The sequence below is a fragment of the Cryptomeria japonica genome, chromosome 1, assembly GCF_030272615.1.
Source record: "Cryptomeria japonica chromosome 1, Sugi_1.0, whole genome shotgun sequence".
Taxonomy (NCBI): Eukaryota; Viridiplantae; Streptophyta; class Pinopsida; order Cupressales; family Cupressaceae; genus Cryptomeria; species Cryptomeria japonica.
The window spans coordinates 563,255,217-563,327,305 of record NC_081405.1 but is presented as its reverse complement, the minus strand read 5'-3'; positions in this window follow the sequence as shown (position 1 = coordinate 563,327,305).

The following is a 72,089-nucleotide window of genomic DNA, read 5'->3' as shown; positions in this document are numbered from 1 at the left end:
TAATGCCACTCATCTACCCTCTATTCACTCCATATCTCTCTCTTCCCCTAGGTTTATTTTGTTGTCTTCTTTTCACTTTATCTTCTACTTTCAGAGCATAATGGTAAGCCTCCTCAATTGTAGAAATCTTTAGCATACTCATCTCATCCTGAATGCTAAATCAAAGTCCATTTATGTATCTAGCCACATTCTCCATATCCATCTCTCAATGTCTAGATCTAATCATCATCTTTTAGAATTCCTTAGTATACTCTTTCACACTCATGTCCTTCTACTTCAAGTTTTGTAACTTCTTGAACAATTCCAACTCATAGTCTCCTAGAATGAATTTAACCTTTAATCTTGCAACCATCTACCTGCACTGGGTGATTTTCATCTCACCATTCTCCATTCTATCCCTCTGTAACTTTTTTCACCATAAAGCAACATGCCCTTTCAACTTAGGTCGTGCTAACCTAACCCTCTGTGGATCTTTAATATCTTCAATCTTAAAGTAGTCCTCCAATTCTTCCATCCAATCTATCAAGTCTTCCAAATTTAATGTACCTAAAAAGTTAGAAACCTCAACTTTATGAATTTTACTCATTTGTGCCACTGCTCAAAGCAATCCATCTTCTCCCTCATCTACTAGTCCTTCAACCTCTTTGACCTCTAGCTCTTCCCCTACCTCTTCATACTCTTCCTTTGATTCTGGATACCTTCACAATCCAAGCAGTGCATTTCAGATCTCATTGCTCATCTCATTTCTGAAATCCTCCATCATCTTCTCTACCCTTCTAGGGTTCATCCTTCTTGGTGACATCTCCTCCTTTGAGCTGATGCAACTGCCTCAACTTGGCGGTTTGACTACAAAGTTCCAGTTTTCTCACAGTCGACGATCTATTGAACATGCTTGTAGCTTGCCTCAAATCAATGACCCATTCACCCAAAGGAGTACCTCAAGGTTCACAACTTGCTCTGATACCATCTAATGCATCCATGATATAGAGGGTCCTCTATGAGAACAATCCAGATCATGCAGCAAGAGTAATGCCACAGAAACACCAACATAGAGAAGAGAAAATGCAAAATCAATCATCCACAATATAATGTATTCATCACAAATTAGCTGACAACATGTAGGCAACATATAAGATTACATACCTAGTTACAGATACATTCTAGATTACAAGCTATCCAGACCTTCAAGTGGTGTTCTAATTATAGATCATGAATTGATATCATCATATTTGTTCGCTATCCCCTCAAAGAATCAATTAAAATAATATATATATCCGAAACACATCCAAGTCAGCCATAAAAGTTTACATTCTCCAAGACAGGAAAATGAAACATGTAAAATAGGTCGGACCCAAAGTGTGAAGATCTCCTCCGCCAAGGAGAAAAAATGAAGTGCAGAACACAAAGGAAGGTTTACCAAGGGCTTGGGAACATCGTGTGTGGTGCCAATTAGATCCACAAGCCAAGAAAATGCTTTGCAAGAGAAGAAATCTCCAACTAGCCGCTAAGCTCAAACTATTCCTGGTACCAAGAAATAGACAATTTGCAAGTGACAACTTGCTAGAAAATAATCCAAATGAACTAAAAAATCTAGAACAAGGAATGAGAACAAGTTTGGAAGCCAAAAATATGATCTGCAATGAAAAGTGAACTACCAAAGAATGCTTAAAGAAACACAAAAGCTGCAACACAAAATTGAACAAGAACAAAGCTGGAAAACAAATATTTTTGGTTGATGAAAGATTGGTCATCGACTAGGGATGCTCTTGCATTAGTTTCCATGTGTTCAAGTGCAAGATCTTTATTAGAAGTTACATTCAGTGCTATTAAGGGATTGACCTCCTTTAGGTGATAAACATTTCTTCCTATCCTAGATCCTTTCGCTATGAATCTTCTATAGCCTACTTTCCTAATTTTACAACTCTTGTAATGGATTGTAAGATGGTATCCATTGATGCACATGTGACTAACACTGAGAAGATTGTGGTTCAGTCCTTAAACATAAAGTACATCATCTGTCTTATGTTTTTTTATCAATAGTAATTGTACCTTTTCCACAAATTTTTGTGGATCTTTCATCTCCAAACTTGATCGATCCTCCTGATAGTTCTGATACTTAATATAAGTACAGATCCAATAGCCAACAATATGAGAAGGGGGGGGGGGTGAATCATACAAACTTAATATTCCATAAAAACATATACTTTAGTAATATAACCAAAACTGTTAAACATGCAAACTCAAAAGCATATGAACATCATAAACCTCATAACACCAGATTTAACGTGGAAACCCAAATAGGGAAAAACCACTGTGGGATTTCAGACCCACTAAGAAATATACTCTTCTAGAGTATGCTCAGTTAAAAGAAAATCCTGTTAAAGATTACAAACACATTGCTAGATGTGACCCGGTTAAGGGATTTCCCTCAGATCTATTAGGATCTTCACCTTGTTAGAAGTGACCTTGCTAAAGGATTTCAAACACTCAATCAAAATGTCACCTTGCTAGAGGGTTTTACAAATAAGACTCTTAAGTCTACTCGGTTAAGAGATTTTCTGTCACTTTCACAAAATAATAGTAATAAAATCTATCTGCAACTTCACATCTAAAATGCTAAAGCAGATTCTTATTTGTTCAATACAATCTAGACATATAACTAATCTTGTCCATCTATTGGGCTTCTATACTCTATTATTCAAACAGGTCTTCAAGCTTCAGTGCTTGGTAATCACTATGTAGGATCCCTGTGCATACACTTGCCCGCATACATTGTTTATCAACAATTCCCTATTTATAAATAATTAGATAACTGCTTAATCTCCTTGATCACATTTCCCATGATCAATCATAGCCATCAGATCTTCAATCTTGTTCAAGTTCAATGCATCTTTCGATCTAAAAACATTTTACCTTGCCTTGGAACTTGCATACCTTTCTTGGAACTTGTGCTAGGGTATTGCGGTTCAATATGAACTGTAGATCTTCATGCCGATCTTCCATTACCATATATTCTTAGCAAACTATATTTATGGCATACCAATCATTTAATCAGTTCCAACTCATCAACTTTCTTCATTAAATAATGCATGTAAACATTTAATGCATTATGTTACAGCTCAGTTACAACTCGGTAAATACTAAACTTTACTCGATAGACATTCCACCTTCATTAACCGATAGCGATAACCTTAGGGTTTACCGACTAGGTTCCTTAGGGTTTACCAACTAGGTTCTTTGCTTGATAACATAGTATAGTATTAACCTTACAATTTACAACATATGTATGATGTTAAAACAATCTAAACATCATGATCTCATCATTGTCTGACTCGGTAATAGTTGCCCATTGAATACCTTATTCATCCCCTTATTCATCATATTCTTTCCTGTGTCTTTTACCGACATCTTTATACTCTTTAAATCATACTTCTCAAGATATGGCAACATCATATTGAATTAGAAAATCAATTTCTTGACATCAATGACAATATAATAATATCAAGACAGTAAACATCTTTAATCAGTTATATCCATAATCATCAACAACCTTCTCAATATCCTTTATTGAAATGTCAACAATCCTTCATTGTCTGTTATAATGCTAAATTGCCAACAATCTCCCCCTTTGGCATTGATGGCAAAACCAACTGATTTGACTTTAAAAGATTTAGATTGCTGTGATTCTGAAATGCTGAAATGCTCTCTTACTATCAATAGACTTCTCCCCCATACTTTAGACTTCTCCTATTTTCAATCTTCTCCCCTTTCTCAGTTTTGTCCCCCTTGACAATAATGCCAAAAAGTAAAGAACTAAAACATAATTTCTTCTTGTATGAAGGGAATTCCTGCTGTAATGTGTCAGTTCAATCTCGGTCAGAGTATTGTGTCTTCAATTCCTGTTCCTTGTATGGTTTCCTGTATTGTTTCTTGTAATATTTCCTGTACACCTTTAGAAAACATCCTAAAGTGTGTAAATCAGCATCAAATCCTAAAAGATATTCGATAGAGTCATCGGATTGATGCTTTCACCGAACTCGGTTAGTGAGTAGAAGATAGGGGTAGGACCCCTAACTTACTTCTGAGATATTCAAAAGTGTCCCTTGGTAGTGGTTTGGTGAAGATATTTGCTATTTGTTCCTTTGTGCTAACATACTCCAACACCACTTTCTTCTCTTGAGCTTCTTCTCTAAGATAATGATATTTGATAGAGGGGTGGCTGCAAGAAGTTGAGTCCCACTTTTGGGAAAAACGTGGAAGTGTTTTCTCTATTTTTCAAATTTTATGTCGATTGATGTCAAAATTTGATGCACTTAGAGATTGAATCTCAAAAAACTTCAGTAATAGAAAATGTAGTGCTCGGAGTCTACTTTTCAAATATGTAATTTATTTTAATACCCACATGGTAGAAATCCCTTTTTAGTAGGCATGTTTAAAAACTAGTTTTTCAAAGTGCCTGTTTCAGGACCATACCACACATGTGTGCGACCACCCTTTTTTTGATGCAAATAAATGAATTTTTGCAAATCCTTCTAGGAAATGATACCTAAGACACCAAATATTGATGAGAATATTTTTTCTTATTTTTTTATTGAATATATTTTTTTTAATTAATTTTTAAATGACAATAAAGTATATTTTCAAAACATCGGGTGTACGACCACCATAATTTGATGAAAATTTCATATTTTTCCATTTTTTTTTAATATTGAAAAGAATTGTATGTAGATTGATGCCATATAATTTATTTTTCTAAAATCCTAAAAACCAAAAAGTTATTAAAGTTTTAGTGAACCTTGGTATTTTAGGTTTAGGTTCCACTTTTGATTAATAAATAATACAAAAAATAGTAAAAGTAATCTTATCACTATAAAATTTATAATTTCTGAAATCAGGACGCTGAAAACTCTAATGGGTTTTCGTTTCGTCAAAAAATTCAATCAGAAAGGCCCTTAAAAAATTAGGCCAAGGTAGAAATCTGATGTCGATTTACCTTAGTCATTTTTTTGGAGGTCCAAGCATAGGCTTGGTGAGACCAAGCCTATCTCGAAGCAAAAAACAAAGCTAAGGAATGTTTCCCACCCCTAATTTTAAAAAACGGGCACCCGTTTTTTAAATTCAAAAAACGGGCGCCCGTTTCACTTTGTACCGTTGAAAGCGAAATGGGTGCCCGTTTCTGAAAAGATCCATTGGGCCAGAATCTGACCCACAAGCACAAATCCCAATGATTGAATGACTTTTCAATCATTGGCTGACAGGTACGATCTGCAAAGAGAATGTTTTGATTAATCATTCTCTTTGTTTGTCTTATTGTCAATTTGGTAAGGAGATTGATTCGAATTCAAATTTTGGTGTAGCCATGGGATCAAATCAACGCAGGAAGAGGCAAAGGAAGGTTCTGAAAACTGAGGAGATTGCAGCAAATAGGGAGAAGGAGGCAATGTGTCAACAAGAGAGAAGATCAAGAATGAGACAAGGAGCTTCAAGTTCCACAATCATTTTAGAAGAGGAGAATATCAATGAGACCATAAATGCTGACGAAGGAAACGCAATAGAACCATTTAATTCAGGTGCATCTTCTAATCCATTATTGGATACAGGTATGTCTTCACAGCCCTATGTTTTTTCTCATGAAGAAATTGGTGATTTAGTAGAAGCAGGTTACTTATTAAATGAAATTCTAATTGAAAATCAAATCCTAAATGAAATTAGAAGTCAAGTTGAAATTGAAATTGAAATCCAAATTGAAACCCCAACTGAAACTAGATCTCAACTTGAAACTGAAATTGAAACCAAATTTGAAACTCCAAATGAAATTGAAAATCCACCTACAACTAAAACCAATAATGTGTATGTAGACATGGAAACACCAATTGAAAATGAAACATGTTTGAATGATAATCAAATGAATGAAAATTTTGAAATTAAAAGTGATGTACTAGACAACCTTCCTGGCTTGGTTTCATGGAGATAGATTAGGACACATGCAATTAGATTGTTTAGACCTTTTTTTTATAATAAGAAATTTGGGTTTCAATGTCAATTAATGGTACAACTAATTAAAATGACTAAAATGCGAAAAGTGATGAAGAAGTTAGGCTTTTATGTCAAACCCAAGAAGAAGGAGTCTTTAAAACAAGTTGTATCGATTGTTGCTAGCGCCTTTGATACAATTGGAAAGAAAATTCATTCTAAAGATAAAAATGCAGCACAACGGGCAATAACAACAGCTTTAGTAAGCCAAACAACTTCTAATAAAAAAATGATGAGTAACATAAGTGGATATCTTAATATTCATCGCAAAACTTTGTCAAGAGCTATAAAAAGAAGAGTTAATTTTGAAAGTGATCCAACAAACAAATTGTGGACTTTTAGTGGTAGACTACCAAGGTCTTATATGAAACTTACTGGTGAAGTCAAAAATTTGATCAAAAAATTCTGGCACAATAATACGAGAGTATCACCTAATGTTAGAGATGTTCTTAAATTAAGAATTGGGTCAAAAATTCGTGATCCACATCCAAAACACCTATTGGACATGACTCAAACTGAATTGTATAAATTTTTTTTGGATGATAAAGTGTTGACTATTAGCATTTGTCAAAGGTCTTTTGAAAAGTGTAAACCTTGGTATGTTCGAATTAACAAGGAAAGAGTCACATGTTGTTGCAAAACTCATGTTCAATTTCGCTACCATTATGATGTATTTCGATATATACGTGTTACCATGCATAGTAATGGAATGTTCCAAGAATGTGGTATAAATATACCACCTAAAACTATAAAGGAGTTTATTTCAATTTTGTTTTGCAACCCACTAAATGAACAAATTTCCTTTTCAATGCATGTGTTTCTGGTGTATGTGATATATGTGGCAATCTTGCATTGTTGGATGAATGTTTGCATGAAAATCTTTCAAATGATTTTGGACAACAATTAATTGATGTTAAAAGATTTAAAACTATTGAGTATCCACTGAAGGATGGAAAGGTTGGAAAATGATGCGATCTAATCACTGAAAAAGTTAGTGTTCATGCATTTATGAATGAATTCAAGAGTAACATCATACCTAAATATGTTAAACACACTCAAAATGCTAGATGGCTCGATGGTCAGTTTCAAATATGTAAGGATACATTTCCTATTGGTAGTATACTTTCAGTTGTTGACTTTGCAGAGAACTACATGCTTGCACCACAAGATGAGGTACAATCACAATACTACAATTCAGTGCAGGTATCAATTTTTGTCCATATTGTCTATAGGCATGCACCAGATAGTACACAAGAGGATCGCAAAATTTTGAGAGAGTACCATTTCTACATGAGTGATAATAAATTAAACTCATCTGAGTTTGTCCAGTTTTGCTTCAAGACCTTTTTTAAGAATTTGAGGGAGAGAGAAATTCAGATGACACAACATATAGTATGGTCTGATAATTGCATAGGGAAATTCAAGAAAGCTAGAATGTTTTATTGGTTGAGTAGGATTCATAAGAAAACTAATATCGAACACATTTGGAGTTTTTTTGAGGCTGGACATGGGAAAGGAGAACATGATGGTGCTGGTGCATGTGTTAAGAGAGCTCTTTGTAGAGAGCAACTCAAATTCGAGGAAAAGGCTAAATTTAAAAATGCAAGTGCAATTGTGGATTGGTGTAGTGCAAATTTATTCACAGGATTAAGTCAGAACTCTATAATTAGACGTTTCTTCTGGCTAGTTAAAGAGGAGAATATCCTTCCAAGATATGATTGTGATACAATAAATGGGTCAGCTAGATGGCATTCATTTAAGAGTTCTAATTCTAACACTTGGACTATATGGACTAGAGAGCTTGCATGGTTTTGTCAATTTTGTGTTGCAAGTGAATGGGAAGAATGCGAGAATATGAAATGGCTTGAAGAATGGCAACACAAATCCTTAACACCTACTAAGACACAATATGAAGATGTTAGAAGAAATGAAGACCCCTATCATGCATTTTCATTAGAAGATTATGATCGTGTTTCAGACCTCATACAACTTGGTAATTTAATTCAATTTATTGTTTATAACTTTAAATTATATATTTTTATGTATTGTCATATAATTTATGATTACATATTTGAATTATAAATTCTAACAAGTTTTATTTCTACACATTGTACTTAAATTTGTTTTATAGGACATGTGTATGCTGTTGTTGCACCTGAGGATAATGATGAGCAAGTTGAGTATTGGCTAGCTAGATGTGTAGAACCTAAGAAAAAATTGATATGTGATCAAGTAGATGATGATGGTTTTCAGTGTCCAATTGGGTCTGTTGTCGTGGTTGGTACATGGCTACGCAAATACTTAACAAGAAGGATTGGCTTACCAGCTTATGAAGACTACCAATCAGAAAAGAAGATTATACACTATTCTCATTTGGTGGTGGCAACAAACATCAAATTAGAAAGATACAAAGGTAGACCTGCTAATAAGGTATTGTGGACACTTTCAGTAGAAGAGCATGAGGCAATCATAGACGCATTGCAGAAGAGAGAGGATGTAGATGGTACATTGGGTTGAATCAGATTTATATGCATGTAAGTTTGTGTTACTTGTGTGAACTCTTTTATATTTAATCATGATAATTGTTTTTCTTTGTCCCTTTAACATTGTATTTGTCTACATTTGATACAATTTTGGTTTCATAAACAACATTGTATTAGTTATCTTCTTCTTAATGTTATTTTGTGCACATTGTAATTGTGTTACAATTGAATTCTAATTTTTTATGATATATTTATTTTATTGTAATCTCTTCATAGATTAATTGTGAGTTCAAAGATAGAATTATGTCTTAAATATGACCTGACTCTATATTTATCATTGTATGACAAATATATATTTATAGTGTACTTTTTTATTTTAGTACCATGAAGTCCATGCTTTTCATACCACTACTATCTGCACTAATAAACCATCAATACACTAGTAAAGTAGTGTGGTCAACTTAAGAGGAAAGTCAATACTATGTTTGTAGCTTCCTATTAATTTGGTTAGCCTTAGTTCCATCAATCTATTGGATTCATTTATGAGATTCATTTATAATTAATAAGTCGATACTTGTGTGAACTCTTTTAAATATTTAATCATGGTAATTATTTTTGTTTGTCCCTTTAACATTGTATTTGTCTACATTTGATACAATTTTGGTTTCATAAACAATATTGTATTAGTTATCTTATTCTTAATGTTATTTTGTGCACATTGAATTATAAACTGTTGCACTATAAGATGATCAATCACAATGTTAATATATAAAGTCATAAATAGATCACATAACAAGTCATAAATAAAAAGTCCTACATACAATCACATAACAATTCCTGATGACATAATAACAAGTCTTGAAATAATAATTTAATAAGGAAATGACATTAAAACAAGTCCAAATAACATAATAACAAAACAATGTATCACATATATAATCACTAGAGTGCGCCAAATCACATAACACGACCTGATATCATAATAGCAAGGAAATGACATAATAAAAAGTCCTATATATAATCACATAACAAATAACAACAAGTCCTATATATAATCACATAATAACAAGGCCCAGGATAACATAACAAGTGTCATCATAAAAAGTCCATAATACAATAACATGACATGATCTAAAATATACAATCTAAGAACTTGCATGCATCTCATCTGCAATCCTCTTCACTCCATGTGAAGGTGGCTGAGATGAATCATCCTACTGCACGTGGTCCTGAGATGCACCATCCTATGTCTGTGCAATATCAGTGTCTACACCCTCCTGTGCATTATTAAAAGATTTTACATGAGAAGAAGTTACTTGCATAATTCACTTATAAAGTAATTAAATACTAAATTTTTTAAAATAAATTACCATACGACCATGCTCTACAATGCCTTCACTGATACGTGGAGGTCCACTACCATGAACAAGAAAAGTGGTCGTAACCAAGTCCTACAAAAAAAAACACTCTATATCAATTTTGATAATCCATATAAAAGCCAGGTACACAATATAAACAAATTAGAAATTATTTTTGTAATTATCATGCCTCAAATGATAATGTCGATGGTTGCATCTGGCTCAACCCCATAGCCATACCAATATTGGTAGTGGTGTGGACCTAAACAACATATATAAAGCATGAATCAAACTTGTATATATACATAAACTATAAAGTATATATATATATATATATATATACTACAAGATTATCATAGAAAAGCATACATGTGATGTAGGCAAAGTAACTAATGGTCGAAGGTGTACATGTGATGCGCCATCAAACAATCCAGAAGCCTACAATTGCAAAAAATAACGAACATGAATCAAAGTTGTACTTAAATTAGTAAGCATGTAAACATTTCAAATTAATGGATGAAAAACATACTAGTGGTATATGAGACTGAGCCTCAGTGGTCCATGGGTCATGTGAAGAACTACCCACCTCAGTGCTACATGGAGCACCCTACAAAATTGAGAAAACATATCATATGTAAATCATTACATTAAAAAAATTATTGTTTATTTTAAATGTACATATCAATACAATGTATCTAGATGAAAGTGCATACCGTAAATGGGGCACCAACATCTCTAGGTATTGAGGTAACATGCTGTCGGTTCCTCAATGATGTGGTGTGATCCATCCTCTGTTCAGAAAAAATTGACTCATGTTATGGTTCATATGTGTATATATAAGGAATTTAATATTGCACTGTAAATTATACAAATAAATTTGTACCTCTCTAGGCTGATCATCGTCTGCCCACAGGAGATCAACATATGAAGAGACGACATCAGCATGTGCAGCTTCCTCAACATCATCCTAACCACCATGGGCAGTATCAGCATCATCAAAATCACCATCTCCTCCAGGGGCAGCCTCACTCTGTGGACCCCTACATACATCCCCACAACTCGTGCAAACATGTGCTAAGCAGGGGGTAGCCCTCACCTCCCGCAACTGCTATACCAAATTACCTGATAGGGCACTCAATGAACCTAGAGTAGAATCCATTGCTCGATGATGGGAAGGTGTTGGAACAACTGGTGATGGAAGAGGAACCAATGGATCATCACGCACATGTTTTCTAACCCTATCGCTCAATTTTGCTCCTGGTCTATCCTGGGGCATGCCTCTCCCAACCCCTTGAAAAGATCTAATATCAAAGTAATTGGGCTTTTTGCCCAATTCAAATTCCACCCATAATTTCTTCAAAAAATACATTGGGACCTCATGATTGGAGTGTGGTGGATGGTCAAAGACCATCCACCACCTCTCCCAAAAGTGGCTAGCAATGCCCGAGTGCCTACACCATCGAATAGAGATCCGTGGCTTCTTCGGATCTATCTCTTCACCCGTCTCAGGGTTCACAAAATATTTTTTCAAATCTATTTTTTTAATTTTTAAATCATTAACTTGTTTGTATGTGAGGCCATCTATGTAAAATGCACGCAATCCCTCACACTAGCTACGATAGCTATCTAGCTCGCTATCTAATGCCTGCATAGACTGTACAATGCCTTGCATACTATTTGCAAGGCATAACAACTGAGGGGGTGGATGAGGCTCATGCCTAATAGTGTGAATATCTCTAATTAGAGCATCAATATTTGTCCTAATTGTCTATCGCAACTGCTTTGGTGGAGGTGGAGGTGGAGGTGGAGGTGGAGGTGGAGGGGGTGGAGGTGGAGGTGGTACTATACCTAATAGCTCATCTATCTCAAACTCATCCATCATGTGGAAATAATTTGCATATATATACAAACATGAAAATTTACAATTACAATTACAAACATGAAAATTTACAATCACAATTACAAACATGAAAATTTACAATTACAATTACAAACATGAAAATTTACAATTACAAACTATTTAATTTACATTTCACCTTCCAAAAAAACTTATAATTAAATACAATTTAGCAACTTAAATATAAAAAAAGGAAACTCACATAGATCTATAATATTATTAATAGGTGGGTAATAATAAGCATCATTTAAGAAATATTATCCACTTAAATCAAAGTATAAGAAAAATTCTACAAAATAAAACATCATAATGCCCATGCAACTCAAACAATACTTTTTAACATCTAAAGATGAATTAGTATAAGTTCTATCAAAATCATAAAAATAATCATAAGTTAAAGTCATAAGTTATATCTATGAACTTGTCAATACATGTACTACTAGTAGTACTACACTAAGTTGAAGCTTGAATAAATGACCATTTTTTGTGATTTCACATTCTAGTCATTTACTTGGACATCTTGGCACTTGAAAATGACCGTCTTATATGAGATGAATTTGTTTGATATGTTTTATATGTATTGATTTTATTGATTTTTTAAGGTTTTATTTGAGGAGGCATCATAGGTTTCTCTACTCATCCTTTTGTGGTAAAATTAGAAAGGGATAACTATGATTCTTTTGTAAAATGGTATCTTCATAAGTTTTAGGTGGTTTAATCATTTTCCTTTTATGTATGGAGTCATACCTAAACTAGAAACACTAGAAAATATATAATCTTGGTGTAACATCATTGACCATGTAGGAGTGATTTGATCTAGTATCAAGATCATGATTCTATGTGTATTGCATTGGATATTGATTTCCCCCACACACTTTGAAATAGACTTTAGGAGATCCATGGAGACCCTCATATCTCTCCATTCCTAGAGGATCCTACTGAAGATTGTTTCATTCCCTTTGTAGATGAAGATCACATACCCTTCGATGGTGATACTTAAGAGGAAATTCATTATATCATATTAAATAATTTATTTACTTAAGATCAACTTTTATTTACATATTAAATAATTTTCAAAATATATTTTAATTATGTACATCAATTATATCAATTAGAATAAACATTTGGTAATGAAATACAAGCAATTATCATAAAAAATTTAGAATCAATTCATTCTAAATGTAAAATGATACATACACATATAAATATATAATCAGTTTTTTAATTTAATATATACTTGGCAAAATAAATTTATATAGACGTGTATATTTTTAAGTAATTTAGTGGGGTTTATAATGAAACCTATCCAAGAAAATTTGTCATATATTAGAATATATAACTCATCTACCCTATATAGACACCACCCTCAACTCTCCCTTCTTGTTGGTTCTTATTTTACTATTTCAATTAATGCTTTCACATAATATAATACATTCACTTCCAACACACACTCTACTATTTTCATGTGCATTTTGAAAACCAAGCAACACTTTACTAATATTGCTACAATAAGATTTCAATACCTCAAACTCTTGACGTACACCTTCTATTTATACTTTCTTTCTTTCCATTTGAGGCAAGTAGGTCACTAAGTCCAATCCTTTCGAGAAATCAACAAACATTTCTTAGACAACCCTACCTTGATTCTCCCTTAACAATTTTCATGTCCATAATTAAAAGGAGTCTTAAGATCCATTTTCATAAGCCTACATTAATAATGAACATAATTAGGTTGAAGAAAAACCCCTCTTAGATAAAAAAATTTGTGATGTTACCTACCTCCATACTTGTCTCAAGCATCATAGGTAGTTGGGAGCTTATTCATAATTCTTAGTAACATGTGATGGATTATAAACATGATACTTCGCAATTGATAATAATTCTATTTCATCTAAAATAATTACATATTCCCACCATTGTGCAAATTATGCACTAAAGAATTACAAGGTGATTATTGCCTAGTGATAGATATTGGTATAACAAATTACATTTTATTACAAATTGGTATAAGATAAACCAAATAATTATAACATACACTTTCATGGCCTACCCTTATATTGACATGTATGAAAACATAATGATGTAGTGATTGTATTAGTTGATATCCACTTGCAGCCTAGACAATTCCTACACTATCTACAATGACCCATTTCTAATCATAGCCAATCCTCTTGATCATGCAAAAAAATGGGCCACCATGCCCTATACATGAGGTCTTAATTATTAGTTGTTATCATTAAGACCAACACTAACACTACCCTCAACGGTCTTCCACCATACTTGTATAGGCCTTAGTTCAATACTCTAACCAATATATTTTTGACACATTATGACACAATGATGGTGCATAATCTTGAGAGGTCACCTAAACACAATGACATGGATAAAATTCAGGGGCTCCTCAACATTTCCCTCACTATATTCTATGCCCCTCTAATGCCAATCCCTTTTACTCATTTGCATTCTTCATTCTTGATGTGGATTTGGCCATGTGCGTATGATTGTACCATTTACATTTTGAATGTAAATCTTTCAGTTTTACTTTGATCTTATTCTAGATGCTTCATTTGTTGCATTGTATGCCCCTGAGTGTTTATTGTTTGCTTAGTTTGATATATGTTTTGTGATTGCTTTGGACCCATGATGTGTTGGATCGCCTTATGGTGATTTGTAATTTTGTAGTTACATTGAGATGCATGATAATCTATTATACCTTTGCTGATTATGATAGACTGATAACCAAAAAAAACTAAATTTAACTCTAAAAGCTCCAATCAAAAACTAAATATATGTTCCATTTGATACAACACTGCTAGGAAAAACACTGATCACTAAGCACCATTTAATTTAGGGTTTAGGGTTAATCAACCAAGATAGTCAAATTTAGGGTTAATCAACCAAGATAGTCAAATTTAGGGTTAATCAACCAAGATAGTCAAATTTCTCAGTCAAATTTCTCCTGGGACTTGTTCGTTTTTTTCTATTTAGGGTTTAGTGTTCATTTTTCTGTTCAGGGTTTATTGTCTGTTTTTTGCGTCTAATGTTTATTGTTCATTTTTCTGTTCAGGGTTTATTGTCTATTTTTTGCGTCTAATGTTTATTCATTTTTCTATTCAGGGTTTATTGTCTGTTTTTTGCATCTAATGTTTACTGTTCGTTTACGTTTTTTTTTTGCTATGGTTTAAATACTATTCATGTTTTTGTTTTTTTCCTATGGTTTTTACTATTCATGTTTTTTGCAATATTTGAAAACTGAAAACTATTTTAAACATGAAATAAAAGACGATTTTCAAACTTTAAAACATAAAAATTAAAAAATAACAATACATTAACATTTTTTTATGAAAAATAAAATAAAATAGAATATAAAAAATAAAGCTAAATACCTGGAAGGAGGTAAAAATGGTCTAGGGGGTCAGCTGAGGTGAAAAAAATGGGTACCCGTGCTCCTCAGAAACGCCTGCTCGTTTTCCAAACAGTAAAAATGATGGGAAAATGGTTTAAAAAAAAAAAAAAATACATTTCAAAAATAGACACCCGTTTTTTTCAAATCGGGTGCCCGATTTGAAATAAATGGGCATCCATTTAGCTTTGGGCACCTGTTGCTAAATGGATGCCCATTTTTTGATGGCTCTAGCACCCAAAGCTAAACAGGTGCAAATCAGGCACCCGTTCCTAGTGGGCTCATTTCCCAACCCGCGGACTTCCGCGGGATTGGGACCCAACACTGTACGTTTACCCAGAGATGTGCTTTGTCTTAGAGTGCATAATAGGATTCCTTGAAATGTTAATGGCACTAGTATTGTCACATAAAATAGTTACTGGCTCGGTAACTTTCTCATTTATACCTTCTAACAGTTGTTTGGTCCATGCAATGTTGGTACAATTCAATGTTGCAGCAACGTATTTAACTTCTGCTATTGACTGTGAAACACATCCTTGTTTCTTGCTAAGCCAACTCACTAGTCTTTCTCCTAAAAAGAAAGCTCCTCCACTTGTGCTTTTTTTGTCATCAATGTTGCCTGCCCAATCAGCATCAGTATAAACTTTTAAATCAAAATCATTTCCTTTTTGATATACTAAGCCATAATCTTCAGTGCCTTTCAAGTATCTAAAAATCCTTTTGATTGCTGTCATGTGTGTTTTCTTAGGATCTGCAGAAAATCTTGCAACTATACCTACTACATGTGTTATGTTTGGTTTGCTGTGAACAACATATTGTAGTTTTCCAATCCTGGATTGGTAAAGTGTCTCATCAACAGATGCAGATTCATCATTCTTTGATAATTTACAGTTGGTAGTCATAGGAGTACTTACTGGTTTTGAATCCCCCATTCCAAATTTCTTCAAGATTTCCTTTATGTACTTGGATTGAGTAATGAAAATCTCATTTTTCATTTGCAGTATCTGTAAACCTATAAAATACTTTATCTCACTGATTAATGACATCTCAAATTCTTTGCTCATTTCATTTCCAAAGTTCTTGCATAAAGAGTCATTTCCACAAAATATAATATCATCAACAAATATGGCTGAGATCAGTATTCCATTTTCATCATTCTTCATGTACATATTGTTGTTCTCACTTGTCCTTATAAAACCAATCTCAATCAAATAAGAGTGCAATCTTTCATACCATGCTCTAGGTGCTTGTTTCAAACCATATAAAGCTTTGTTCAATTTACATACCTGATCTTTATTCTTGTCTTCAACAAATCCTTCAGGTTGTTCAATAAAAACTTCTTCTAATATTCCATTTAGAAATGCAGATTTGACATCCATTTGATATACCTTGAAGTTTTTGAAAGCAACATATGCCAACAATGTTCTTACTCCTTCAAGTCTAGCAACAGGTGCAAAAGTTTCACCATAATCAATTCCTTCTTCTTGAGCATAACCTTTGCAAACTAGTCTTGCTTTGTTTCAAATGACCTCTCCCTTTTCATTTAGCTTGTTTCTAAAAATCCACTTGGTACCGATTACATTTTTGTCCTTCGGTCTTGGGATTAGTGTCCATGTGTCATTCTTATTGATTTGATCAATCTCTTCTATCATAGCATTTATCCAATCTTCACTGTTAAATGCCTCTTTCACTATTCTCGGTTCAAATTCAGATATCAAACATGTGTTCTATCTTAGTTTGTTCCTTGTCATCACTGGATCATCCTTATCTCCTATAATCTGACTTGGTGCATGGTGTCTTTTGACATACTTGGCTAATATAGGCTCGGTAGGCTCTATATGATCTTCTTCATCACTCGGTAACTCGATATTCTCTTTATTTTCTTCAACAGTCTTCTCGGTAAGACTTGTTGGTTGAACATAGACAAATTCATCATAGTCTTCTAGTTCCTTGGAATTTCCTTCATCATTTCTTTCTGCAAATTCATCAATTTTCACATTTGCACTTTCTACTATTTTGTTAGATGATTTGATCAGACATTTAAATGCTTTTCTTCTAGAAGAATAACCTATAAATGTTCCTTCTTCACTCTTCTGATCAAACTTGCCATTTCTATGATCTTTGTGAACATAGCATCTACTTCCAAAGATTTTAAAATAACTTACATTAGGTTTCTTATCATACCAAATTTCATATGGTGTCTTCAAAGTACCTTTCTTCAATTGTACTCGGTTCAGGGTGTAAACTGCTATGCTTATTGCTTCTCTCCAAAATGTTTGTGGCACCTTCTTTTCAATCATCAATGTTCTAGCACAGTCTACAATAGATCTATTTCTTCTCTCAGCTATTTCATTCTGCTGTGGAGTTCTCGGTGTAGAGACTTGTCTTTTAATACCATGATCATTGCAAAATAAGTTGAATTCATCAGATGTGAACTCTCCTCCTCTATCTGATCTAAGACGTTTCAGTTTTCTTCCCGTTTCATTTTTAACTCTTGCCTTGTACCATTTAAACATTTGAAAAGCTTCTGATTTATCTTTTAAAAACATTACTGACATCATCCTTGAATAGTCATCCACAAATAATATGAAATATTTATCACCATAATAACTTTGAACTTTCATAGGACCACAAAGATCAGTGTGCACAAGGTCTAAAATTTCCTTAGAAGTGTAAGACTTACTTGTAAAGCTTTATCTTGTCATCTTACCCATCTGGCATCATCAACACATAGCATTCTCAGGTTTTTCAAGACTTGGTAGACCTCTTACTCGGTGCTTCTTACTTATTTTGATTAGATTATCAAAATTTACATGACAAAACCTTTTATGCCATAACCAGGTATCATATATCTTTGCATACAAACACTTTTTATGAGTTGAGTCAAGGTGAAATGTGTTGCCTTTTGTTTGTGTCCCGGTAGTAGCTAACTTTCCATTCTTGTCATGAACTTTGACAATTCCTTTATGAAATTCTATTCAGTAACCTATGTTGTTTAGCTATGCTACACTCAACAAATTGTATTTCAAACCTTCAACCCAATAAACATCATTACATTTAGCATTGTCAAGAAGTGTTATGGATTGTTTACCTCTTACCGGACATGGTGCATCATTACCAAATCTAACATAGCCTCCATCATAATCTTCTAACATAACAAACTTGTGTTTATCTCCTGTCATATGATGTGAGCATCCACTATCTATGATCCAAGAATCATTAGTGTTTATGTGTGATATTAGGGATTTTTCTTCACACCTTTCTTCATCTGATCCATCTTTGATAGCTACATAAACTACTTCCTCTGTATCAGTGTCATCTGATTTATCATCATTGGATTCCTCATCAGCTATTAAGCATGTCTTTCTATCTCTTCTTCTGAAGTCTCAGTGTCCTCTGTAATGATTCTCTTTCTATCTGTCATCTCGGTAATCTCTCTTTTCATTAGAATCTTTGTTAGGATAGTTAGAAGCCATATGTCCTATTTTATCACAATAGAAACAATTCAAAGGTAGTTTCCCTTTATACTTACCTTTGCCTCTTGGTAACCTTTTGGCTAATAGTGCTTCAAACTCTTCTTGCTTTTTGATTTCCTCATACACTTTGTGTACTTATTCCATGTTCTTACGAAATCTTTCACTTGCTCCACTGTGATCTCCTTCAGAGTACTTATACTTTCTTTCATTGTAATCATTAGATTCATCAAGATGAAAAGAACTAAATGCAGATTCAACTTTATTTACCGAAGATCCACTGTTATCAAAGTTACTTAACTTAAATGCATGTAGCTTACAAATAGTAGCATCTAAAGAAACTGGCATATTAGGTGCAAACCTCAATTCATTGATTGCAGAGACTCGGATTGCATAGGCTGGTAGAAGGGTTCTTAACAACTTACTTGTTATATCCTTTTCTTCAATAGTCCCACTTGCTCCTTTGATTTGATTAACAATCTCCTTTGGTTTTGTACTGTACTGAGTTATGTTTTCACCTTCATTCATCCTCATGGATTCAAGTTGTCCTCTTAGACTATCTACTTTTTCTCTTTGAACATGTTCATCTCCTCCATACACAGATATGAGCTTATCCCATATTGCCTTTGCATCATTGTAGCCTTCTAGGTCATTAAACTCTGAGTTAGTCAATGCAGATGTTGTTTCAATCATTGCTTGGATATTTTCTTGCTTTGCCTTTATCTCTTCCATTGTCAATGGATAGGTGCTCGGTGTAACAAAATCATTCTCCAGATAGTATACAATATATTCTCCAGCTCCTGATAGGTGCAGCTTCATTCTTTTCTGCCACGTAGAGAAACTTGACTTGTTCAACTTCAGTGCATCCCTCTTATACATCTTTGGATCTTTAACTCAAGTGCCTTTAAAATTTTCTTCCGGAGTCCAATGCTCTGATACCAATTGATAGTTCTAATACTTAATATAAGTACAGATCCAATAGCCAACAAGATGAGAGGGGGGGGGGCGTGAATCATACAAACTTAATCTTCCATAAAAACATATACTTTAGTAATATAACCAAAACTGTTAAACATGCAAACTCAAAAGCATATGAACATCATAAACCTCATAACACCAGATTTAACGTGGAAACCCAAATAGGGAAAAACCACTATGGGATTTCAGACCCACTAAGAAATATACTCTTCTAGAGTATGCTTGGTTAAAAGAAAATCCTGTTAAAGATTACAAACACATTGCTAGATGTGACCCGGTTAAGGGATTTCCCTCAGATCTGTTAGGATCTTCACCTTGTTAGAAGTGACCTTGTTAAAGGATTTCAAACACTCAATCAGAATGTCACCTTGATAGAGGGTTTTACAAATAAGACTGTTAAGTCCACTCGGTTAAGAGATTTTCTGTCACTTTCACAAAATAACAGTAATAAAATTTGACTACAACTTCACATCTAAAATGCTAAAGTAGATTCTTATTTGTTCAATACAATCTAGACATAGAACTAATCTTGTCCATCTACTGGGCTTCTATACTCTGTTATTCAAATAGGTCTTCAAGCTTCAGTGCTCGGTAATCACTATGTAGCATCCCTGTGCATACACGTGCCTGCATACATTGTTTATCAACAATTCCCTATTTATAAACAATTAGATAACCGGTTAATCTCCTTGATCACATTTCCCATGATCAATCATAGCCATCAAATCTTCAATCTTGTTCAGGTTCAATGCATCTTTCAATCTGAAAACTTTTTACCCTGCTTTGGAACTTGCATACCTTTCTTGGAACTTGTGCTAGGGTATTGTGGTTCAATTTGAATTGTAGATCTTCATGCCGATCTTCCATTACCATAGATTCTTAACAAACTATATTTACAACATACCAATCATTTAATCAGTTCCAGCTCATCAGCTTCCTTCATTAAATAACGCATGTAAACATTTAATGCATTCTGTTACAACTTGGTTACAACTTGGTAAATACTAAACTTTACTCGGTAGACATTCCACCTTTATTAACCGATAGCGATAACCTTAGGGTTTACTGACTAGGTTCCTTAGGGTTTACCGACTAGGTTGTTTGCTTGATAACATAGTATAGTATTAACCTTACAATTTACAACATATGCATGATGTTAAAACAATCTAAACATCATGATCTCATCATTGTCTAACTCGGTAATAGTTGCCCATTGAATACCTTATTCATCCCCTTATTCATCATATTCTTTCCTATGTCTTTTACCGACATCTTTATACTCTTTAAATCATACTTCTCAAGATATGGCAACATCATACTGAATTAGAAAATCAATTTCTTGACATCAATGACAAAATAATAATATCAAGACAGTAAACATCCTTAATCAGTTATATCCATAATCATCAACAACCTTCTCAATATCCTTTATTGAAATGTCAACAATCCTTCATTGTCTGTTATAATGCTAAATTTCCAACACCTCCATTTCACTTGTTAAGATTGATGAAATTTCTCCTATCACTTGTCATTTATTTGCAACACTCACTATCAATCACCTAAGGATTTGGTTCCTCTTTTGCATGGAAGGGAGTCCACACAATCATTGATTTTATATTATCTTTTCCATCTTACAAGGTACTAGACTTACATTTTTTAATATAAATCTTTTTGCCACCAATTTTCAAGGCCATGAATAGTGTTTCATCACTTGAATCATCATGTTCCTCATCTTTTGATGAATTAATTATTTCCTTGGATCTCTTGAGATTCTCTCTTTTATTGGTATCTATTGATTGTCTAAAGGTACATTTAGATGCAAAATGAGAAATTCTTCCACACTTAAAACATTTGAAAGGTAGATTACATTTGTACTTTCCAATGCCATTATTCAATCTTCTCACAAATTTTGCATCAACTTCATCAAATCCATCAAGCTAATCAATGGATTCATCTTCATCCTTTTTATTGACTTTGTATTCAACTTCTCTTTTAAGAGTATGTTTATCTAACTCTCTCAAATCAAAAGTAGCCTGAGCACCATTGAGTTTATCCATTGAATATTTATCCAAGTCCTTACTTTCCTCAATAGCAGATATCTTATGGATATAAGATTTAGGAAGAAATATAAGTACTCTTTTCACAACTTTCTCTTCTTTTAATTGAACAACAATACCTTTTATGCTAGTTACTACATCAACCGATAGTATATAGCTAGAAATGTATTCATCCTTTGACATATTTAAATTATCAAACTTGCACTTGAAATTGTAAAACTATTTTATTTATCTTATCATATCTGTAGCATCGTAAATTGTACACCATTGCTAGAGTTTTACAATTCCACGCTTGGTTTAGCATTCGCTTTAGTGTGTTTTGCATCTTACATTTCTCATCTCCTTTAAGTATTTAATTAATTAATTTAATTAAATATAAATTCATATTTCACCTCTTCACATGTTATAAAGTTGGGCCATTTATCCTAAGCGTGCCCCTTTCCATTTTATTCCTCCAATTAATCATTAAATCATAAACCCTAATTATATCCTATTTTGATCATTAAGGCTCGATTTTGCATATCAAAACACCTTGAAATCAGTTGTAACTTTGGGATTCTCTCTAATAGCATCATATCTAATGGCCCCAACAATTTGGTGAAAAATTCAAATCCTAGGTCAACCTAAAGATGAAATTAAGATCTAGGGTTTCACACATTACAACTCTCTTTCTTCATTTGAAGGTCTAAGGACTCGAATCTGGAAAAGCTTTTTGGAGAGATTACAAGGAGCCTTCTATGTAGTGAAAGATAAGATCTTTGGAGTCTTCAAAAAAATTCAACAACACCTATCCAGCATTTATCAAGCATTCTTTCATCAATTGGGGGTTTTTGAAGATATGGGAAAATAATAAGAGATCACCGATTGAAGATTGGCTTGTACCTCTCCCTTGGGGTTGGGTATGATTCCATGTTGCTTCTTTGTCTTTGTATAAGCTTTGTTACATCAATTTGATTTACATTCATTCTTTAGATCACTTTTCATCATTGATTTAGACCATTTACTTTGTCAATTACAAGCAATTAGGGTTTACTCGTGCACTTTGCACATGGTCCTCGACATTTTTCAGGAAATTTTTGGAGCATAATTCTATGATAATATAATGCTTAACCCCAAAATATTGGTGGGAAATTTAAATCCTAGGTCAACCTAAAGATGAAATTAAGATCTAGGGTTTCACACATAACAACTCTCTTTCTTCATTTGAAGGTCTAAGGACTCGAATCTGGAAAAGCTTTTTGGAGAGATTACAAGGAGCCTTCTATGTAGTGAAAGAGAAGATCTTTGGAGTCTTCAAAAAAATTCAACAACACCTATCGAGCATTTATCAAGCATTCTTTCATCAATTGGGGTTTTTTGAAGATATGGGAAAATAATAAGAGATCACTGATTGAAGATTGGCTTGTACCTCTCCCTTGGGTTTGGGTATGATTCCATGTTGCTTCTTTGTCTTTGTATAAGCTTTTTTACATCAATTTGATTTACATTCATTCTTTAGATCACTTTTCATCATTGATTTAGACCATTTACTTTGTCAATTACAAGCAATTAGGGTTTACTCGTAGGGTTTCTCTAGATTGTTTACTCTCATCCTAGGATCTTGCACACACACAAGGTTCTTGCCCACACTATTTTACTTTACAAATTGACTACTCGTTGAGGTGGAAATAACCAAAATGAGGGTTTGACTAAGGCAAAACCCTATATATCCACCCAAAATCGTATTTTTCAGCTATAGTTGCAGGTTCGGGTCCGAGCATCGCTGGAAGTTTCAGGATCGATAGAGTGCACAAGAATTGTTTCGAGGGCCAGAATTCACCAAAAACCTCTAGGACAGGGGCGTGGCACCCTGGTCCTGCCCAGGATAGGGGAATAGTTCCATGGTCCTCCCTATTCTTAGCAAGGTTTGTCAGAGCAACAGGTTTCAGATCCTAGTTTCTAGTTCAACAAGTACAACTTCAGGTCTGCAAAATCAGGACAGTGGTGCAACACTCTGGTCCTGAACATTTTGGCTCAGATTTATGACATAGGTGCACCTCTGAATTTGTCTCTAAATCTGTACTTTTCAGCAACATATCAGTTATTCTCAGTTTTGCATTTCCAGATTAGGGTTGTTTATGCATCTTGTATTCTAAGTTAATCATTCAAATCGGTACTTTTGCATCACTTCTTCCTCTCATTTGCAACAAAGTACTAGAAACCCTAAGAGGTAGTCCTTGGCTCTCTCTCCCTTATAATAATTAGCCAAAGTGTGTTACCTCCCTAGGTTCTTTCGTATTCCACAGTGTGTACATGAGAGTGGGATTATGACTAGTTTGCTTAGTCTCACTTTTTGCCTTACACATTTTGGTGAACCCGATGTGAATCCAATCTCATTTTAATTGAATTGAATTTTTCAGATCTAGATTTAGTATCGTCTCATTTTTATTTATAAATATAAAATTCCCAAAAAATAAAAATTCAAGAAAAAGAAAAGGATTTCCTTTGTTTTCTTCCATTTTGTCTTTAAATTTCATTCAATTTCCATTTCAAAATGTCAGATTTTTATTTGCAAGATGTTCATGCTTTTGATTATGTATGCAATTATGTTTATTATGATTTTATTAAGGATGAAATAGATGAAGCCCTAGAAGATTTTTTGAACCCTAAGCCTTCTAAACCCTCATTTTGCCAAAAACTAGTCAACCTTGTTATTATGCCATTTCATGGTCATGAGAAAGATAAGTTAAATGAATCCTCTCATGGGTACATTCCTATCAAATCCTCCACTAGATCTAGTGACATGGTTGCTTACAATAATTTCATTTATGAGGATATGTCTCCTTTTGAATGAAAAGATAAACCTTTCAACCGATATGACCATGCTTTGTTGGATGATGCTCTTGATGACTTTATGTCTTTGCCTAAATATTCAAACAAAAACAATACATCTAAAAGGCTAATCGACATGATAAATGTGAATGAGAATACAAAGCCTCTTTTTGTGGTCCAAGGTGCTTATCCTTCTTCAACATCATCTCTCCCTAATCAACTTCTTTTCATGGTTCAAGGTGAATATAGTCATGACTCCTTTAGCACTCCTAATAAACCTATCATTACTATGCAAGGAAGAAATCCCACTAAGAGTCCTTATAGTTATTCTAAAAAAATAACTAAGGAGAGTCATCATGTAGTTGCCCATACCTATAACACAAGAAATAATAGGCAACCTAATCCTCCTCTGGTTATCCCAACTTCTCTTCCTGAACCTCAACCTATTCTTCCTCAAGCACCCCGTATCTCACAAACTCTTGGCAAGGAATATGATCTCATTGAACAACTTAAAGCTACTCCTACCAAGATATCCCTTTGGGATTTTATTCAAATGTCCTCAACCCATCATGGAATGTTACAAAATGCCTTGAAAAATTTGGATGTCCCATCCCCAGTGACATTTAATAGCATGGCTTCCTTCATTGATTCTATCACATATCCTAAAGCTCAAATTGTGTTTACACAGGATGAGTTACCTACTAATGAGATTCAACATCAATATGATCCTTTAATGACTGTGGTCATCATAAATGATAGTGCGATAAGACAGACATTAGTGGACAATGGTTTGGGCCTTAATGTTTGTAGCATTAACCTATTTCATATGATCAATGTTAATACATCTCTTATTAAGACTGATTCTCTTACTATCCGAGGCTTCGATAATGTTGCTAAATCTTCACTAGGTATCATCACCTTTCCCATTAGGGTAGGTCCTATTACTTTTCCCACTCCTATCCATGTCATGTCTGGAGATTTGACATATAATTTTTTATTAGGGAGACCTTGGATTGATAGTATGCAAGTTGTCCCCTCCACATTGCATAGGCAAGTTAAATTTATTTACAACAATAAAACATATACCTTGCTAGGTGACACAAATCTCCAGGCTTATTTGCAAACATCAACATCTAAATACTCTTAAACTGGGGTTTCCCCAACAATCTTAGATGATTCTTCTAAAGCCTCTACTCCCACTAGTGTGTCTGTTTCTTCAAATTTATCTCCTACCAATAAGTCCTCAAGTGAACCTAAAGTTCTTGAGGAAGAACCCCCCAACTTGATTCTACCACTGAGGATGCCTTCTCTCCTAAAAATATTCTTGTAGAAGATGATTGGGGATCCCTTGACTTTACTCCTAGTTTTATAGGAGAATATTGTTGGCATTATGTGAACCGGTATGTGGACATAATGACATTGTATGTTGTCATTGATGTCAATATGTTGAAGAGGTATGGACCAACATATGTGAGAACCGATATAACACTGTGAACCAACATTTATGCCAAAGTGAAGTAGTGTGCTTGTTCAAGGTGAACCGACATATGGTTATGGGAACCGGCACATGGAAGTGTTGTATGACTACTGGTTGGTAGTCTCAACTTCAGGGTTTTTGGTTGAAGTGCTTCAAGCCTGTCTGGCTCAACTAGTGACATTGTGTGATGAGTTAGCATTGTAATGAAGAACAGATCATGTTGCCATGTCAGCCTTGTGCGCGTGAAGGATCTTGCATAAAAGAGATTGTTCCTATCTACCTCGGGAATGTACAAAGTTTTTAAATGGTGATAACGTGTGATGGGTTATCAGCCACCATGAAATTGATGGAAATCAAACGATGGAGAATGTCTTTAGATTGGATCAAGGCTATTGCATTCAATACAGTATGATCAATGGTCAGGATTGAACCGTTTGAATTCCTTAAACCTAACAGGTCTAGGGTTTAGGGTTTATGTTATCGACCTGTCTATTGTCCTATAAGGTTGATGTTGTGATTCTTTTAGAGTTTGTTGGCAAAAGTTGTGTTTGAGTATCCAAGAGAAGGGATACATGATTCTTGCCAGACCAGAGGAGAGAAGTGATACCTACAAAGTGTAAGTGCAGAAGGTAAAGAGGAGCTTAAGCAGATCTGCATTGGCATTGATTGCTGTTACCAGATCATTGTAATACCTGTTGATCTCTAACCACCTCAACAGTTGGAAAATTCCCTAACAGGGTAGCCTTAACCAGCTTGCTGTAAATCCCTTAACAGGGTAACTCAAAGTTATTGAGATTTGGAAAGCTAGAGAGCTCTGGAAATCCTTTAGCTATTGAGTTCTTGAAATCCTCTAACAAGGTAACCTGTAATAAGGTTTAACCCTTAATTGGGTATTGTAGCCATCCCTTAACCAGGTGATCCCTAACAAGATCAGTTCCTAACAGAACCTATTGTATCTTTCTTTAATAGGACAAGGCTCCTAACAGAGTGGACTTCCAAAGAGTTCAACAACAAGCTTGTGGGCATTCATCCCCACCGTGGTTTTTCCTAGTTGGGTTTCCACGTGAAAAATATGTGTGTCATGTGTGATTCTCTTATCTTGTGATACTTTGTTATTTCTTGTTAAGCATATGATGGTTCTGTGTTTTATGCCTGTCAATAAAACATGTTGAACTAGCTATTGTGAAGATATGATGATAGATTACCTGTTCATGCATAAGGGTGAAACGGTAGTGTAGTTTTGAGTTGAGTGGAAAGCTAAGTGAGTAACCGGTTTATGATTGTTTTATTTGTTTTGGGGTTTTACCGGTTGCACTCTGTTTCAAACTGGTGTCACTGTTTACCAGTCATTTGGAGTAATTGCTGTTGAACCGGTTTAAGACTATATTTTGCCTGTACTGATTCACCCCCCCTCTTAGTACCAGTTTGGTACTATTTGCTCATCATTGAGTTATCAATTTGTATCAGAGCGTCCTCCAGGTCCTCTATGCTATAAGCTTAACCACTTGAGGTAAAGATCCCAATCAAACGATGAAGAGGGAAGGTCCAAAGTTTAACAGGGGAAATTTTGGTATATGGAAAGATAGGATGAAGATATTCATCAGAAGCATGGGTGCTCAACACTGGAGTTATGTTGAGAATGTCTATGTTGTCCCTACCGTTACTCTCACCGATGACCAAAAGAGAGAGATACAAGAAAATAGGCAAGTCATGGAAGCCCTTATTAGTAGTCTACCTGACATTGAGTTTATTGATGTTCAGGATAAGGTAAATCCCAAAGAGGTATGGGATGCTCTTGAAACTATCTATGGTGGTGATGAACATGTAAAATAGGCTAAGGAAGAAATCCTGAGAGGGAAGTTTGAAGATATGTAGATGGTTGAAGGTGAGACCATTCAACAGTATGGAATAAGAATCAAAATAGTTGTTGGAGAAATCAAGAGTGCAGGTGGTGAAATAGAAGATTCCATTGTGGTAAGAAAAGTCTTGAGATCCCTATTTCTGGTCTATGCAATAAGGGTTGCTGCTATTCAAGAGCTTAGATCAATAGACAAGACTAAGGTATCCTTGGACTCCATCATAGCTAAGTTGACAGCCTATGAGCTAAATAGTTTTGATGGTAGTGTTCAAAAGACTGAATCAACTTTTAAAGTCTCTGTTATACCATCCAAAAAAGGAAAAGAAGCTAGCACTAGTGGTGAACCTAGACAGAGCAGAGAAATGGATGATGAGGAGATTCTGATGGAATTTGAAGCTCTCCTTGCTAGGAAGCTTCCTAAAGGAACCGGTAAATAAAAAGGTAAGCTACCTTTGAAATGATTTTCTTGTAACCAGATAGGACATATTGCTATAAACTATCCTAATGGCGATAACAAGGACAAACTAGAAAGGTTCAGGAAATTCAAAGGAGGAAACTGGAGAAACTGTTTTGTGGCAGTTGATGAAGGTGTCACAGATGAAGAATCAAAGGATGTAGAAAATGAAGATATTGTGTTTGTTGCTGTCAAAGAAGATGTGTCAGACAAGAAGGCTCTTGTCTCCTGGTTTGATAACTCCAATGAGTGGATCATTGACAGTGGCTATTCTCACCATATGACTGGTGACCGGAGCAAGTTTCTATCCTTAAAGGAGTATGATGGTGGTGTGGTTTGCTTTGGCAATGATGCACCATGCATGGTCAAAGGGAGAGGGTCCATCTCTCTGAATGGAAAGAGTAGTGCTAACAATGTGTACTGGGTTGATGGTCATAGACACAACCTTCTAAGTGTTGCCTAGCTGAATGACAGTGGCCTCACTTTGGAATTCAAGAATGGAGTTTGCATAATCAAAGGAGAAGATGGTGAATTGGTGGCCACCGACATGCAGATCAAAGGTAACCTATTTCATCTGAATGCAAATATAAGTACATGTCTTATGGCTAAATTTGATGATAGCTAGATATGGCATAGGAGACTCTACCATGTAAACTTTGATAACATTGTAAAGGCTAGTAAGATCAAGGTAGTTAGAGGGTTGCCGGTGCTAAGCAAACCGGATAATACCTTGTGCAGAGAATGTCAATTGGGGAAAAATTCTTCCTCAACCTTTAAAGGTAAATCTTTCACTACTGACGACTTGCTTGATCTTGTGCATACTGATTTGTGTGGTCCTATAAAAACTAGAAGTGTGCAGGGTGATAGGTACTTCCTCTGACTGCTCAAGAATTATGTGGGTCACATTCTTGAAAGACAAGTCTGAAGCCTTTGTGAAGTTCAAAGCTTTCAGAGCATTAGTGGAGAAGGAAAGCGGTAAAAGGATCAAGTGCCTTAGAACAGATCAAGGAGGGGATTTCACTTCTGGTGAATTCAACAAGTATTGTGAAGAATTTGGCATCAAGAGGCAATTGTTTGCCCCCCAAACTCCACAGCAGAATGGCCTAGTAAAGAGGAATAATCGAACTGTGGTTGAAGCAACTAGAACCATGTTGATTCAAGGAAATGTAGCTCACACCTTTTGGAGAGAAGCAGTAAGCACTGCAGTCTACACAATGAACCGGGTACTCATCAAGAAAGGTAAGGACAAAAATCCTTATGATTATTTGAAGCTAAATTTGATGAGGGAATATTCCTAGGATATTTCACCAAGAGTAAAGCTCTCAAGTGTTTCAATAATAGGACTCAGAGAATTATGGAAAGTATCAATGTGAGAGTTGATGAAACCTCTGAGAAACTGAAGGAAACCAACAATGAGCAAGCTGTAAATGAGCCGGTTGCAACCTTCTAGGAACTGGTTGTCAGTCAACCAAGTACTAGTAACAGTGTTCCTGAACTGGTGAATGCTGATACTGATGAAGTTGGGGATGAAGAGGAAAAGAAAGAAGAACCAGTCAAGACTATTCCTCGGTATGTTAAGCTGAATCATGATCCTAAGAAGATCATAGAAGATAAGGATGCAGGAATCCTTACAAGAAGAAAGATCAGAGAAAACTCATGTATGATCTTTGAATTTGAGCCTAAATCATTCAAAGAGGCTCATAAAGATGAAGACTAGATCAATGCAATGGAAGAGGAACTTGACCAGATAGAGAAAAATGGTACATGGTCCTTGGTACCCAGACCGGAGCATAAAAATGTCATTGGCACCAAATGGGTGTTTAGAAACAAGCTGAATGAGGATGGCACAATGATTAGGAACAAAGCCAGATTGGTGTGCAAAGGATATGCTCAAGAAGAAGGAGAAGGCTATGGAGAAACCTTTGCTCCTATAGCCAGATTGGAAGGAGTTCATATGCTTCTTGCATATGTAGCTTTTAAAGGCTTCAAAGTATATCAAATATATGTAAAATCTGAATTCCTAAATGGTGTACTTGAAGAGGAGGTGTATATTGACCAACCAGATGGGTTTGCCCTATCTGAAGATAGTGACATGGTATGTAGGCTACATAAAGCCTTATATGGTCTAAAGAAAGCACCTAGGGCATGGTATGAGTGCCTACATTCCCATCTTGTGAAGATTGGATTTGAGAGAACAAGTGAAGATAGCAATATCTACTTGAAGTCTGAAGGAGATCAGATCCTGATCTATGAAGTATTTGTTGATGACATTATCTTTGGTGGAGATGACAAGATGAGTCATGAGTTTGCAGATGAGATGAAGAAAGAGTTTGAGATGTCACTCATAGGGGAGATTAAGTTCTTCATTGGACTGCAGATCTAGCAGATGAAAGATGGAATCTTTATCACTCAGTCCAAATATGTCAAAGAGGTGTTGAAGACCTTTGGCATGAAAGATAGCAAACTGGTTGGTACACTGATGGTGATCGGTTGCAAATTATGAAAATAGGACGATTCCGCATTAGTTGATGAGAAGGAATACCGTTCAATGATTGGTAAGTTGCATTATGTAGTGCATAGAAGACCAGATATTGCACATGCAGTTGGCATTACTGCAAGGTTCTAGAAAAGTCCAAGAAAGTCCCACTTGGTTGCAGTCAAGCGGATTCTTAGGTATCTGAAGGGAATAATTGACTATGGATTGTGGTACCCATACAACAATGATTTCAACCTGAAAGTATTCACAGATGCTGATTGGGTAGGTAATGTGGATGATCAAAAAAGCACAACCGGTGGTGCATTCTTTCTCAGTGGTAGACTGGTCTCATGGATGAGTAAGAAGTAGAGTTGTATCTCTCAGTCTACAGCGGAAGCGGAGTATGTTGCAGCTTTCATGAACTGCACTCAGACAATCTGGATGAAGCATGTATTAGATGGCTTCAAAATCCCTGTATTTGAACCGGTAAGTATATTCTGTGATAACACAAGTGCTATCAATATTTCAAAGAATCCGGTTTTACATTCTAGAACCAAGCACTTTGAGCTTAAGTATCATTTCTTGAGGGAAAAGGTTGAGAATAAAGAGATTGCACTGGAGCATGTGTCTAGTAAGGAGTAGTTAGTAGACATATTCACCAAGCCTCTCCCAAAGACTACATTTACACACTTAAGAGGAGAATTAGGGGTACTGCCCCTTCAGGAGGTGAACTAAAGGTATATGCTCCACATTAGTCATGTATTGCATAGTCAAATCTTTCTTCAGGATTGATGTGTTGAAGGATGCTACTCCTCGGGGGGAGCAGCATAATGGAACAAGGAAGATTGCGCCTCCACTTTGGCATTGTTGTCAAAGGGGGAGAAGATGTAAAGTGGAGAAGATATCTACAAAAATCGAGGGAGAAGATGTGAAGCGGAGAGATATCTTTGTATATTACTGCCAAAGGGGGAGATTGTTGCCATTATGTGAATCGGTATGTGGACATAATGACATTGTATGTTGTCATTGATGTCAATATGTTGAAGAGGTATGAACCGACATATGTGAGAACCGGTATAACACTGTGAACCGACATTTATGCCAAAGTGAAGCAGTGTTCTTATTCAAGGTGAACCGGCATATGGTTATGGGAATCGGCACATGGAAGTGTTGTATGAATTTCGGTTGGTAGTCTCAACTTCAGGGTTTTCGGTTGAAGTGCTTCAAGCCTGTATGGCTCAACCGGTGACATTGTGTGATGAGTTAGCATTGTAATGAAGAACAGATCATGTTGCCACGTCAGCCTTGTGCACGTGAAGGATCTTGCATAAAGGAGATTGTTCCTATCTACCTCGAGAATGTGCAAAGTCTGTAAATGGTGATAACGTGTGATGGGTTATCAGTCGCCATGAAATCAGTGGAAAACAAATGATGGAGAATGTCTTGAGATTGGATCAAGGCTGTTGCATTCAATACAGTATGATAAATGGTTAGGATTGAACCGTTTGAATTCCTTAAACCTAACAGGTCTAGGGTTTAGGGTTTATGCTATCGACCTGTCTGTTGTCCTATAAGGTTGATGTTGTGATTCTTTCAGAGTTTGTTGGCAAAAGTTGTGTGTGAGTATCAAAGAGAAGGGATATGTGATTCTTGCCAGACTAGAGGAGAGAAGTGATACCTACAGAGTGTAAGTGCAGAAGGTGAAGAGGAGCTTAAGTGGATCTACATTGGCATTGAGTGCTGTTACCAGATCATTGTAATACCTTTTGATCTCTAACCACCTCAACAGTTGGAAAATCCCCTAACAGGGTAGCCTTAACTGGCTTGCTGTAAATCCCTTAACAGGGTAACTCAAAGTTATTGAGATCTGGAAAGCTAGAGAGCTCTGGAAATCCTTTAGCTATTGAGTTCTTGAAATCCTCTAACAAGGTAACCTATAACAAGGTTTAACCCTTAACCGAGTATTGTAGCCATCCCTTAACTGGGTGATCCCTAACAAGATCGGTTCCTAACAAAACCTATTATATCTGTCTTTAATAGGACAAGGCTCCTAATAGAGCGGACTTTCAAAGAGTTCAACAACAAGCTTGTGGGTATTCATCCCCACTGTGGTTTTTTCCAGTTGGGTTTCCATGTGAAAAATATGTGTGTCATGTGTGATGCTTTTATCTTGTGATGCTTTGTTATTTCCCGTTAAGCATATGATGGTTCTGTGTTTTATGCCTGTCAATAAAACATGTTGAACTAGCTATTATGAAGATATGATGATAGATTACCTATTCATGCATAAGGGTGAAATGGTAGTGTAGTTTTGAGTTGAGTGGAAAGCTAAGTGAGTAACCAGTTTATGATTGTTTTAGTTGTTCTGGGGTTTTACTGGTTGCACTCTATTTCAAACCGGTGTCACTATTTGCCAGTCATTTGGAGTAATTGCCATTGAACCGATTTAGGACTATATTTTGCTTGTATTGATTCCCCCCCCTCTCAGTACTGGTTTGGTACTATTTGCTCATCATTGAGTTATCAAATATATAATTCCCCCTAGAGAACCTAAGGTCAAAAAGAAGAAAGAAGAAGAAGAACCTAAAAATCAATCCACTTTATCTGGGCCATTGAGTAATAGCTTTGTGGCAGCTTCTCAGAATTTGTCTCCCTTAATTTATGATCTAGAGGATTTCGACCCTTGACTCTATGAAAATCCTCCCTCTCTTTTTGAAATGGCTAACCTTTATGGTCCTGGTTTTCAGATCTTAGCTAGGTGTGGATATAATGGTAATGTATGTGGTGCTCAAGAACAAGGGATAAAGGTTCCCTTAGAAAACAACTTCCGTGACATGACATTCGAGCTTGGCTATGATCCTTGTAAGTGTAATAAAGCATCCAAGAGACCATCTATTAGTGTTAATTTCACCTCTACCCCTCTCTCAAGAAAATATCCAGAGTATATTGATTGTGATTCTTCTAGTGTCTTTGCTTTGGATGTTTTTCCTACTGATGATTCCTTAGCAGAGTTCCTAGGAGTTTACGACGACCTTCCTCATTATCACCATAATCATGGTTTTTCCTATTGTTTAAATGCAGAAGCCTACTCTGGGAAGAAATAAATAACAATGAGATAGTTAAAGAATTCCCTCAGTTGCAAGATACTCCTAAAAAAAGTAATCTCCTCATAAGTGATACTATTGATATTTGGATTGATCCTTGTGTTGAAGACAAAGTCATTAAGATAGGGAAATGTCTTGATAAAGAAGAACAAAGACAATATTCTGAGTTGTTACATGAATTCCCCAAAATCTTTGCTTGGATATATTCTGACATGTCTAGTATTGATCCTAAGATAGTCGCTCATAACATTGTCTTAGTTCCTGATGCTAAACCTGTGAAGAAAAAGATTCGAAAGATTAGCCCTAAAGTAGCATTACTTGTTAAGGCTGCGATTGAAAAATTATTGGATGCTAGATTCATTCATTCTATCGATTATTCCCCATGGATTTTAAACATTGTGGCAGTGACTAAACCTGATAACAAGATTAGGATTTGTATGAATTTTTGAGATCTTAATAAAGCCTCTTTGAAGGATGATTTCCCTCTCCCCATTATCAATATGATAGTGGATTATGTAGAAGGTCATGATTTATTATCCTTCATGGATGGTTTCTCAGGATATAATCAGATTTTTATTAATCCTCAAGATCAATTTAAAACTGCTTTCACCACCCCTTGGGACACATTTTGTTGGGTTATGATGCCTTTCAGATTGAAAAATACAAGCGCTACCTATCAGTGTGCTATGACCCTTATCTTCCATGATTACATGCATAATATCTTAGAAGATTACATTGATCACATCTTAGCTAAATCCCTTCTTCGTGTTGATCATGTTAAGATCCTTCATCAAGTCTTTGAAATAATTTGTATGTACAATATGCACTTGAATTCTTGAAAGTGTGTTTTCGGTGTGGATAATGGAAAACTATTAGGATTCATATTTTTGCATCATGGAATTGAGGTGGATATAATAAAGATAGATGCCATTGTTAATATGCCACCTCCTAATAATGTTTCCCAATTGAAAAGTTTACAAGGGAAGATCCAAGCTATTCAGAGGTTTGTTCCTCAACATGTGAATCGTACCTTTCCTTTTACTCAATTGCTTAAAAAAAATACCACCTTTCAATGGAATGAGGATTGTTGTCAAGCATTCGAAGACTTAAAAACATATTTGGCCAATCCTCCTATTCTTCAACCTGCTGACTCTTCTAAACCCTTTTTTCTATATATAACTACTTCCCTTCATGCTCTTGCAACCTTATTGGCACAAGGTGATAAGGATGGTAGACAATGCCTGGTTTATTATATGCCATATGTTAGTCGATTAAGAAGTCCAATATTCTGCAATAGAAAGACAGTTCCTTGCTTTAGTCTTTTCAACCCAAAAATTAAGGCATTACCTTTTGAATACTGAGGTCCATGTTATCATTAAATTTGACCCTCTCAAACATCTTTTCTCTAAAACTGATCTTTCATGATGTTTAGCCAAGTGGGTTATGATGTTGACTGAGTTTGACCTTAAGTTTGTCTCGCAAAAGGCAATAAGGGGTCAAGCGTTGATTGATCACTTAATTGAGGCTCCCTCACCCTTCTCCTTACCTAACTTGGAGTCTTTCCCTGATGAATTCATTTTCTCTATTGAGATTGATGAGGTTTGGGAATTATATTTTGATGGCTTGAGGTGTCTACAGGATCAGGGGCAAGGGTGGTCCTAATCTCTCCTAAAAGAAACCTATCCCTTTATCATATCGTCTCAATTTATTGTGTACCAATAACATTGCTGAATATGAGGCTCTTATAGCTGGAACTAAGGCAACCTTAGCACTAAATGTGAAGCATCTGCATATCTATGGAGATTCTCAATTAATCATAGGACAAGTGACATGAATCTAGCAAGCTAAACAAGATAAATTATCACAATAGAGTTTTAGCTATATCCTTGTTGCCAAAGTTTGACTCTTATACCATAGAGCCTATTCCTCGAAAAGATAATCGACATGTTGACGCAATGGCATGTGTAGCCTCTCTTATGTCTCTAGAGGACCCCTTGGTAGATCTCAAGTTCATCATTCACAACCTCACTGCCCTGACTATTGCTGATAATAGTAGTGATGTAGCATCTTGTTGCATTATAGATTTTGATGAGTGGTACTCGCATATCATAAGGTATTTGAATGATGATACCTTTCCTAACTCTACAAACAAGAATACTAGGGCTAGGCTTCACAAGTTGGCCGCTAGATACATTATCCTTTCTAATGTTCTATTTAGGAGGGGTTATAATGGTCTTCTCCTTCGATGTCTTAACAAAGCTGAAATCCCTATCGCCCTTGAGGAAGCACATTCAAGTACTTACGGGGGGAATTTTAGAGGTATATCTTTAGTTCAGAGATTTCTTTGAATGGGATATTATTAGCAAACCATGGAAAATGATTCCATTATGTTTGTTAAGAAATGTCATTAGTGTCAGCAACATAACAATTTGATCCATGCTCTTGCCCAAGAAATTTGATCTCAAGTGGCGTCTTTTCCCTTTTCTACATGGGGTTTGGATCTCATTGGTAAAATATCTCCTCCTTCATCCAAAGGACATACTTTCATCATTACTACAACTGATTACTTTATGAAGTGGGTAGAAGCAGTTCCTCTTCGATCCACTACAACTGAAGTAATTTATATATTTATCTTAGAAAACATCATTTCCCAATTTGGAATACTTTCTACTTTGGTTTCAGATAACGGAACATCATTTAAAAACAAAGATGTGAAGAAGTTTCTCGAGAAATATCATATTCAACATAAATTTTCTACACCATAATATCTTCAATCAAATGGTCAAGTCGAGTGTTGAAATAAGATAATCAAGCAAATCCTATTAGACAGTTCAAATGACCATAAGACAACTGAGAGGGGGGGTGAATTAGTTCTCACTAGATTACCAGAACCTTAAGCAATTAAAACTTTAATACTAGAATTCAAAAGATCAATACCGAAATGCATAAACCAATTACTGAAATAACAGATATACCAATTAAGCATAAGCAACAATTAGAGAATAAATATCATCCACATGACACCAAGATTTGTATGTGGAAAACCCAGTAAAGGGAAAAACCATGGTGGGAAACCTACCCACAGTCAGATAATACTTCTAGAGTAAGTATGTGATTACAAATGAGGGGCCTGCACTTATAGGAAGGCCAATAGCCTAGAGCACACTGCTCATTACAAAAGGAGTGTCACTGACTACATAGAAATCTAGACTACAATCTGGAAGAGTGAATGAACTGCAATGATAGCATCTCCTATGCCAAAGTACAGTTTCGGTTAAGCTCAACACCGGAGGAATTAATCCTCTTACATAAAACCAAATCGATCACCAATGATTGACCAAATCCTCTGCATGGATGATTCTTACATTATTCACTCCTTACATATCCATATCCCATACATTGATCTACAATGAGATCTTACATCATATATATACAAACCCTCGACCACAAATAATAAGGCCAACTTCTAGACAATAAACCAATTACATAATTATAAAACATGTCGGCCTGAGACTAAACAAATAATATCTGACTCATAAGACATCTTGGAAACACATCGAGAAGTCTAATCAAAATGTTACATTAAGCCGATCCATAACCTAGATAATACCAGACCCAATAGGTCCACACATGCTAGAGTAATGATCCCAATTAGCCAAGTCTTGAACACAATCACTATCAACATCCTGAATCTCTACTAGATGCCACACCATCACCACTTATGCATATCATCAAAGGATCTTCAACAAAGCTCTACTGGTGACAGCCTCACCAAATCAACAAACCAAGCTTACTAGCATGCAAGATAGAATCCAATCACCAAATCAAAACCAACTGACTGAACATGAATCTGAGTAGCATGAATAGTAGATCTAAGCCAATTCCATAAACCAAAACATACTAGAGCATACTAGATCAACATGATCTAATCTAACCAGAAACCAAACAACCTACTGAGACCAGAAGGATATTGGTAAAGAAGCCAAAACAACTAGGAAATCAATGAAAAAACATCAATGCAACACATAATCAATTCCTCCAAATGACCAACAATCTCCCCCTTTGGCATTGATGACAACACTAGATGTGAAAACATCCAAGCGCTAAGAAATGCCAAACAAATCTCCCACATAAGAATATAGCAATGAAGTTCTGATGCATACTCTCCTTATAGATGATATCTCAGTTAATTTCTACAAATTTCTCCCCCTAATGTATATATCTCCTTAAGTTTTTCACATGAATATATCTCCCCCTTTGACATCAATGCCAAAATTGTGACATAAATATCTGTATGCGGGAAAAACGGGGCTATGAAACTCAAAATGTGAAAAATGATGTTTCAAAGGGCTTGTCCACACACCCATGGGACTTCTTGGTACAAGTTATGGAGTCATGAAGAATGACTCAACTTCCCAAGGTAGGTTCCATGGTTCTCTATCTCACACGGTCCTTCAAGACAATACCTTTTCTCTTAGATCACTGAGAAAAGTGACTTAGGGATGACGAATGCAAGAGCGAGGGATGCTTTAGATTGATTTTAACATGAAATGCATCCTATTTATGCATGATTCTACAAATGAGTTAACCTATATTATAAGATGACAAGGTTAGTAGCAATACTATCCTAACATGATATACTAGTTAATGATTTAAGCTAATGATAATAGAAATACTCTACAATGCTTATTTGATCAATTCCTATTACAAAGAGAGGCTAGATGTATTGATAAAATTGAGCATAAGTGAGATACTAAAAGCTTGGATGATCTTGAAATGGAGGAACAAGGGCTCTATTTATAGGGAAAATAGGACAATGGATGGTCAAGATTGGAGGAGTTAATCAAGGGTCAGGATTGAAAGCTATCAATCTATGTTTACAATTTCCACCAATGAAATGGTGACAATTGTCAACATAAGACTGCTTGAGAGGAGAGGTTAGAAGCATTAAATGCTTGAGAAGACCTCATGGTTACCTTAGAAGGTAAGGGTTAAGGTTAGGTTAGGGTTATCCAATGGATAAAGCTTTTACCCAAGGGGAAAACTCTTGTGCAAAGGTTAAATGGATAACCATGGTCAAAGAAATGAATGCTTGATGAGACCCCTAGGTTAGAAGAAGGTTAAGTTAGGCAAAAAGAATCTAACCATGCCACTAAGGGTTAGTTAGCCATTAATGGTTTGAAGACTTTGGGGACAAATTTGTAAGAGTCCTTCCAAATTTGGGGGTATTCAACAAGTTAGCTTGTTGAAGGCATAAAGGCTTTAATGCCTTTTGAAGACTTTACTCCAAATTTGAGAAGTGACCTCCTCAAATTTAGGGAAAGGGGATAATGGATGGGTTTAGGATAATTTATTAGGATTAGATGGATTCTAGAAGAAATTAAGAAGATGGTTAGGATGCAAGTGGATGAGGGATAATAGGATTTAATTAAAATAAATTGCTTTATTTCAATTTGGTTGAAAGTTGTGGATTTAAATAAATTAGATTTATTTAATTGGGGTAAACTATTTCATTAAATGTAAATTTAATTAAAAAGTAGAGAGAAGGGATTTAATTAAATAAAATGATTTATTCAATTAAATGATGTAAAGGGCTTAAGTGAATTTAAATAAATAAATTAAATAATTTATTTAATTAAATAGAAGAATGTGGGTGATTTAATTAAATTAGATTTAACTAAAATAGAAGAATAAGAATAAAATGAAAATTAAATATTCATTTAGGAATATGGTCATTTTTATACATCTACATTTTTCCCCTCTTTGAAGTGACGTGTGTGCACATGTTGATTCAAAGAAAATAATGTGTTGTCATGATTTGGTTGTGATCAGTGTGATGTCGTGTTGAGATGCTCATGTCGTGCCCCAGATTTGATAAATGATGTTGATAATGCCCCCTTGGGAGATGAATCAAAAATTTGAAAATTTGATTTGTTTTGATAAATTTGATTGCATTTTAAATTTTTGTCTATGATGAATGCGATAAGTTGATTCATCTCCCGATAATGATGTTCAGGAGGGTTAGAAATAAGACCATGAGCAATTTACATGCTTGTCCACGCAACCCTAATTTTCATTTACCCTATAAAAAAGTAAAAAGTGGTTTATTTTGTCTCATTTGTGCTTGTTGACTTTGGAGAAAGTGACATTTGGAGAAAAAGACAAAATGTCGATTCCATTTGTTTCTCATCGATTTGAGCGCGTTCGGAGGTATCGAAGGCTCGCCACGTATGGACCACTGGTAAGTCATCATTTTTGACCCCTTTTTGATTTTTGTTTTGTCGTTTTTGAACATGTTTTTGAAATTTTCCATGCGGATTCAACGGTTTAGTACGTTGGGTAAAAACCATAGCGGATACGATAAGTTGTGTAGTGTTTAATGAAGTAGGGTAGCATCTGGGTAGATTAGGATAGCGCAGGGGTGGGCTAGGCTAGCACATAGAAATAGGTTAGCGCATTAGGGGCACAGGGAAGTGAATAGGGGAAAAAGGGTAGTGCGTAGGAAAGACCTAGTGCATAGGGTTAGTAGGGGCTCGCATGGGTAGTGTAGGATAGTGCATAGGTATGACCTAGTGCGTAGGGTTTGGTTCACAATGCAAGGGTGGGTTAGGATAGCGCATAGGTTAGAAGTAGTGCAGAGGGTAGTTTAGGTGGTGCGTCGATAGGACAGGGTAGCGCATAGGTGCAGGCTAGCGTGTAGGGTTAAGAAGGTAGCACATTGATAGGACAAGGTAGCGCATAGGTGCAGGCTAGCGCATAGAGAAAACTGTTTAGCACATGAGTGAAAAAATTTGGGTAAAGTAGGATTTTGGATGAAGAAAAATAGGTAGGTTTTTTCTAGTTATGTTGGGATGGGTGTGAATTTTAGTCTGCGTGTCTGCTGTCATTGTTTTGATAAGTTGTCCAATATGAGTTCCGATATGGTTTTTGGATAGATGATTTGATTTGCAATGTTTCAAGTTGATGTTGATCTCATGTTGATTTGATATGATGTGGTTTTTGATATGGATGTTTGATATGAACTTGATTTGATATGCATTGTTTCAAGTTGATATATGTGGAACTTGAGTTGTTTTACAAGCTAATATGATTGTGGAACTTGAGTTGTGTTAGAAGTTGATATGAATGTGAAACTTGAGTTGTGTTACAAGTTGATTTGATTGTGAAACTTTAGTTGTTTTACAAGTTGATGTGATTGTGAAACTTGAGTTGTTTTACAAGTTGATATGATTTGATATGGAAATGGATTTGATATGATGTGGAACTTGATTAGATTTGTAATGTTTCAAGTTGATATGAATTGATTTTATGAGGAAACTGATATTGGACTTGTTTTGTTTGTGACAGGAGCGCATTGGGGTTGTTCAGTCATGAGAGTGATTTCTAAGACCATGGTCATTGATACCATGATTGACATGGGCAGACAGGGATATCATTGAGAGGTGTGGCCTATCCTCTTTGTTAGAGATGCCCCGGTTTATCATTAACTGGGGTTTATTGACAACGTTGATCGAGAGGTGGCATAGTGACACCAACACCTTCCATTTGGTGACAAGTGATCACAGTGACACCCAAGGATTGCTACCGGATTCTAAAAATTCTTGTAGTAGGTGCACTTTTACTGTATGAGCAGATAGAGGAGGGCGGGACAGAGGCACTTCACCGGATTTTACAGGATGATACAATTTGCGGATACGAGATCCCCTGGTAGGAGTTCATTGATTTAGATTATGCTCCTCTACCATCAGTACTGGCAGGATTCATAGGTAGTTTCTTATGTCCCGACCATAGGTCAAAGGGACTAGCAGTAGGATGGGGGTTGGTCCTGGAGGACATGGTGACACAAGGTCATCGATTTGCATGGGGGTCGGCTATGTTGGCCCACTTACATAGGGATCTGCATTAGGTGGTTTACTTGGGATACAACAATCTATCAGCCATGGTTACGCTACTACAGGTATGGGCGTGGGAGCATATTCCCGCAGCTAGGCCTCTTGCGGATAGAGATAGGCTAGTTGGTCGAGTGTATGCCTATGGATATAAAGGGATAGTTGTCCAGTGTAAGCTGGGAAAACTAGAGCATTGGAGGAGAGTGTTAGATGATATTGATACAGTCATCTGGAGACCGTAAATGGAGTGCTAGGTATGGGCAAAGGATGAGATGGAGATGCTCTATGTCTACATGTCCTAATTTATGATAGGGCAGACACCCTTTGTGGTCAAGATATTCCTACATAGCCGAGTGTTGCGGCAGTATGGTCATCAACAGGGGATTCCACATGGAGTATATGCTTGTATGCTCGACAGAGACAAGATATACCAGAGTGGGGACCCACTATTGATAGCACGATGGTAGTTGAGGAGTTCTTTCACTTAGCTAGCCAGATATGGGACTATGCCTATGGGGTAGTGGACGTAGGGATGAAAAAGGAGTTCGCCACATTGTTTGCGACACATGTTGTGGCTAGGATATCAAAGCCAGTGGAGATGATTCCCGCTTTTGACTATAATGAGGATGAGTAGCCCAAAAGGCTAGGGAGACGGGGAGAGGATTTGGGAAAATGGGTATGTCATGATTTTTAGGTTCATCCTAGTCTCTGAAGTCAGGAAAGATAAGTGGTAAAGAGTCATTAGGTGGATCAAGTTCAGCTGTTGTAAGTGTTAGGATGGAGTTATCATTGTGGTTGGTTGGGATATTAAATAAGTTAAGGATTTCATCGAGGTCTTCAATGGTATCATCTTCTATGTAGACTTGCTCGTAATGTCGCTACTCGTTTTCCTTGGTGTCATAGATATTCTATGGACCAAATTCAAGTAGTCTAGGTTCCATGTTGTATTCTTCTTAAGCGATGGGTGTACAACTATCATTTGCAACAATATCTTCAGTAACATTAGAACAACTACCCCATTCATAGTCATTTGAATTAATCTCAGAGGTATTATCCCAAATTCGGGCAGTGTTGTGGATGGGTATGTTGTAAGGTGAAAACAAGTCTTTGATGATTGATACAAGTCTGATAGTTTTCTCTGATTCTGTGTCAGATCCTGCTTCCACTCTTTGTATTTGTTCATATACTGTCTCTCCCCTGAGAGGAATGATGTTATTAGGAGGTGATTCCTCTTTGTTGGACACTAGTTCTTGAACATGATGTACTTCGACAATAGATGCTCCCTTCTTTTGATTGATGGGCTTCCCTTGATGTTGCTTCTTTCTTGATATTCTCGTTCTTTACGTATTGTCTCTGCTGATTCAAATAGTGCGTCCTGCCATGAGTCTTCCTTGTATTTCTTCTTTGCCTTCCACTAAGGTTTTTGGTATTTGCTTGGTGTCTTCTTGGGTGGTAGAGTGTGTTCATAGCCCAATCCTATTTTGTCTTTACTGAATTGTGAAGGAGGATCTAATGGTTCTGTGACACCTTCCTAACGATTTTCAATAGGTCCTTTTCCATTGTATCCCATTTGTTGCATGATGAAGTAGCCTTTTCCATACAGGTGTGTTGGTATAGCTACCTCCATAGTAGTCACTCTGTCTTCTTCCTCATCCTTGTATAGCCAACTAAGGATGTCTTTTTCCTCTGATTTATGTGCTAGAGTGCCTAGTTGGATAAATTTGCCATCAAACTTGGTGATGGGCTGTGTTGCTTGATGTGTTGATGTTGTAGGTAATCCATGAGATTTAGGCGATGTCGGTAAGTTGGCTAAACACAAAGGTTCTAAAGAGTATTATCCCATGCCTTGCTCTTTGATTTTCATTTTCTGCTTGAAATCTATAGATAGTGATTTAAACTTTTCTTGGTGAATAGTTGGTGCTGAGGAAATTTGTTTTTCTCTATTATGTGGAACCAAACTGTCTTGGGCTGCCCCCATAGCATTACAATGTTGAAATGGGTTATGATCTACTGATATAGAAATCTCCTATCCATTATAGGGGAACTTAACACACTGGTGATAAGTAGAAGGTACTGCTTGCATTTCATGTATCCAAGGTTGACCCAATAAGATATTATATATGAGATCTATGTCCAAGACTTGGCACATAGTGTCCTTTTGTATTGGTCCTACTTGAATTGGTAACATTACTATTCCTTTGGATGATCTTTCTTCATCATCATATGCTTTGATAGTGATCTTTTTGTGTGGATCAATAGATTTCTCAGAGAAGCCTAATGCATAGATAAGTTTCAAGGTATAGATATTGAGTCCAGCTCCTCCATCTATTAATACTCTTTTGACTAGATTTTTATAGACCAAGACTTCAATGTGGAGTGGAGTATTGTGTGGATGGCTTAATGAGATATTATCATGCTCATAAAAGGTAAGGTTATGAGGCCCCGTCATATGAGCCACCATGGCTTGGAATTTGTTAGCATCCAAATCTTGAGGTACATTTGTTTCCAATAGTGTTTGTTCTAAGATGTCTTTGTGTTTTGGCAAAAGTTTTAGCAACTCTAGTATAGATATTTGAGCAGGAGTTTTGTAAAGTTGACTGACTAGATCATATTGAATTTTGGGTATGGTGTTTATTTTTGATGTATGCCCCTTCAAGACATATTTTTGAGCTTTGGTTGTTACATTGATGGATTCATGTTCACGCTTGTCTTTGATTATGATGACGTTTACTTGATTGTCCTCAGTTGATATATGATTGATGGTGTTATTGTATATGTTATTGATATGAGCTCCACGTGTATCATTTGAGGTTGAAGCTCCATCCTTGTTGTAGTTTGGAAGAGGATTCTTAAAGTCTCCATGGTCACCATTTGTCTTGAGACCATCAACTGTTAAATCGCCTCTATCAATCATGTCTTGAACAATGTTTTTTAGTCTCATGCAATCATTTGTTTGATGACCTTTGTTGCAATGAAAATCACAAAAGTGTGAGTCATTCCACCAGGGTGGTTTGATTTGTGGTTCAAAGTTGTTGATCGCTGGTAAGAAGATAATTTTGTTTGCCAGGAGTTCTCTGAATGCTGACTCCAATGATTGCCCTAGTGGTGTGTAAATGCGTTTTAGAAAGTTGTTGGTGTTACCTCGTGAGTTTGTACTAGGTCCTTGATTGGTATTATTGCTTTGGGTATTGTTGGTGTTGTTTGCGTTGAGATGATCTTGATTGGTATTTGGTGCATAAGTGTTAGTGCCTTGGTTAGCACCTTTTGGACTCTTTGTAGCTTGAGGATTACCTGGCAATGCTAGCACTGGTTGCTTGGATTTTGCATCATTTGATTCATTTCCTCCTTCATTTCTAGTGTTTTTTGTTTCTGGTCTAGAATCTGGATTTGTCTAAGTTGTTGTTTGGGTTGTTGTAGTTGGATGAATTTGTTCCTTCTTTGAAGAATTTCAATGTTCCTTTCTTGACACATGCCTCCTCTACTTGGATGCCATTTTCAATCAATTTGGCAAAAGATGGTATGCATTGAAGTTTGAGGATGTAACTCATCTCACTATTCAAGTTGTCGATGAAAATTTCCATCTTTTCTTTTTCGGGCACATTTCGAGGATATCTCGAAACCATACATCGCCAACATTGAAGGAATACCATGAATGTTTCATTGTTTTTCTGCTTGGTGTTACAGACATCTAGCATAGTGATAGCATGTTGAATGTTGTAGGAATATTGAGTTATGAATTTGTTGACTAATTCATCAAATGATCTGACAGGAGGTGTGATTTTGGATAACCATTCCATTGTTTGTCCTCCCAAGCTTCTTGGGAATAACCTCATCAAATAGGTGTCATCATGGGCAAATTCAAGACTCATGGTACAAAATTCCTAAACACGATCACGAGGATCACTTTTCCCATCATATTTGTCAAGTTTGGGAATGTCTGAGTTTGGGGGAAAAGGTACCATGTTTAACTGTATGACAAAAGGATAAGAACAAATTTCAGTCAAGGAACACCGTACTGTTGTCCCTTGTTGCATGTCTTGCATTTGTCTTTGCAATATTTCCATTTGTTGAGTGAGAGAAATCAAAGGTGCATTTGCCTGCCGAGGGAAGAGTTCTTCCCTTGCATTATTTCTAAATTAAAATGGCATTTGTTGGGGTATGTTTTTCTCAGGGATGTTTTGCTCAGGCAAATTTTGTTCTGGTAGATTTTGCTCAAGTATGTTTTGTTTAGGGTCACATGCTTCATCCTCTCTTTGTCGTTCTTGATAATCATAATGTCAAGATCTTGTTCTAAATATGTCAGTATCAAATTCGTTAGGGAGATTAACTCCTTTGCTTGTGAGCATGAGTAGATATTTTTCTTTGTCATTTTCCATGAGTCTTTCCACAAGTTTTTGAAACGAAGCGCTTTCTTGACACTCTTGGAGGAGTTCCTCAGAAATTTTGTGTCCTCTAGATTTGGACGCTCGAAAGGATTTGATAATATTTGATCCATGCTGGACTCTGGTTGTATTTCACTTTGTTTGTTTCATTGAGAGCGAGTAACATCGGGCATCTAGTAGAAACTTTCTATGACAAAGGGAATGAACTCCTCTTTGATGTGTTGCTTAGGGGTTGGTGGTTCAAACCGTAGTATATCGTAAGTGATGCACACTTCGGGAAATAAGGCCAGATTGATCTTTCTTCCTTGATTTAGGCATTGACTAAATGCTGATTTTTGACAGAATGCTCTACTCCTCAATGGTTCCTTGTCAAATTCGTTTGTTTTGTCTTGAAGATACAAAAGCATATGATGAAGGAATGTTCGATGAGATTTGAAGAGTTGGCAATTGATGTATAAAAATTTATTCTGTTTGGCAAGTTTTAGAGAATTGGGTTGTTGTTTCCTAAACTTAGTGTTATGATCAATACTCTTTCTTCTAAGAATGTGAGGATTAGTCATGCACAAGTGATCAATGGTTTCCTTTGATTTGTTTTGGATTTAGTTATCTTGTTTGGAAACTCAAGTTTTATTTTATCAAATAAAGGTTTAGATGCCCCCTCATGACAAAGCGTGTCAAATGATATGGAATAGGAGCTTTTCCAATATGGAAACTTGATTTGACAACTTGGAGTTTAAAACAATTATGTTTTTGGATAGAAATCCATTTGATTAAGGGACCTATTGATACTTGCGATGATGTTTCTGTTGGCATATGTGTAGAGTATGATGACATGATGATATTGTATATGCTGAAGAGTGAACTGGTATATTGAAGTAAGCAACTTGCAAGAGAACCAGTATGATGTTGTGAACCAGTATATGTGAAAACGTGAAGTGGTATGTCTGTCCAAGTGAACCAGTATGTTGGAATGTGAACCGGTATATGGAATGTTTTGTATCAAGGTTTCATATGGTATGACTACTAGTTGGTAGTCTTAGCTTCAAGGTTTCTGGTTGAAGTATTCCAAGCCCATGTGATTCAACTGATGACATCATGTGATGAGTTAGCATTGTAATGAAGAATAGATTGTGTTGCCATGTCAGCCTTGTGCACGTGAAGGATCTTGCATGAAGGAGATTGATCCTATCTACCTCAGGAATGTACGAAGTCTCTATAAATGGTGGAGAACACATGATGGGTTATCAGCCTCCAAGAAGCGGTGAAGAACGAACCTTGGAGAACATCTTGAGATTTGTTTAAGATAGTTGTAATCAATACAATATGTTCAATGGTTAGGATTCAACTGATTGAATTGCCTAACCTAAATGTTTAGGGTTTAGGGTTTATGCTACCAACCTATCTGTTTCCTATAAGGTTGATGTTTATTTTCATGTTGAGTTTGTTGGAAAATGTTGTGTGTGTATCTAAGTGCAGAGATACATGATTCTTGCTAGACCAGATAAGAGAATAGATACTTGCAAAGTATGATTGCAAAAGAAAAGAACTAAAGCAGATTTGCATTAGCATTGAGTGTTGTTACCAGATCACTGTAATACCTGTTGATCTCTAACCACTTCAACAGTTGGAAAATCCCTTAACAGGGTAGCTTTAACCAGCTTGTTGTAAATCCTTTAACAGGGTGACTCAAAATCATTGAGTTCTTAAAATCCTCTAACAAGGTAGCCTTTAACAGGGTTTAACCCTTAATCGGGTATTTAGCCATCCCTTAATCGGGTGATCCCTAGCAGGATCGGTTCCTAACAAAACCTATTGTAATAGTCTTTAACGGGATCAGGCTCCTAACAGAGCAGACGTCAAAAGGGTTCAAAGAACAACTTGTGGGTATTCATCCCCACTGTGGTTTTTCCTAGTTGGGTTTCCATGTGAAAAATATGTGTGTCATGTGTGATGCCTTTTCATGTGATGGTATGTTATTTCCTGTCAAGTGGTAAATCATGTTGAACTAGCAGGTTATTATATTTCTGATTGTAGAGTACTAGTGTATGCATATGGGTGAAGTGGAAATAAGATGTTAGATTGTGTGGAAAGCTAAGTATTACCATTTTAGGTCCTTCACTGTCTCACTATGTTTAACCGGTAGTAATCTGGTTTAGATCGGTGTTAGTGATTGCCAGTCAAGTGCACTGTTTGCAGTCAAACCGGTTTAGGAAAAATGATTTTTGCCTGTACTGATTCACCCCCCCCTCTCAATACTAGTTTGGTACTAACTATTCATCATTTATTCATCAATTGGTATCAAAGCATCTTCTAGGTCCTCTATGTTGTAAGCTTAACCGCTTGAGGTAAAGATCCTACTCTAATGATGAAGAGGGAAGGTCCAATTTTCAACAGAGACAACTTTAAAATATGGAAGGACAAAATGAAGATATACATCAGAAGCATGGGTGCTGAACACTGGAGCTATGTTGAGAATGCTTATTGTATCCCCATCGGTACTCTCACCGATGATCAAAAGAGAGAGATTCAGGAGAGTGGGCAAGTTCTGGAAGCCCTAATCAACAGTTTATATGACATTGAGTTTATTGATGTCTAGGATAAAGAGAACCCCAAAGAAGTATGGGATTCCCTTGAGAATATCTATGGTGGTGATGAGCATGTGAAACAAGCTAAGGAAGAAAGCCTTAGGGGAAAGTTTGAAGACATGCGGATGGTTGAAGGAGAGACCATTCAACAATATGGAATAAGAATGAAAACTATTGTTAGAGATATCAAAAGTGTAGGTGGTAAAATGGAAGATTCCACTGTTGTTAGCAAAGTTTTGAGATCCTTATTACCGGTCTATGCAATAAGGATTGCTGCTATTCAGGAGTTGAGGTCTGTAGACAAGACAAAGGTAACAACTTATGAGCTTAATAATTATCTCTAGACTCCATCATTGCAAAGTTAACAACTTATGAGCTTAATAATTATGATGGCAGTATTCAGAAGACTGAATCAGCCTTCAGAGCATCTGCTGCACCATCTAGAAAAGACAAAGAAGCTAGTACTAGTGGTGAACCAAGACAAAGTAGAGAAATGGATGATGAGGAGATCCTCATGGAATTTGAAGCTCTTCTTGCCAAGAGACTTCCCAAGGGAGTTGGTAAATACAGAGGTAAGCTCCCTTTGAAATGCTTTTCTTGTAACTAGATAGGACACATTGCTGCAAATTGACCTAATGGTGACAACAAGGACAAACCGGAGAGGTTTAAGAAGTTCAAAGGAGGAAACTAGAGAAATTATTTTATAGCAGTTGATGAAGGTGTCACTGATGAGGAATCAGAAGATGAAGAAAATGAAGATATTGTGTTTGTAGCAGTCAAGGAAGATGTGTCAAACAAGAAGGCTCTTGTCTCCCACTTTGATAATTCTAATGAGTGGATTATTGATAGTGGCTATTCTCACCATATGACTGGTGACTGGAGAAAGTTTCTATCTTTGGAAGAGTATGATGGTGGTGTGGTTCATTTTGGTAATAATGCACCATGTATGGTAAAAGGCAGAGGGTCCATCTCTCTGAATGGAAGAAGTAGTGTTGACAATGTGTATTGGGTAGAAGGTCTCAGACACAACCTTTTGAGTGTTGCTCAACTAAATGATAATGGACTCACTCTGGAATTCAAAAATGGAGTGTGAAAAATCAATGGAAAGAATGGTGAACTGATGGCTACCTATATGCAGACCAAAGGTAACCTATTTCAGCTAAATGCTAATGTCAGTACATGTCTAATGGCTGAGTTTGAGGATAACTGGATATGGAATAGGAGACTCTTCCATGTAAACTTTGATAATATTGTGAAGGCTAGTAAGATCAAGGCAGTTAGAGGATTGCCTATGTTGAGCAAACTAGAGAATCCTTTGTGCAGAGAGTGTCAACTAGGGAAAATGTCTTCCTCGACCTTCAAAGGGAAATCTTTCACTGCAGACAATTTACTTGATCTTGTGCATACTGATTTGTGTGGTCCTATGAAAACTAGGAGTGTGCAAGGAGATAGGTATTTTATGATTCTTACTAATGATTTCTCAAGAATGATGTGGGTCACATTCTTGAAGGACAAATCTGAAGCTTTTGGAAAGTTCAAAGCCTTCAGAGCACTGGTTGAAAAAGAAAGCGATAAGAGGATTAAGTGCTTAAGAACTGATTAGGGAGGAGAATTCACTTCTGGTGAGTTCAACAAATACTGTGAAGAGAATGGCATCAAGAGGCATCTGTCTACCCCCTAGACTCCACAACAGAATGGCCTAGCAGAAAGGAACAACCAGACTATGGTTGAAGCAGCTAGAACTATGTTGATCCAAGGGAAGGTTGCTCACACCTTTTGGAGAGAAGTGGTGAGCACTGTAGTCTACACAATGAACCAGATACTCATCAAAAAGAGTAAGGATAAAAAACCTTATGAGTATTGGACCGGTAAGACACCAGTGGTAAGCTACTTCTGAGTGTTTGGTAGTAAATATTATATAGAGAGGAGTGATCATTAGAGCAAGTTTGATGCTAAATGTGATGAGGGAATATTCCTATGGTATTCTACAAAGAGAAAAGCTCTCAAATGTTTCAACAATAGGACTCAGAGAATTGTTGAAAGCATCAATGTTAGAGTTTATGAAACCTCTGAGAAATATGAGGAAACTGACAATGAGCAAGTAGGAGATGAATCGATTGTAACCTTCTGGGAACTGGTTGCAAAATAGCCTAGCACCAGTAACAGTGCCCCTACACTGATAAATGATGATGCTGATGAAGATGGGGATGAAGAAGAAAAACAAGAGGAAACAACCAATATCATTCCTAGGTATGTAAAGCTAAATCATGATCCAAAGTAGATCATAGGAGACAAGGATGCAGGAATTCTTACAAGAAGAAAAGCCAAAAAAAAACTATTGCATGATCTCTGAATTCAATCCTAAAACATTTAGAGGGGCACATAAAGATGAAGATTGGATCAAGGCAATGGAAGAGGAACTTGACCAGATAGAAAAGAATGGTACACGGTCTTTGGTACCCAGACTGGAGCATAAAAATGTCATTGGCACCAAATGGGTTTTTAGAAATAAGCTGAATGAAGATTGCTCAGTGGTTAGAAACAAAGCCAGACTGGTGTGTAAAGGATATGCTCAAGAAGAAGGAGAAGACTATGGAGAAAGCTTTGCTCCAGTAGCAAGATTGGAAGGAGTTTGTATGCTTCTTGCATATGCAGCATTCAAGGGATTCAACTTATATCAAATGGATGCAAAGTCTGCATTCCTGAATGGCACACTAGAAGAGGAGGTGTATATAGAGCAACCGAATGGGTTTGACCTATCAGAAGATAGTGACATGGTGTGTAGGCTACATAGAGCCTTGTATGGACTAAAGCAGGCACCTAGAGCATGGTATGAATGCTTGCACTCCCATCTTGTGAAGATTGGATTTGAGAGAACAAGTGAGGATAGTAATATCTACTTGAAGTTAGAAGGAGATCAAATTCTAATCTGTGAGGTATTTGTTGATGACATAATTTTTGGAGGAGATGACAAGATGAGTCATGACTTTGTAGATGAGATGAAAAAAGAATTTGAGATGTCACTTATAGGGAGATTAAGTTCTTCATTGGAATACAGATTTAACAAATGAAAGATGGAATCTTTATCACTTAGTCCAAGTATGTCAAAGAGGTATTGAAGACCTTTGGCATGGAAGACAACAAACCGATTAGTACAACAATGGTGACCAGTTGTAAATTATCAAAATAGGATAACTTAGCATTGGTAAATGAGAAGGAATACCAATCAATGATTGGTAAGTTGCATTATGTAGTACATAGCAGACCGGACATTGCACATGTAGTGGGCATTACTGCACGGTTCCTGAAAAGCCCAAGAGAATCCCACTTGGTAGTAGTCAAGCGGATTATTAGATATCTGAAGGGAACTATTGATTATGGATTGTGGTATCCATACAATAATGATTTCAACCTAAGAGTGTTTACAGATGCTGATTGGGCTGGTAATGTGGATGACCGGAAGAGCACAACCGGTGGTGCATTTTTTCTTGGTGGCAGAATAGTCTCATAGATGAGTAAGAAGTAGAGCTATATCTCTTAGTCTATAGCAGAAGCGGAGTATGTTGCAACATTTATGAACTGCACCCAGACAATCTGGATGAAGCATGTATTAAGTGGCTTCAAAGTTCCTGTATCTGAACTGGTAAGTATATTTTGTGACAACACAAGTGCGATTAACATTTCCAAGAATCTAGTTTTACATTCTAGAACCAAGCACTTTGAGCTTAAGTATCATTTCTTAAGGGAAAAGGTTCAGAATAAAGAAGTTGTATTGGAACATGTTTCTAGTAAGAAGTAGTTAGTAGACATATTCACCAAGCCTCTACCAAAGGCTACCTTTACCTATTTGAGAGGTGAATTAGGGGTGCCGCTCCTTCAAGAGGTGAACTAAAGGTGTGTGCTCCACATCAGTGAGGACTTACATTGATATATATTTTTCAGGATTGGTGTGATGAAGGATGCTACTCCTTAGCAGGAGCAACATAGTAGAACATAGATATATATGCCTCCACTTTGGCATTGTTGTCAAAGGGGGAGAAGATGTGAAGCAGAGAAGATATCTGCAGTATTAGGGGAGAAGATGTGAAGCGGAGAGATATTTTTGTATATTGCCATCAATGCTAAAGGGGGAGATTGTTGGCATATGTGCAGAGTATGATGACATGATGGTATTGTATGTTGTCACTAATGTCAATATGCTGAAGAGTGAACTGGTATATTAAGGTAAGTAGCTTGCAAGAGAATCGGTATGATGTTGTGAACCGTTATATGTGAAAAAGTGAAGCGGTGTGACTATCCAAGTGAATCGGTATGTTGGAATGTGAACCCGTATATGGAATGTTTTGTATCAAGGTTTCATATGGTATGACTACCGGTTGGTAGTCTTAGCTTTAGGGTTTCCAGTTGAAGTATTCCAAGCCTGTGTGATTCAACTGATGACATCGTGTGATGAGTTAGCATTGTAATGAATTACAGATTGTGTTGCCGTGTTAGCCTTGTGCGTGTGAAGGATCTTGCATGAAGGAGATTGATCCTATCTACCTCAGGAATGTGAGAAGTCTCTATAAACGGTGGAGAGCGCGTGATGGGTTATCAACCTCCAAGAAGCAGTGAAGAATGAACATTGGAGAACGTCTTGAGATCTGTTCAAGACAGTTGTAATCAATGTAATATGTTCAATGGTTAGGATTGAACTGACTGAATTGCCTAACCTAAATGTTTAGGGTTTAGGGTTTATGCTATAGACCTATCTATTTCCTATAAGGTCAATGTTGATTTTCATGTTGAGGTTGTTGGCAAATGTTGTGTGTGTATCTAAGTGCAAAGATACGTGATTCTTGCCAGACTAGATAAGAGAATAGATACCTGTAGAGTGTGATTGCAGAAGAAAAGAACTGAAGTAGATCCGCATTGGCATTGAGTGCTATTACCAGATCACTGTAATACCTGTTGATCTCTAACCACTTCAACAATTGGAATATCCCTTAACATGGTAGCTTTAACCAGCTTGCTGTAAATACTTTAATAGGGTGACTCAAAATCATTGAGTTCTTAAAGTCCTTTAACAAGGTAACCTTTAACAGGGTTTAACCCTTAACCGGGTGATCCCTAATAGGATCGATTTCTAACAGAACCTATTGTAACAGTCTTTAACTGGATCAGGCGCCTAACAGAGTGGACTTCAAAATGGTTCAAAGAACAACTTGTGGGTATTCATCCCCACCGTGGTTTTTCCCAATTGGGTTTCCATGTGAAAAATATGCGTGTCATTTGTGATGCCTTTTCATGTGATGCTTTGTTATTTCCTGTCAAGTGGTAAATCATGTTGAACTAGTAGGTTATTATATTTTTGATTGTAGAGTACTAGTGTATGCATATGGGTGAAGTGGAAATAAGATGTTATATTGTGTGGAAAGCTAAGTATTACCAGTTTAGGTCCTTCACTGTCTCACTGTGTTTAATCGATAGTAATTTGGTTTAGACCGGTGTTAGTGATTGCTAGTCAAGTGCACTATTTGCAGTCAAACTAGTTCAGGAAAAGTGATTTTTGCCTGTATTGATTCATCCCCCCCCTCTCTGTACCGGCTTGGTACTAACTATTCATCATTTATTCACTAGTTTCTTGATTTTGATAGGAGAGATGTGTTTTATCTTGCGACTAGTTTTCAGATTTTGACAACTTTGTTTTACAAAGAACTTGCTTTCGGAATAGTTTTTGATACTTTGTTTTGATGCTTTGTTTGATGAAGTTCAAGCTGAGGAAAGAAAACTTCCTGAATTGTTTTTAGATTTTTCAAAAATACCTTCTGTTTTGCCCCCTGTTTTCTCAGTTTTTGCTACGCGCTAAGACAAAAATGCAATGCGCTACTGAATTTCCTCAACGCGCAAGAGAACAGACTCCACGTGCTAAGATGCCCTCTGTGACGTGCTAATTGGTTGTTTTGAATTTTCTTTGGTCTAAAAGGTTATGCACTAATATGAGTGGCCAATGTACTAACTGTTGGTTTCTACGCGCTAATTCTTGATCCCCACGTGCTAAGTTGTTGCTTCAACGCACTAGAGTGTTTTCAAAAAGCACTAAGTTTAAACTGCTAGTGTTGGATTTTGATGAAGCGCTAAAGTAAAGAATGAATGCGCTAAAGTGAATTTTGAGTGCGCTAAAGGATGGTTTCTACATGCTAAGAAGTTTCCCTTACACGCTAAACTACTCTGATAGTTTGACTTGGTGGTTTTTCTGCAATTTTTGGATTTTGTTTTCATTGATGATGGATGATTTTCTGAAGTCATAAATGAAAGAACGACACAAAAGAAGCAACCATTTTGCTTAGTCTAAACAATGAGTGTATGTTTTGTGAGGATGTGTTCAAATCCCCAATGCTTTAATAGGTTTAGATACAACAACATACTATTCAGTCAAACTTTTTATTCAAGGGTCATAAGTAATATCATAGCCCACTAGTCTTGATACTTCGTTAGCTCAAACAACCTTGTCACCCCCTAGGGGGCGCCTGTATTTTTGCCTTTTGCTTGAAATTAACCCAAAGTGAATTGCTTCACAATTGAGTAGTTATCTTGGGAGATATATGGTGAGCGATCTTTGGGGCGGATTCTTCCCCACCCTTTAACTATGATATTACAAATATTTGGATACTGACTCGGCTCAAAGTTTCTATGCTAAAGTTCGTAATCAGGCTTCCCGTTCGGCCGTTAGTGATAAAATCCCTCAGGAGGCTTCCCAACCTTTAGAATAAAATCTTTACGTATCTCAAGGATACTAGGGGAAGGCTAATCGTTGTACGCAACCGTTGAAAAGGACTTTCGTCACTTTCCAATTTTGATTATAGTGGGTTGGAACACTTGGCGTCAAAGATATTTCCCACTTAGGTCGTTCCCTTATCAGCCAAAGAATGGATTTAAGAGTTTTTCAACCTCTCGGGAAGGCAGGTCTGCTAAAGGATTTAATGCAATAAACACTGAAAGCGTAAGAGTGGTCTAGCTTTTTGATCACCTAGTTAAGGGGAGAGTATATTCCTTCCACTTTCGCAGCAAAGTAAACAATTGTTCTTTTTAACTTTTATTGCAATGATTTGGTAAAATATATATGGAGATGTTGCTCCACAAAAGCATGGTGTTTATTTTATCCCTTCAAAGAAATTATTTTCTGATCTAGTAAAGGAACCTGGTCAACAAAGCAAAATTCTAATTTGGCATAAACAAAATAAAATTGGCAAAAGGGGAAGACCTTCCCTCTTTAACTTGAAACAAAAATTTAAACAAGTGTGGTTTTTTTTCCTTGAAAAAATTGAAATTGATCCATTTATGCACCAAAGGATGGTGAGGTTCTTTTTAAATTTCTTTGTTTGCAAAAATAGAAAGATTGCCTTGTTATTTTTAGAGCCCAAAGTGAAAATTTTTCTCCTAAGAAAGCAAGAAAGATGTTTTTGTTGTTCTTTTTATTTGTCCAAAATATAGATGAGTTCAATTTTATCCACACAAGAATTAAAATACTTTAAATTTTAACTAACTTAGCTAAGTTAGTAAAAATTTAAACTATTGTAACTCTTAAAATAAAACTAAGTTTCCACCTATAAGAAACTGTCAGAAATCCTGCAAAATATCAAAGAAAACATTTAGAAAAACCTTGGCTTTTGAGGACTTCTACAAGTCTAAATTTAATCTCGATTACAATTTGATTTTTTTTGTCTTCTATCTATGATGTGCTACAGAAAAGACTGCATGTGGTATAGGATAACCGGGATGTGCTACCGGACAGACTCGATGCACTGAGATGTTTTCCAAATGTGCTTCTCTGTTAGGTTCCTACACCGAGACCTATAGGAAAAATGTTAAAAACTCTATGTGCTAAGGGATGGTTTGCACACGCTAGGAAATGAGTCTCACGCGCCGAACAATGTACTGGATGCGCTAGAATATTAACCAGATACGCTAAGGGATATTTCCCACATGTTGATTCCTATTTCCCGCATACCTACAAAAGTGGTTAGGTTCAAAAACCGATTTGATTAATGGGGTTAAGTTCCATGGTGGGCGCCAAAAATGTATATGGGAAAAGCGGGGCTATGAAACTCAAAATATGAAAAATGATGTTTCAAAGGGCTTGTCCACACACCCATGGGACTTCTTGGTACAAGTTATGGAGTCATGAAGAATGACTCAACTTCCCAAGGTAGGTTCCATTGTTCTCTATCTCACAAGGTCCCTCAAGCCAATGCCTTTACTCTCAGATCACTGAGCAAAGTGACTTAGGGATGACGAATGCAAGAACGAGGGATGCTTTAGATTGATTTTAACATGAAATGCATCCTATTTATGCATGATTCTACAAATGTGTTAAACTAGATTATAAGATGACAAGGTTAGTAGCAATACTATCCTAACATGATATACTAGTTAATGATTTAAGCTAATGATAATAGAAATACTCTAAAATTCTTATTAGATCAATTCCTATTACAAAGAGAGGCTAGATGTATTGATAAAATTGAGCATAAGTGAGATACTAAAAGCTTGGATGATCTTGAAATGGAGGAACGAGGGCTCTATTTATAGGGAAAATAGGACAATGGATGGTCAAGATTGAAGGAGTTAATCAAGGGTCAGGATTGAAAGCTATCAATCTATGTTTACATTTTCCACAAATGAAATGGTGACAATTGTCAACATAAGACTGCTTGAGAGGAGAGGTAAGAAGCATTAAATTCTTGAGAAGACCTCATGGTTACCTTAGAAGGTAAGAGTTAAGGTTAGGTTAGGGCTATCCAATGGATAAAGCTTTTACCCAAGGGGTAAACTCTTGTGCAAAGGTTAAAGGGATAACCATGGTCAAAGCAATGAATGCTTGATGAGACCCCTGGGTTAGAAGAAGGTTAAGTTAGGCAAAACGTATCTAACCATGCCACTAAGGGTTAGTTAGCCATTAATGGTTTGAAGACTTTGGGGAAAAATTTGTAAGAGTCCTTCCAAATTTGGGGGTATTCAACAAGTTAGCTTGTTGAAGGCATAAAGGCTTTAATGCCTTTTGAAGACTTTACTCCAAATTTGAGAAGTGACCTCCTCAAATTTAGGGAAAGGGGATAATAGATGGGTTTAGGCTAATTGATTAGGATTAGATGGATTCTAGAAGAAATTAGGAAGAGGGTTAGGATGCAAGTGGGAGATGTAGGAAAATACAAGTGGATGAGGGATAATAGGATTTAATTAAAATACATTGCTTTATTTCAATTTGGTTGAAAGTTGGGGATTTAAATAAATTAGATTTATTTAATTGGGGTAAACTATTTAATTAAATGTAAATTTAATTAAAAAGTAGAGAGAAGGGATTTAATTAAATAAAATGATTTATTCAATTAAATGATGTAAAGGGCTTAAGTGAATTTAAATAAATAAATAAAATAATTTATTTAATTAAATAGAAGAATGTGGGTGATTTAATTAAATTAGATTTAACTAAAATAGAGGAATGAGAATAAAGTGAACATTAAATATTCATTTAGGAATATGGTCATTTTTATACGTTTACAATATCAAAGTAAAAATAAAAAACCACTAAATCATAAGGCTAACTACTCCCCCTGAGTAGTATCATAACCATATCAATCTAGAATGAATAATATATTTGATAATGCATACTGGACTGATGCCAAAAAGAATCAATCAATTCTCTGTCAGAGGGGAAAAAAACCCTAATCTGTCTCTGAGGTACTCAAATGATTCTTTAGGTAAAGGTTTAGTGAAAATATCTACAATCTTCTCTTTAGTGTTCACATAAACCAGTCTAACTTCATTTTCTTCCACCTTCTCCTTCAAAAAGTGATACTTGATAGATATATGCTTTGTCTTAGTGTGAAATACCAGATTCTTTGATATGTCAATAGCAGCAGAGTGATAACAGTGAATAACTACCAGTCCAATGCAATGCACTTTTATGTCGTTCAACATTTTCTTAATCCAATAAACTTGTGTATAGTTAGTAGAAGCAACAACATACTCAGCTTCAGTAGTAGATAAATAATTACATGACTGTTTCTTGCTGATCCACAAAAAATTTTCTTTCCAAGAAAGAAAGCTCCACTCGAAGTACTTTTTCGATCATCAACATCACCTACCCAATCTGCATCTATATATGCACATGAAGTAAAGTCATCATCCTTAGGGTACCACAAACCATATTCAGATGTACCTTGCAAGTATCTAAAAATTCTTTTCACCCCACTCTCATGATTTTCTCTAGGATCACTTTCATATCTTGATGCAATGCAAACAAAATTCATTATATCAGGCCTAGTCTGAGTCAAATATAGTAGACCCCCAATCATATACTTGTATCTTGTAGGATTTATCGGTGCATGTTCATCTTTCCTTGTCAATTTCTCACTTGTAACCATAGGAGTACTTACTGGTTTAGAGTCTACCATACCAAATTTCTTCAACAATTCCTTAGCATACTTAGTTTGATAGATGAAAATGCCTTTATCAATCCGAGTAATATGCAAACCAAAGAAAGATTTCATTTCCCCAATCATCTTACAGCTTCAATCCTAGCTACAAGTGCAAAAGTTTCACCATAATCAATTCCTTTGTTTTGAGAATATCCTTTACAAACCAATCTAGCTTAATAACTTACAACTTGTTCATCTTCATTTAATTTATTCCTAAAAACCCATTTAGTTCTAATAACATTCTTATTTTTAGGCCTAGGAACTAAAATCCATGTGTTATTCTTCTTTATTTGATATAATTCTTCTTCCATAACTTTCATCCAACATTCATCTTTACATGCTTCAATTACTAATACCGATTCAACTTGAGAAATTAAACATACCTCATTAGTTGCCAATCTCCTTCTTGTCATCACTCCATTGTTCTTATCTCTAATGATTTGATCTTCTGAATGATTCATCCTTACATACATAGGACTCGTGTGACTCTCCATTCCTCTTTCCTGTTCTTCAATTACTGTTGAATTTTCTAATATTGCTGGAGTAATTGGTTCAATATTTTGTTTTGATAAAGGTGTTACCAGTTCAGTTATGATCATTTCCACTGTTGTTTCTTGCTCATAAACTTTGTTTTGACTTCTATTCAGCTCATCCACCTTGACATTAGCACTCTCCACAATTCTCTTCAACCTCTTGTTATAACATCTGTATGCTTTTCTTTCATTAAAATAACCATGAAATATTCCTTCATCACATCTAGGATCAAATTTCCCACCAAAGATTCTGAAATACTTAACTGTAGGTGTACTGCCAAACCATAATTCATAAGGTGTCTTACCGGTTTCTCCTTTGATATTTACTCCGTTGAATGTATAAACTGATGTGCTCACTACTTCTCTCTAGTAGATATGAGGTAGATTAGCTTCCATAATCATGGTTCTAGCAGCATCCAAGATAGTTTTGGTCTTCCTTTCCACCACTCCATTCTACTGAGGTGTTCGGGGAGAAGAAAATTATCTCCTTATGCCATGATTCTCACAAAAGTTATTGAACTCACTGGATGTGAATTATCCACCATGATATGACCTTAAACACTTAATCTTCAATCTCGTCTTAGTTTCAACTTTAGCTTTAAATATTTTAAAGTTTTCAAAAGCCTCAAAATTCTTCCTTATAAAAGTAACCCACATCATTCTAGAATAATCATCAATGATTAACATAAAATATCTATCACCTTGAAATTTTTTAATTCTAGCAGGGCCACACAAATTAGTATGAATAAGATCAAGAACATCATTAGATTTGTCTTTTATACTCTTAAAAGAGCTGACCCATTTTCTCATTTGACATTCTTTACATACCGAATTATAGGGCTTCACAATCTTAGGTATATCTCTAACTACCTTAGTTGAATTGATCTTTACCATGCAATCAAAATTTATATGACATAGCCTTTTATGCCATAGCCAACTCTCATCAATTTATAGAATCAAATATGTCTTCTCACCAGAATTCAAATAAAATATATTACCTTTTGTTTGAGTACCGCTTGCAATCTCCAATCCAAATCTATTAATGATTTTGCATTTTTCATCCTTGAATTGTAATTGAAATCCCTTATCCACCAATTGTCCTACACTCAAAAGATTATGCCTTAAACCTTCAACATAATTAACATTATCAGTATTGTTCTTACCATCTAATGATATAGTTCCTTTTCCTTTGATCATACATGCTTTGTCATCTCCAAATCTAACCAGACAGCCATCAAATTCTTGCAAAGATAGAAACTTCCTTTTATCTTCAGTCGTATGATGTGAACATCCACTTTCAATTACCCATTCATCCTTATCTTCAGTTTTAGCAGCAAGTGGTTTCTCTTTAGGTACATTCTCTTCCAGTGCCGGAACATCTTCCTTGATAGCTAGGATCACCTATTCCTTTCCATTGCCGAAAATACTAGCAGAGTCTTATGCAGGTTCATCATCAGTATCAATCACACCTTCCTCATCTGCAATGTAGAATGATTTATCTTTGTTTTTCCTATACTTATACTTGTTCTAACATCTAGGGTTAGGCTTAAAAGATCTTCTAGATCTTTCTTCAAATCTTGAATTCCTTTCAGGACATCTAGATGCAAAATGACCTAGCTTATTACATGCAAAACATTTAAAAGGTGCTTTTCCTTCATAGTTACTTCCTAGCGGTCCTTTAGGTACTCTTCTAGCAAGCAGGGCTTGAAGTTGCTCAAATTCTTCATCTTCTCTCTTCATATAATCCAATTCCTTTCCATACAAATCTTTCCAATCTTGCTTGTCGGTCGATGATGTAAATGCATGAAAATCAGGTTTAGACTTCACAGCTCCAGAAGGTCCAAATTCTTCAACCTCAAAAGCAAATAATTTCCCAACCAAGGTATCTCTATTGATAGAACTATTAGCCATTGTTTTCAATTCATTAATTGTAGTAGTCTTCATCTTGTAAGCCAGTGGCAAAGCTCTCAGAACTTTAAAAACTATTTCATCTTCACTCAGAGTTCCACCACAACATTGAATTCCCATAACAATTTCATTTACCCTTTCCATGAATGCAGTAATTCTTTCATCTTCTTCCATCTTCAAGTTTTCATATCCCACCCGGTAAACATCAAGTTTAGCAATCTTAACAATAGGGTCACCTTCATTAAGAGTCTCCAAATTGTCCCATATAGCCTTTGCTGATGATTTGTCAGTTAATCCCATTATTTGCTAATCAGAAAGTGGACACAAGAGGGCTTCTCTTGCTCTACAATCATTCTCAAGCTCCTTATCCAAGTCTGCCAGAGGACGATTTCTAGATGCCGGATTAAAAGGAGTAACCCCATTCTCTGTGATTTCCCAAATTTCCTTACCAAGATATCTTAGATGAGTCTCTATCCAAATCTTCCATACTCTATAATTTGTTCCATCAAGCCTATGAATATCTCTCCAAAAGATAGCAGCAGATGAACTAGATGAACTTGAATGGTTAGTCGCCATAGGATCTTCCTCAAGCGGTTAAGCTTCTGCAAAGAGGATTACCGAAACCTTAAGCAATTAAAAATTTAATACTGGGACCCAAAAGATGAATACTGAAATGCATAAACCAATTACCAAAATAACAGATATACCAATTAAGAACAAGAAGCAATTAGAGAATAAATATCATCCACATGACACCAAGATTTGTACATGGAAAACCCGGTAAAGGGAAAAACCACGGTGTGAAGCCTACCCACAATCAGATAATACTTCTGTAGTAAGTATGTGATTACAAATGAGGGGCCTGCACTTGTAGGAAGGCCAACAACCTAGAGCACACTGATCATAACAAAAGGAGTCTCACTGACTACATACAAATCAAGACTACAAAATAGAAGAGTAAATGAACTACAATGATAATATCTCCTATGCCCGAGTACAATTCTGGTTAAGCTCAATACTGGAGGACTTAATCCTCTTACATAAACCCAACTTGATCACCAATGATCAACCAAATCCTTTGCATGAATGATTATTATATTATTTGCTCCTTACATATCCATATCCCATACATTGATCTACAATGAGATATTACATCATATATATATATATATATACAAACCCTTGACCACAAACAATAAGCTCAACAACTAGACAATAAACCAATTACATAATTACAAAACATGTCGGCCTGAGACCAAACAAATAATGTCCAACTCATAAGACATCCTAGAAACACATCGAGAATTCCAATCAACACATTACATCAAACCAATCCATAACCTAGATATACCGACCCTAATAGGTCCACACACACTAAAGCAATGATCCCAATCAGCCAAGTCTCAAACATGATCACCATCAGCATCCTGAATCTCTACTATAAGACACATCAACACCACTTATGCATATCATCAAAGGATCTTCAACAAAGCTCTACTAGTGAAATCCTCATCAGATCAACAAACCAAGCTTACTAGGATGCAGGATAACATCCAATTACCAAATCAAAACCAACTGACTGAACATGAATATGTGTAGCATGAATATCATATCTAAGACAATCCCATAAGACAAAACATACCAAAGCATACCGGATCAACATGATCTAATCCAACCACAAACCGAACAACCTACCGGGACCAGAAGGATACTGGTAAAGCAACCAAAATAGCTAGTGTTGATGTCAATTCAACACATAATCAATTCTTCCAAATGGCCAACAAATCCTTTTTAAGACTATGAACAAGCATGGTAAGGATTAGAATACTCAGTTGATCTACACTCTTTGGGCTTATTGGATGAATGTGTATATTGCTACAGGTTGTACTCCTTATAATCCATTTTATGGTGCTGATGCTATTATGCCTTTCGAGTTAGAAATTCCATCTCCAAGGCTTTCTCTTAAGGGTATAATGGATGATGATTCTTAAAGAGAATAGAGGCTTCAAAAACTTGAGATGCTTGATGAATGTCGCATAAATGCTCTTGAGCATATTCAAGCATATCATAAAACTCTGCAATGAAGCAACAATGATAAATTCATTCAAACCTCCTTCTCAGTAGGTGATTTGGTACTTTATGAGAATTAGTGCAATGTGAATGCCTTACTTGGGGAGAAAGGAAAATTCAGCCCTAATGGGCTTGGACCATACATTGTTGTGGAAGTCTATGGATCCGGTGCTTACAAGATAGCAAATATGGAAGGTACGCCTCTCAAGGAACCCATAAATGATATGCACCTTTGTAGATACTATGCCTAATCTCTCTATTTTTTTACTTCGAGTCTATTCTATCTCTCTCTCCTTTGTTGGGATCTGAGAACACTAAGATGGGGGGGGGGGGTGAATCAGCATTCTTCCTAGAATGAATAATTTTTAACTTTCTAAACCATGCATGTATGTACCAGTAAAAAAAAGAAGCATATAACAAGAAGCAAATAAACCATCCACATAAATGAACACCATAACACAAAATTTATATGTGGAAAACCTCAATGAGGAAAAACCACGATGGGATTTGTGACCTACAATATCAAGTCACTGGCCATATCAAAAGATATTACATAAAATAGGGGCCTGCACTTGCAGTAAGGCACACTGCCTAGAGCATACTACTCATCACTAAAGAGCCTCACTAACTACAAGATTTATACCAAAGTAAATTACTGAAAATGAACTCAAGAATGTATTTGCTATGCAAGATAGAGTTCTGGTTCTTCTCTGTACCAGTTCACAAACTTGAATTATTACCGGTATTACTTCTCCTCCAAGAATGTTTTCCAAGATATCTATAGATCATTGCTTGATATAATGTTCACATACACAAATAATCTCCATACACATATTTAGCTTCTCACAGTTTTGTTATACCTATATATGTCTATCTCTATTCCATCACAATACCATCATATAATAAATTAACCTAGCAGACTGACTTATATACCTATCACACATGATATGCCTTATGTCAGCTTACAATGCATTTACAAAAGATATTCAATGTCGGCCTCGATAATAATTACAAAATAATTTACTAAATAAATCTTCCTTGATGTCGGCTTCCTTGAAGTATTGATGCCGGTTCCGGTGCCGGTGCCAATGTTGGCTTGAATGCTTCCAATGCTAGTATCTACCGGTATCTACCGGTATATGCCTCCTAGTGCTGGTTTGTGACTATTGGCAAATGCACACTCCAATGAGACATTGTAGGTGATTCAAGGTTTTGTCATTGATGGCAACCTTACAATCCTATGACACCGGCAAGACAATTCACTGACACCAGCAAAGATAGACTCCACACCGGCATAGAGACCTCTCGCAGCAAAAGGAAGCATACCGGCATAGAAGCCGATAGGAATTTTGTTTGTAATATATTTTGTTTATTATTGCAAAATCATTGTAAGCCGACTTGGCAAGTTGTAAAATGACTCATATATATAAGAGATCATTGTAGAATATTTTGATATAGAAGAAAGGAAAAAGATAGGCGAAATAAGGCAGACCTATTATGCAAATTATAGGTTAAGGGTTTATGTTTGAAGCAAAGCTATAAACTGATACTGGATCTAGCATAGTAGATGCTATTTTGAAGCAGTACAAGACATTGAATTTATATATTCCATTTTGTAAGTCAGTGAGACTTCCCATTTTGTAATTGAGCAGTGAGCTCTAGGCACTTGGCCTTCCTGCATGTGCAGGCCCCTCTTGTAGCAGTAATATTCTCTTATTGGCCAGTAAGTGAATATTGTGGGTCAAAAATCCCACCGAGATTTTTCCCACATCGGGTTTCCTTGTTAAACTACTGTGTTACGGTGTGTTTTTCATGAGGTTGTTGTTATCTTTGTTTATTGCATTACTTTCTATTTACCGGTATACAATATTAATATGCTCTACATGTTTTAAGTTAAGAAAATCTTTTAACCGGTTAGATACTGATTCACTCCCCCTCTCAGTATCTGTGGGAATCCTAACAATTGGTATTAGAGCCTGGTCCTCTATTTTCAGAAGCTTAACAACTTGAGGAAGATCTTGACACTGATAGAGATGAAAAACTTGATGAACCAATTAGAAGCAGCTCTCTCAGACTATGATGCAGAAAAATTGAAAAATATCAAACTTGAAGATGATCTAAAAGCTGCACAGGATATTATTCAAGCACTTCAAGAAAATCTTACCATTTCAAGAAACAAGAGAAGAGAACTTTGTGAAAAGATGCAAAATGAGAATGATGAAAAGGAAACTCTTAGTGACCAAATGAATAAGCTGAAACAAGAAAACATGACTACAAAGAATGAGATGCAGGATATGACTATGAGATTTTGTAAAGAAAATGAAGATAGAAAGAAGAATGAAGAAGACTTGACTAGAAGACTGAATGAAGCTATACCTGAAAACACAAGACTTAATTATGAAAATGATATGTTGAAAATAGATCCGATGCATGCACGGAATGACTCAAATGAACTCATGAGACAAAAAGGTATCTTCAAAGGAGAACTGGCTACAACAAATCAACATAAAGAAAAATTCAAGAAAAGCTCAGAAGAACTTGGTGACTTGTTGAAGAATCAGAAACCTAATGGTGACACTAATGGTCTTGGCTTTGAAGCTAGTGAAAGCTCTGGTACTACAAACACACAAGATCATGGCAAACCGATAAGACAACCTACTGCTTATAAATTTAATGGCAAATGCTTTAACTATAACAAGTATGGTCATAGAGCAAATCAATGTAGATCTAGAAATTATCAGAATACCAATACACCCACCGGTCAATGTTCAAAATGCAACAAAGTTGGTCATAATTCTGAAAATTGCAAGAATGAATCTAAGATGTTATGTTTGTGGAAGATTTGGACACTTATCTAATCAATACAAAACACAAAATGGCATAGGATATGGAAAAGCTATTCAGAAAAATAATGTGACTTCTAGTTTTCATAGGACCACAAAAAATCACTATGCACAAGATCAAGTAAATTTTCTACTGAGAAATACTTATCTTTAAAAGTTGAGGAAGACATCTTCCCAATTGACATTCTCTGCACAAAGAATTCTTAGGTTTGTCTAGCAATGGTAATCCTCTTATCGTCTTGATCTTACCGACTTTAACAATGTTATCAAAGTTCATATGATAGAGTCTCCTATGCCATATCAAACTATCATCAAACTTAGCCATTAAACATCGACTTATCTTGGCATTCAACTGAAATAAGTTACCCATGGTCTGCTTACCAGTTGCAATAAATTCACCACTCTTCCCAATTATACTGCAAATTCCACCTTTGAATTCTAGAATTAATCCTTTGTCATTCAGCTGAGCAACACTCAACAGGTTATGCTTAAGACCTTCTACCCAGTAGACATCATCTACACTGCTCTTTCCATTTAGTGAAATGGATCCTTTACCTTTTACCAAGCATGGTGCATCATTGCCAAATCTGACAACACCTCCATTATATTCCTCCAGAGACAGAAACTTTCTTGGGTCACCAATCATATGGTGAGAACAACCACTATCAATTATCCACTCATTGGAGTTGTCAATGTGAGAGACAATAGCTTTCTTGTTAGACACTTCTTCCTTTACTGCTACAAACACTATGTCTTCATTTTCTTCATTTTCTGATTCTTCATAAGTGACACCTTCATCCATAGCAACTAGACAATTTCTTTTGTTTCCTCCTTTATACTTTCTAAACCTCTCTGGTTTATCCTTATTGTCATTGTTAGGGAAATTTACAACTATATGTCCTATCTTATTGCAGGAAAAATATTTCAAAGGAAGTTTACCTCTATATTTTCCAATTCCCTTTGGAAGTATTTTAGCAAGAAGAGCTTTGAACTCCATCAGAATCTCTTCATCATCCATATCTCTACATTGTCTGGAATCATAACTGGTACTAGTTTCTTTTCCTCTTCTGGATGGTGCAGTAGATGCTTTAAAGGTTGACTCAATCTTCTGAACACTACCATCATAGCTATTCAACTCATATGCAGTTAATTTTGCAATAATTGAATCTAAGGATACATTGGTCTTATCAATAGACCTCAGTTCCTAAATAGCAGCAACTCTCATTGCATAGATTGGTAATAATGATCTAAGGACTTTTATAACAACATTGGTATCATCAATAGTTCCACCAGTGCTTTTGATATCACCAACCACAGTCTTAATCCTAATGCCATACTACTGAATGGTTTCACCTTCAACCATCCTCATATCCTCAAATTTACCTCTAAGGCTTTCTTCCTTAGCTTGCTTTACATGCTCATCACCACCATAGATGTTTTCCAGTGCATCCCATACATCCTTAGGTGTGTCCTTGTCTTGAACATTAATAAACTCAATGTCTGACAAGCTATTGATAAGGGCTTCCATGACTTGCCCATTTTCCTAGATTTCTCTCTTCTGATCATCAGTCAAAGTGCCAGTGGGAGTTACAAATGCATTCTCAACATAGCTCCAGTGTTGAGCACCAATACTCTTGATGTAAATCTTCATTCTGTCCTTCCATATCTTAAAGTTATCTCTATTGAACTTAGGACCTTCCCTCTTCATCATTATAGTAGGATCTTTTACCTCAAGCGGTTAAGTTTATATCACCGAGGACCTAGAGGCACTCTGATACCAATTGATGAATAATGATGAACAACAAATACCCAACTCTCGTAACAACTTATCTAGCTAAAGCAAAACCAACTAGTTATCACCATTACTAAACTTAACCATGGCAATATCGGTTAAATACAGTAAGACACCAGATACCATAAACTGATAGGTCTGAATACTTTAAATACGATCAATTATGCAACATCAACTTCACCCATAAACATATGCATGTGGTATACTAAAAATACCATAACCTATTAACCCTACATGCATAATATTTCAACCAAATACTTCATAAACATCACATGAAAAATGCATAACACATAACACACAGATTTTTCACGTGGAAACCCAAATGGGAAAAACCACAATGGGGTGAATACGAACAAGCTTGTTTTGAACTCTTTTGAAGCTCGCCCTATTAGGAGCCTAGTCCGGTTAAAGACTTTACAAAAAGGTTCTGCTAGGAACCAGTCCTGTTAGAAATCACCTGGTTAAGGGATGGCTATATACCCTGTTAAAGGTTGAAACCCTGTTAAAGGTTACCTTGCTAGAGGATTTAAAGAACTCAATGATCTTGAGTTACCTAGTTACAGGTATTACAATAAGCCTGTTAAAGCTACCCAGTAAAGGGATTTTCCATTTGTTGAAATGATTAGAAGACAATAGGAAAAACTATGATCTGATAACAACACTACATGCCAAGACAGATCCTTTTCATATCCTCTACTCTGCAATCACACTTTGCAGTTTGCCTCTTACCGATCTGGCAAGTATCAAGTATCTCTTCACTCAAATACATACACACAATATTTGCCATTAACTTTTCAATAAAAAACATCATCAACCTTATAGACAACAGATAGGTTGGTAACATAAACCCTAAACCCTAAGCATCTTAGGTTTACAACACAGGCGGTCCAATCCTGGCCGTCCAAACATATGGCATAGAGCATTACAATTTTAAACACATCACAAGACAATCTGCATCATTCATTCATCACCACACATGGGAATTAGTAACCCATCATGCTCTCTTCTCATACCACTAAGAAGAATGATCATTCCCGAGGTAGAATTTAAATGTGGTAGATCTTCTTGTACCTTAATCCTTCACATGCACAATGCTGACATGGCACCTCGATCACATCTCTTACCTAACTCATCACAAAGTATTCATCAGTTCATCGCACAAGTTAGATCACCAAACCGATAACCATAAAGCTGAGACTACCAACTGGTAATCGCACTTAGTGAAACCTCGACATCGGTTCACTGAATCTCCTCATGCCTCTTCATATCAGTTCACCAACTTCTTTCAGTCTGCACATTGGTTCACTTACACTTAAATTACATCAATGACAACATACATTATCATCATATCAACATACCGGTTCATCATATGCCAATGATATCCAACACCTAGGGTGTTTTATGTTTTCCACAATAGTAGGGTTTGCAATAAATTTGGGTGTAGAAGAAGAAGCCATTTGAAAAATAACTTTATCTGCTTGATAATGTCTAAATGCTTGAAAGAGATCACTTCACACCTTCGCCTTGAATGCCTTTGATAGGATTTCATGCTCTCTACTAATTTGAATGCTCGGTGAATCAAAAATGAGGGAAAACCAATTATTTATAATGTCTTTTCCTTCAACAACCACATTAAATGCTCGTCGGTTAAGTGAAAACTTAACACATCTGCCTGTAGAGAAGAAATCTATCTTCTCACCATTAACCAAGGGTAATCTGCATGATTTTTAACTTGATGCAACACCCCCAAAGGGTTACGTCTTAGTGGGATGAAGAATCTCCTATTGGTGGAGTAATACTCTATTCTACTGGTGAAGAAATAGTCTCATCAACATTCTGATCTGTCTTCCTAATCCATTGTTTTGAAAATTCTTGCTTTACCTCATCTACCTTTTCTTTGCCTTTCAAACTAGGTCCTTTATTATTTGCCAGTGAAGTCTTGCTTCTACAAAATTTTGCAATATGTCCAATTTTATTACAAGCATAACAAGTCACATTATTCTTCTGAATAGCCTTTCCATATCCTATGCCATTTTGTGTTCTACATTGATTAGATAAGTGCACAAATCTTCCACAAACATAACATTTCACATTCATTCTACAGTTTTCTAAATTATGACCAATTTTATTGCATTTGGAACATTGTCCAGTGGATATATTGATGTTCTGATTGTTTCTGACTACACTAATTTTCTCTATGACCATACTTATTACAGTTAAAATGTTTCCCATTAAATTTGTAAGCATTAGGTTGTCTTTCCGGTTTATTGTGATCATGATTGTTTGCAGTACTAGAACTTTCTCCAATTTCAAATCCAATTCCATTAGTATCTCCATTAGGTTTCTGATTTTTCAGCATGTTATCAAATTCCTCTGAGATTTTCTTGAATTTCTCTTTGTGTTGATTTGCAGTAGCCAACTCATTTTCCAGAATTCCCATTTGTCTCGTAAGTTCAATTTTATCATGTTGCATGTGAATCAAAACTGTGTTCAAAATATCATTTTCATGACTGAGTCTTAGATTTTCATTTCTAGCATCATTGAGTCTCCTAGTTAAGTCATCTTCATTCTTCTTTCTATCTTCAATGTCTTTACAAAACCTCATAGTAATATCTTACATTTCAATCCTCATAGTATTGTTTTCTTGTCTCAACTTGTTTACAAGATCATTAAGAGTTTCCTTTTCATCATTATCATTCTGCATCTTCTCATGAAGTTCTTTTCTTTTATTTCTAGCTATAGTAAGATTCTTCTGAAGTCCTTGAATGAATTCTTGTGTAGTCCTTAAATCATCTTCAAGTTTGATATTCTTCAACTTTTTTACATCATAGTCTACAAGAGCTCCTTCCATTTTTTTTCTTAAGTTCTCCATTGTGCCGATATCAGAACCTTCCTCAAGTTGTTAGGCTTTTGAAAATAGAGGACTAGGCTCTAATACCAATTGTTAGGATTAATGATAGTCCCAAAGATTCTGACAGGGAGGGTGAATCCGCATCTAACCGGTTAACAAAATATTTAACCTTATTAAGAACTCTGCATTCCAAAATAGTGTATCAGTAAATAAGAATTAATGCAATAAACAAGAATAGTAAAGATAACATAGAAAACACACCATAACACAAGATGTTTAACGAGGAAACCTAGTGTGGGAAAAACCTCAGTAGGATTTGTGACCGACAATATTCACTCACTGGCCAATGAATAAATATTACTTACAATGAGGGACTTGCACATGCAGGAAGGCCAACTACCTAGAGCTCACTACTCAATAAGAGTCACACTGCTACAAAAGTGGATTATGAAATCCAATACAATGTACTGCTTCAAAGTAGCATCAACTATGCCAGGTTCAGTATCGGTTTAAGCTCATTCCATTACCAAAACCTTTGCTGCCAACTATATCACAATATCATCCTCTATCTCTCTCTCTTACTACTACACAAAATGACCTATAAGATCTCATACATATATATGAGACTTTTACAATATGCCTTGTTGGCTTTACAAAAGATAATTAACTAAATACAATAAACAAAATTTTATTCCCTGTCGGCTGGGGTGCCAGTATGCATACATCTACATACATCGGCAGACACTTCATTGACAATGGCAACATGGGGACCAACCAGATACCAGTAAACAACTAAGGCAACTAGTGTTGATATCAATGACAAACATCATTGCGATACATAATCAATTCCTCCAAATTACCAACAATTTCCCCCTTTGGCATTGATTGCAACACTAGATGTGGAAAACATCCAA